Genomic DNA, 72,089 nt, shown 5'->3' with positions numbered 1-72,089 from the left:
GGGGGAGAAGCTTTTTCAAGGAGTAAGGAAAGAGCAGGAGGAGGACTCTGAATGACAGAGACAGGGGGAGACAGCTTTTCACTTCCCTCCTACTGACCCCCTGGTAAAAGTTATGATACTGGAGCAGCCTTCTCAGAACTCACCCAGTAGCCTAAAGGACTTCCTTGACCAGCAGTACTGAGGTTGTCGGGATTACTGGAAAAGAGGTAACTAGACCATTTTTGTAGCCAGGCAATGTGAAATAGGAAAAACCAAAATGTCCCACCAGTTTCTATACATGCCCGAAGGCCCAGTTCCCCCTTATCGGGGTGGGATTTCCCAAGTAAAGTGCATGCTGAAACGTCTTGATGAAAAAAGCTTGTCTCTGACAGTAACACCAGCAAACCCTCACACGGGACAACTCGGCCCAGAAAGCCGAATTTGTTACCATATAAGAGCCTTGGAATTGGCAGACGGTAAGAGAATTACAATATACACAGATTCGAATTCTGTTTTTAAAGCTCTGCATGCACATGGAACCTTATGGAAAGAAAAAAGTCTCCTGAATGCAGGAGGAAAAAAAAAATTAAGTATGGAACTGAACGGTTGCAACTTTTGGACACTGTCCTAAAACCTCAAAAGGTGGCAGTAGTCCACTGCTGGGCTCACCAAAAAAGAAATACCACAATACTACAAGGAAATATCCCCAATATACTCAGGAAGATCTACAGAGAACTCAAGGCTATGGTGCCACCCAGAGTCAGAGCTGGAAACACATCCCTGATGGTAAGATTTTCATGCCCAACAATCAAGTTTTTAACTTAATTTTTTATTTACATCAGGATTCACATTTTGGGAGAGAACCATGTTTGATTAGATATCAAAACATGTCTTGAGAAAAAAGCTCATTATCATGCGGTTGACATTTGCTTACTTTGTGCAGTTAATAATCCAAAGACTCATGCGGTCAAGATTTCCAGCACTCAAGGAATGAGGCCCTTTCCAGGTGAAATATGGCAAATTGACTTTTGTGAAGTGTTCAAAACTAAACATCTGATGAAATATTTACTGGTGTGTGTAGATTCTTTTTCAGGATGGGTAAAAGCTTTTCTTTTGCTGGACTGAGACAGCTAGAGAGTGGTATGACAGGCTTCGACTGCTTTCAGAATAAAGTGGAAACTTCACACAGCATGGAGACCTCAATCTTGTGGAAAGGTTGAATGAATGAATCAGACCATAAAATGTCATCTTAATAAACTGTGTCAAGAGTCCAGGCTGCCCTGAACAGATGTTCTGTCACTGGCTTGCCTCCAAGTCTGTATTGCACTTTGAGATACTTTATGGGAGACCAGATTGTCTCAACCAACTCTCCCCACAATCCTCCACTTAAACTCCTAATGTAATGATGTCTCAATACTTGCTTTCTCTAACCAAAATTCTTTCCCAGTTACATTGGGCAGTGTGGATCTGGCAGAATTTCCCTCCTGAGATAGCTGCACACTTTTTCCAACCTAGGGATCAGGTGCTTTTCCACATGTAGAAGGAACTCCCTTTACAGCTCAAGTGGACTGGATCCTTCACCATACTACTCAGCACTCATACAACCATGAAGTTTGCAGAAGTGAACCGAAGACCCGTCATTCCTAAGTCAAGCTCTGTCCAGCCAATAGTGACAAGAAGGATTGGAAAGCCCAACCCATCCACAGCTTAAAGTTAAGATTTTCTAGGGTTAAAAAGTAAAAATGTTGAGGGGGCCAAGATGGCTGACTAGGCAGATGCTACCTAGGATCCCTCTAGCAACAAAGACTTGGAAAAACAAGTGAATCGATCAGATACATGACAATCTACGAACGCTGACCATCAAACACAGATCTGAAGAGTTGACCTGAGGGACAGGTGAGCGAAAAGCTGCACCCTGAACCAGCAACCACTTCTGGAGCCCGCGACCCACCCCACAGCCTTCAGCCCCCGCGGTTCCCTGGTGCCAAGTGGTGGGGCTGATTGCAGCTTGCTGAGATGGGGCAGGCACGGGACAGAGCCCTAACCCCTAGCCCCCTGGGGTAACCTCTGTAGAGACTCAGCCAGCACAAGCATGTTGCACACTGATGGGGCTAACGAGACAACGAACAACCATGGGGAAGCAGCAACTCTTTTCGGAGCCTGGAGCCAGCGTCCCAGTCGGAAAACCTTGGCGCCGGACTTTGGACTGGGAGCAGGGGAGCTGAGCATGGCATCCTGAGATGGCGCAAACACGGGGCACAGCCCTAGCCCCCTGAAGTGACCTCGCAGGAAGCCTGGCCAGTGCACGCAGGCACAACTGTGACACGGCTGAGAGTAGAAGAAGTTACCGGGAGGCAGCGACTGATTTTGGAGCTGGGAGTGCGGCATCCCAGCCAGAGAACCTTGGCACTGGACTTTGGCCTGGGAGCGGAGGAACTAACCATAGCTTCCGAGACAGCACAAGCACAGGACGCGGGCCTGACCCTTGGGGCAATCTCTGCCCAGCCAGTGCACACAGTCGACATGCCCCTCAGGATTCTCAGGTAAAACAGTCATCCCAAGCAAGATAAGTAACTGTCCATATTCCTGGGTGTACTCTCTCCTATCTATCTGATCCCTCCCCTCCCCTTCCCAGGTGGCTTCATTAACATTGGAAAAACTGCCAGCTAAGGATCATTTATCCAGCAAAACTCTCTCTGAAATAAGAAGGCAAAATTAAAACATTTACAGATAAACACAAGCTTAGAGAATTTGCAATAACCAAACCAAAGCTACAAGAAATACTAAAGGACATTTTTTGGTCCAAAAATAAATAACATCAGATACCAGCACAACACAAAGACACAGAACAGAACACCCTGATATCAACTCAAATAAGGAAATCACAAAAGTAAATTAAGATTAATTTTAAAAAGGAAAAAATGCTCAAAACAGGGAATCATTGAAGTCAATATGTAAAAGATCACAATAATCAAAAAAAGGGACTAAATACATGAGACATAGATCTGCCATATGAAGAGGAAAACAAGGCAATATAGGATGATACAAGTTAGGTATTTACTTAGAAAAATCGGGGCAAATATTAAAGTAAACACAAAGAGGTCTAACAAATTCCATAATTCAAAATAGAAACCAAGAAAAACATAACGACTCAGCAAACATAAATTCGACTACTATGAAAATGAGGAACACACAATTTACAAAGAAAAATGTCTCAGCACAAAAAAGTAAATGGAAAAATGAAATTATCCACAACACACACAAAAAGGCATCAAAATGACGGCACTAAACACATTCTTATCTATAATTACACTGAATGTAAATGGACTAAATGCACCAATAAAGAGACAGAGAGTCTCAGACTGGATAAAGAAACACGATCCGTCTATATGCTGCCTACAAGAGACACACCTTAGACTTAGAGACGCGAACAAACTAAAACTCAAAGGATGGTAAAAAGTATATCAAGCAAACAACAATCAAAAAAGAGCAGGAGTAGCAATATTAATTTCTGACAAAATAGACTTCAAACTTAAATCCACCACAAAGGATAAAGAAGGACACTACATAATGATTAAAGGGACAATTGACCAGGGAGATATAACCACATTAAACATTTATGCACCCAATGACAGGGCTGCAAGATACATAAAACAAACTCTAACTGAACTGAAAAGTGAGATAGACACCTCCACAATTATAGTAGGAGACTTCAACACACCACTTTCGGAGAAGGACAGGACTTCCAGTAAGAAGCTCAATAGAGACACGGAAGACCTAATTGCTACAATCAACCCACTTGACCTCATAGACCTATACAGAACACTCCACCCAACAGCTGCAAAATATACGTTTTTCTTCTAGTGCACATGGAACATTCTCTAGAATAGATCACATATTAGGTCATAAAACAAACCTTTGCAGAATCCAAAACATTGCAATATTACAAAGCATCTTCTCAGACCATAAGGCCATAGAAGTGGAAATCAACAACAGAAAAATCAGGGAAAAGAAATCAAATACTTGGAAACTGAACAATACCCTGCTGAAAAAAGACTGGGTTACAGAAGACATTAAGGAGGGAATAAAGAAATTCATAGAATGCAACCAGAATGAAAACACTTCCCATCAAAACTTCTGGGACATAGCAAAAGCAGTGCTCAGAGGTCAATTTATATCGATAAATGCACACATACAAAAAGAGGAAAGAGCCAAAATCAGAGAACTGTCCCTACAACTTGAACAAATAGAAAGTGAGCAACAAAAGAATCCATCAGGCACCAGAAGAAAACAAATAATAAAAATCAGAGCTGAACTAAATGAATTAGAGAACAGAAAAACAATTGAAAGAATTAACAAAGCCAAAAGCTGGTTCTTTGAAGAAATTAACAAAATTGATAAACCATTGGCCAGACTGAGTAAAGAAATACAGGAAAGGAAACAAATAACCCGAATAAGAGACGAGATTGTCCATATCATAACAGACCCAACTGAAATTAAAAGAATCATATCAGATTATTATGAAAAATTGTACTCTAACAAATTTGCAAACCTAGAAGAAATGGATGAATTCCTAGAAAAACACTACCTACCTAAACTAACGCAAAAAGATGTAGAACAGCTAAATAGACCCATAACAAAAAAAGAGATTGAAACGGTAATCAAAAAACTCCCAACAAAAAAAAGCCCTGGCCTGGATGGCTTCACTGCAGACTTCTACCAAACTTTCAGAGAAGAGTTAACACCAATACCACTAAAGGTATTTCAAAGCATAGAAAATGATGGAATACTACCTAACTCATTCTATGAAGCCCCCATATCCCTGATACCAAAACCAGGAAAAGACACCACAAAAAAAGAAAACTACAGACCTATATCCCTCAGGAACATAGATGCAAAAATCCTCAACAAAATTCTAGCCAATAGAATTCAACAACATATCAAAAAAATAATCCACCATGACCAAGTGGGATTTTTACCAGTTATGCAAGGCTGGTTTAATATTAGAAAAACCATGAATGTAATCCACCATATAAATAAAACAAGAGACAAAAACCACATGATTTTATCAATTGATGCAGAAAAGGCATTTGACAAAGTCCAACACCCATTCATGATAAAAACTCTTAGCAAAATAGGAAATGAAGGAAAATTCCTCAACATAATAAAGGACATCTATACAAAGCCAACAGCCAACATCATTCTAAATGGAGAGAGTCTTAAAGCATTTCCCTAAAGAAGGGGAACCAGAGAAGGATGTCCTTTACCACCTCTCTTATGCAACATTGTGCTAGAGGTCCTAGCAAGAGCAATTAGGCTAGACAAAGAAATAAATGGCATCCGGATTGGCAAGAAAGAAGTAAAATTATCTCTATTTCCAGATGGCATGATCTTATGCACAGAAAACCCCAAAGAATCCTCCAGAAAAATACTGAAACTAATAGAAGAGTTCCACAGAGTCTCAGGTTATAAGATAAACATACAAAAATCACTTGGATTCCTCTACATCAACAAAAAGGACATCAAAGATGAAATCACCAAATCAATACCATTCACAGTAGCCCCCAAGAAGATAAAATATTTAGGAATAAATCTTACCAAGGATGTAAAAGACCTATACAAAGAAAACTACGAAGTACTAGTGCAAGAAACTAAAAGGGACCTACATAAGTGGAAAAACATACCTTGCTCATGGATAGGAAGACTTAACATAGTAAAAATGTCTGTTCTACAAAAAGCCATCTCTACATACAACGCACTTCCGACCCAAATTCCAATGACATATTTTAATGTGATGGAGAAACAAATCACCAACTTCATATGGAAGGGAAAGAAGCCCCGGATAAGTAAAGCATTACTGAAAAAGCAGAAGAAAGTGGGAGGCCTCACTCTACCTGATTTTAGAACCTATTATACCACCACAGTAGTCAAAACAGCCCGGTACTGGTACAGAAAAGGCACATAGATGAATGGAACAGAATTGAGAACCCAGATCTAAATCCATTTGCATATGAGCAGCTGATATTTGACAAAGGCCCAGTGTCAGTTAATGGGGAAAAGATAGTCTTTTTAACAAATGGTCCTGGCATAACTGGATATCCATTTGCAAAAAAGTGAAACAGGTTCCATACCTCACACCATGCACAAAAACTAACTCCAAGTGGATCAAAGACCTAAACATAAAGACTAAAACGATAAAGATCATGGAAGAAAAATAGGGACAAAGTTAGGAGCCCTAATACAAGGCATAAACAGAATACAAAACATTACTAAAAGTGATGAAGAGAAACCGGATAACTGGGAGCTCCTAAAAATCAAACACCTATGCTCATCTAAAGACTTCACCAAAAGAGTAAAAAGACCACCTACAAAATGGGAAAAAAATTTCAGCTATGACATCTCTGACCAGCGCCTGATCTCTAAAATCTATATGATTCTGTCAAAACTCAACCACAAAAAGACAAACAACCAAATCAAAAAGTGGGCAAAGTATATGAACAGGCACCTCACTAAAGAAGATATTCAGGCAGCTAACAGACACATGAGAAAATGCTCTCAATCATTAGCCATTAGAGAAATGCAAATTAAAACTACGATGAGATTCCATCTCACTCCAAGGGTGGCATTAATCCAAAAAACACAAAATAATAAATGTTGGAGGGGCTGCAGAGAGATTGGAACTCTTATACACTGCTGGTGGGAATGTAAAATGATAGAACTATTTTGGAAATTTATCTGGTGTTTTCTTAAAAAGTTAGATATAGGACTACCATACAACCCAGAAATCCCACTCCTCGGAACATACCCTAGAGAAATAAGAGCCTTTACACGAACAGATATATGCACACCCATGTTTACTGCAGCACTGTTTACAATAGCAAAAAGCTGGAAGCAACCAAGGTGTCCATCAATAGATGAATGGTTAAATAAATTATGGTACATTCACACAATGGAATATTACGCATTGATAAAGAACAGTGACGAATCTGTGAAACTGTTCATAATATGGAGGAACCTGGAAGGTAGTATGCTGAGTGAAAGTAATCAGATGCAAAAGGACACATACTGTATAAGACCACTATTATAAGTTCTTGAGAAATAGTATAAACTGAGAAGAACACATTCTTTTGTGGTTACAAAATGGGGGAGTGAGGGAGGGTGGGAGAGGGTTATTTACTGATTAGTTAGTAGATAAGAACTATTGTAGGTGACGGGAAGGACAATACTTAATACAGGGAAGGTCAGCTCAACTGGACTGGACCAAAAGCAAAGAAGTTTCCAGGATAAATTGAATGCTTCGAAGGTCAGCCGAGCAAGGGCATGGGTTTGGGGACTATGGCTTAAAGAGACTTCTTGGTCAACTGGCATAATAAACTCTATTATGAAAACATTCTGCATCCAACTTTGAAGTGTGGCGTCTGGGGTCTTAAATGCTAACAAGCGGCCATCTAAGATGCATCAATTTGTCTCAACCCACCTGGATCAAAGGAGAATGAAGAACACCAAGGTCACACGATGACTATGAGACCGAGACAGAAAGGGCCACATGAACTAGAGACTTACATCATCCTGAGATCAGAAGAACTAGATGGTGCCGAGCCACAACCGATGACTGCCCTGACAGGGAGCACAACAGAGAACCTCTGAGGGAGCAGGAGAACAGTGGCATGTAGACCCCAAATTCTCATAAAAAGACCAGACTTAATGGTCTGACTGAGACTAGAAGAATCCCAGCAGTCATGATCCCCAAAACTTCTGTTGGCCCAGGACAGGAACCATTCCCGAAGACAACTCATCGGACATGGAAGGGACTGGACAATGGGCTGGAGAGAGATGCTGATGAAGAGTGAGCTCCTTGTATCAGGTGGACATTTGAGACTGTGTTGGCATCTCCTGTCTGGAGGGGAGATGGGAGGGTAGAGAGGGTTAGAAACTGGCAAAACGGTCACGAAAGGAGAGACTGGACGATGGGAGTGGGCTGACTCATTAGAGGGAGAGTAAATGGGAGTATGTAGTAAGGTGTATATAAGCTTATATGTGACAGACTGACTTGATTTGTAAACTTCCACTTAAAGCACAATAAAAATTATTTTAAAAAAACTCATTAAACTGCACACTGAAAATGAGAACATTTTATCATGTTTGTCTTACCTCAATAAAGTTTATTTAAATAAAAAAAAAAGTAAAAATGTTTTTGATACTAGCTTAGATGGGTATATTATTAGGTGCTTCAGAGAGTTGTACCTGGCGAATTCCCATCCCTAAAATAGACACTGCCTCTGATCCCCTGTTGAGGGATGAAATTTTTTGGATCTATATTGCTAGAGAAGTGTTAAACATTACTAATTTCTGTCTGGTTGGGGGGTTGTGTGCCTACTCTGCCCTCAAATCCTATCTCATCAGGGTTTGTAGTGCCCTTGAGGCTTTGATAAATTTCACCATTTTTAAACTCATAAAGAAAGAGCTGCAATATTCTGATCTAAGGCACTAAGTTAAAACTTGGCATAGATGTATATGGCCCCTCAGCTTCAAAAGGGGGGGGGGTATGTGAGCCTAATAGCTTGCAGCATGTTTTCTTCTTTCCAAAATGAGCAACTGAGAGCTTGACATAAAGAACGCCATAATGATAGTGTAAGTAACCTGTAAGTTTTTTACTGTACCAGCTGCAGTGGTCTCTTTCCAAAGGGGTGTGGGACCTTCTTAGCTCTTATGGCCTTATCTTCCTCTCCTTCTTTGCTTTCTTGGGAAATGGCCTTCAGCCTGCAAGACGGCAGCTAGAAAGGCTGCCTGGCACTTTTTGTTCTGACATTTACCTTCTGTATTAGTTAGGATTAGGTATGGCTATGAGATATGCACATGCACCTGGGCATGTGCATGCACAGACACACACACACACACACACACACACACACACATCAGAGTGCCTTAAAGTAGAAGACAATTTAGAGCTGGTATGTTGGCTCACTGATCAGGGACCTAAGCTGCTTTTAACTTGTTCCTCTGCTGCCTCTAACATAGTGGATTTTACCTTATCATCCTAGAGAATAGCTCCAGATTCATCATTCATTTCCACCACCCAGTCAGCAGAAAGAAAGCTGTGAAGGAGAAAAGAACACTCCCTCACTTGAAGAACACTACCTAGAAGTGACACTAATATCCACTAATATCCCTTTGGCTAGACTTAGTCACTTTATCAAACCCGAATACCAGGGATTCTGAGAAATGCAGTGCTTATTCTATATGACCATGTACCAGACTAAGATTCAAGACACATATTTTTGAGGAAGAAAGGACAGTGAATATAAAGAAAAATTAGCAGATTCAGCCACATCTTACAAAATTTGTATTTAGTGAAGACAACTCTATGGTGATATCTCAAGAGTATGATATTTGAGTCAGGCATTGTATCTAAGAAGAATAATAGTGTTAAATGTGGTTCAAATAAGATGTATAATGCATAAACAAAATGTATTAATATTTTAATAACTATCATGATATGGTAGAAAGGTATAAACTTTGCTGGGTAGGGAAGTTAATAGAATATCGCCACAAAACTGGGCTCATGTCCATGGCCTTGCCTTCATTCATGCTGCTTCCCTACCCTGAAATGGCCTCTTGATTCCATCGTGCCTTTCCAAATTTTATAGCCTTTTTAATGAAAAACTCAAACGTCTATTTCTCAATGCATATTTGAACACCCTGGGTTATCATTAGACACATTTCTAGTTCATCACACTTTCTATAATAAAAATGTCTTTTTGACTTTGTTTGCTGTTAATGAATGATTGTAGATATCTCCATCAAGATTGTCAAATTCTTGAAAATAGAAAATTGTGTTTTGCGTTGTCTCATATTTCTTGGTTTATAGTTATATAATTTTTGTTGTTATGTGTGCCATCAAGAAGATTCCAACTCTATAGGATAGAGTAGAACTGCCTCATAGGGTTTCCAAGGCTGTAACTTTACAGAAGCAGATCGTCATGTCTTTTCTCACATGGAGAGGCTGGTGGGTAGGAACTGCTCACCTTTTGGTTAGCAACCAACCACATTACCCATTGTGCCACCAAGGTTCCTTATGTAATTATTTATATGCAAATTTTCCACAGGGTTTATGAATTATTCTTTTAGTAAATTTTTGCACTTCACACTCCAGTGTGCAAAAATGATTTAAAAATAAACAGATTAAAGCCCTCCATCAATCAGTAATCAAAACATATGAGGTAAACTCAACTAATCGAATTATTGCAATTATTGTATTTATTAATTGTAATTATTATAAGAAAATTATATAACATTTAATAAATATTTTGAGTAAGTATTTCACAATACAAACTTTATACCTAATGATGCAAATCGGTCTTTATAGAGAAATAAAATAGTCAGTGTAATGCATATGCTTCCAGTTTTTTAAAGCAATTCTCTTTTACTTTTAAAAGAAAAAAGGTATTATCACTCCATGGTAGACTTGTTAGGAACTCAAGGTAATATCTGAAAGACGCTTTCATTCAGCCTCCGTATTAAAATATTTCAAGTGTTGCTGCTTTATGAATACATAATATCTAAATACTGTTAGAACATATCATTGAGGAAAAATAGAAAAGAAAACCTTTTAATTCTTATATCTTATGTTGTTTTATTTTCCCTGTAGGAAATCGCTTTAGAAAATATATTTCCCTTATATCTTCAACATTTTCTGAAAATTTGAATTTTAAAAATTTAAATAACTTAGCAGAAGCCTACTGGAGGTCTAACAATATCTGTCACATTTTTGTTTGAAATCCATAATGAAATGTAAGCAATAAATTACACTTATGGGATAATGTTAAATACTTGAGAACCAATGGGGAAAAAAGGAAATTCTAAATACTTTTTTTCCTAAGAGTTGAAACCTGTGAGATATGAATCTAGTGGGAGGCCATGGTGGTTGTTTATTTCTAATCAGACCCTTACCATCTATGCTGAGAGTATAAATTGTTTCTGTCATATCAACCAACCAATGCAAAATGCTTGATGGCCTTGGGCACCAGCATCATAAGAAATCAAGGCCAGTGGTTCATAATAATTGCCAAACGAGACTTTTAGATTATGCCTCATTCATCATCAAAGAGTACTAGAAAAAAAAAATTACAAGGTTAGTATTCAGAACTATCCATCAGGATCATCAGAATCATATTACCCTCCAGAAAAATGGAAGAGAAAAATTTATAGCACTGAACTCTTCAGGAAGAAGGAGGATTGTTTTTAGATCCTAATCTCTGATTCTTAGAATCTTAGAGTTCTTTGCCCTAGCCTCTGTACCAACGTACTTCATGATGAGCATAACTACTTATATATCTCCACTTGTCCTCCGTCTTAATTATCTAGTGCTACTATAACAGAAATATCACAAGTGGATGGCTTTAACAAACAGAAATTTATTTTCTCAATTTAGGAGGCTAGAAATCTGAATTCAGGGTGCAAGCTCTACAGAAAGGCTTTCTCTCTCTGACGTCTCTGGAGGAAGGTCCTTGCCTCTTCAGAGCTTTTGCCATCTTCATGTGGCTTGGCATCCCTCTTCCCCCATCTCTGCTACTTTTGCTTGTTTAATCTCTTTTACATCTCAAAAGAGATTGACTCATGATACATCTGTAGTAATTCTGCCTCATTAACATAAAAAAGACAATCCACTCCCCACTGGGGACATGGAGTTTAGGATTCAGAACACACATTTTTTGGAGATAAATTCAATCCATAACGCCCTCACTCTAATATTTACACACACATTATCCTTATCGTCTCCCTGTCCCATATGCTATGAAATTTTGGCAAACACTTTTTTGTTCATTCATTTCAATTCAGGTATAGAAATATATTTGTTCACTTACATTTAGTCTATGAGTTGCTCATATGCAGGTTCAAATTGAAACTGAAGAAAATTAGAACAAGTTCACAAGAGCTGAAGTTCAATCTTGAGTATATCCTACCTGAATTTAGAGGCCGTCTCAAGAAGAGATTTGACATGTTGAACACTAATACCTGAAGACCAGATGAGTTGTGAAATGACATCAAGGACATCATACATGAAGAAAGCAAGAGGTCACTAAAAAGACAGGAAAGAAAGAAAAGACCAAAATAGATGTCAGAAGAGACTCTGAAACTTACATCTGAACACTGAGTAGCTAAAGCAAAAGGAACAAATGATGAACTAAAAGAGTTGAACAGAAAATTTAAAAGGAGGGCTTGAGAAGACAAAGTAAAGTATTATAATGCCATGTGCAAAGAGCCGGAGATAGAAAACCAAAAGGGAAGAACATGCTCGGCATTTCTCAAGCTGAAAGAACTGAAGAAAAAATTCAAGCCTCAAGTTACGACAGTGAAGGATTCTGTGGGGAAATATTAAACAACGCAGGAAGCATCAAAAGAAGATGGAATGAATACACGGAGTCATTATATCAAAAAGAACTTGTTGACGTTCAACCATTTCAAGAGGTAGCATATGATCAAGGACCAATGGTACTGAAGGAGGAAGTCCAAGCTGCACTGAAGGCATTGGTAAAAAACAAGGCTCCAGGAATTGACAGAATACCAAACGAGATGTTTCAACAAATAGATGCAGCCCTGGAAGTGCTCAGTCTTCTATGCTAAGAAACTTGGAAGAGAGCTACCTGGCCAACTGACTTGAAGAGACCCATACTTATGCCTCTTCCCAAGAAAAATGATCCAATCGAACGCAGAAATTATCAAGTAATATCATTAATATCACACACAAGTAAAATTTTGCTGAAGATTGTTCTAAAGAGACCGCAGCAGTATAGCCACAGAGAACTGCCGGAAATTCAGGCCAGATTCAGGAGAGGACATGGAACCAGGGATATCATTGCTGATATCAGATGGATCCTGGCTGAAAGCAGAGAATATCAGGATAATGTTTACCTGTGTTTTATTGACTACGCAAAGGCATTTGACTGTGTGGGTCATAACAAATTATGGATAGCACGGCAAACAGAACACTTAGTTGTGCTTATGACAAACCTGTACATAGATCACGAGGCAGTTGTTCGGCCAGAACAAGGGGATACTACGTGGTTTAAAGACAGGAAATGTGTGTGTCAGGATTGTATCCTTACACCATACCTATTCAATTTCTATGCTGAGAAATTATCCGAGAAGCTGGACTATATAAAGACAAACAGAACATCAGGATTGGAGGAAGACTCATTAACAACCTGCACTGTTCAGATGACACAACCTTGCTTGCTGAAAGTAAAGAGGACTTGAAGCACTTACTGATGAAGATCAAATACCACAGCCTTCAGTATGGATTATACCTCAACGTAAAGAAAACAAAAATCTTCACAACTGGACCAAGAGCAACATCATGATAAAGGAAGAAAAGATTGATGTTGTCAAAGATTATTTTACTTGGATCCGCAATCAACACCCACGGATGCAGTTGTGGCACGATGGCAGTGTGTTTGGTTTGGGGGTTTGGATGATATAAAGAATGTATCTTGGGTCGTGGTGGGGAGAGTGCTACCAACAAAACTGCATCCTTAAGAAATAAATTAGAATTTTCTCTTTGCCATATTCTGTTATTACATTCAAATCATAAATTTTTTTTTTTCCTAAGTGTTCTCGAGTAGGAATCAAGTAATTGCTAATCTGTTCTCTTTAATAGCAGAATCATTCCATTTTTTTTTAAGAGGGTAGCATCCTGACTGATATTGTGATTCCCTGGACCTCCAGTCTGTGTTTTCCATTTTCTGTGCTATATCAAAATTAATTTTTGCTACTATACTTATTGCTAAGGAGCTCTGGTGGCACAATGTCTAAAGAGCTCAGCTGCTAGCCAAAAGGTTGATGGCTGAAACCCACCAGCTGCCCCTGGAAGAAAGATGTAGCAGTCTATTTCTGTAAGGATTTACAGCCTTGGAAATCCTATGGGGCAGCTCTACTCTGTCCTAAAAGGTCACTCTGAAAAAGAATCAACTCCACAGCAACAGGCTTTTCTGCTCTTCATAGTTGTTGTTCTAAATGTAGAGATTATAGCAGATGGTTACAAATGGAACTGACTTACAATTGCCTCTCAAGATATAGAAAAGTAGCCAAAATAAAGGCATCATTGCTGTATAACGACAAATGCTGTTAATAGTTTAGACTCAGTGTAAATATTCCTTTCCTGAATTTTGACTTCTATCTAAGAGAATTAAAGTCTCTGATGTTTCTGGCTAATAGAGACTCAGAGATATTTTTCCTAAATGATTGACTATTTTAACATTCTGGTGACTAAGTGGTTAAGAGCTCAGCTGCAAACCGAAAGATCAGCAATTCCGTCTCAAAAGGTGCTTCCAACCCTATGAAGCAGTTCTACTCAGTCCTATTTAGGGTCATTATGAGTCACAATCTACTCAAAGACAGTAGGTAAGTATTTCAGGTAGCCCTGATGGTGCATTGGTTAAGCTTTCAGCCACTGACCAAAAAGATTGGCAGTTTGAATCACAAGCTGCTCCTTGGAAACTCTATGGAGAAGTTCTATTCTGTCCTATAATGTTGTTATTAGTTGAAATCAATTTGACACCAATGGTACCAGTTGTTTTAAGTTTTCCTGAGGGGCAAAACAACATTTACATTGATTTCAAGGTTCCTTGTCTCCTGGCAGTCCAAGGTAAAAAAAAAAAACAAAAAAAAACTGTGCTATGAGATCCCTAAAACAATGGCCTTGCAGGTAAATTTGGTTTTCAGGGTATAATCCATATTCAGTCCAAGGAAATAACAGATCTGAGAATGAACTAGGCCAAAACCATGGAAGGGGGATGGTGAAAGGTTTCAATTTTTAAATGTGAGAAAAAGCTCAAAAACAAGAAAAAGCAATCAGTCAGTCAATTGTCTCTAAGGAGAAATGAAAGTAAACCATAAATTATATAATTTTTAAAAGTTCCAAGAAAGGAATTTATAGTATGGTTAGTTGTCTTTTTTGTTTTTTTTTAGTTGTCTAGACCAATGTGTCATAGCCTTTCAATCCCTTGTTCTGTGGAATACATTTTTCTCAAAGCTTAGTAACAACGGAAGGGACCATGAAGGCAATAGAGTTCAAGTGTTTTTCTTTGGAAATGAGGCAACAAAGATAATGACAAGTCCACCAAAAAAACCCACTGCTGTCGAGTTGATTCCCACTCCTAGCGACCCTATAGGACACGTCACATAAATAAATGCTTTTATATTGTGACTTCTCCCCACTGAATTAAATACCATTGAAGGAAAATAGGCTATTGAGTCCCAAAGATGCAACAGGCTTAGGACTCATCATTCAGGATTGCACCTCTGTCCAACTGGGTTCATTCCTGATTTCTGACAACCAATGTCGATTTCAATATCACATCTAGAAATTGAAACTGAAATAACTAATTACGGTTATATTTATTCTTCATGGTTCTATAAAGAAGCAATTAATTTTAGAGAATAACTATTCACTAATCAACACAGTCAACTATAGAGCTAGGGGAAAGTAACTGAGGCACCAAGGAGGGAAGAATGAAGATAGAATTAGAAAACAATAGAAAAATAAGTAAATATCTCCTTACAGCCTCAAAGAGTAAACACTTTGATAATGGTGTCCATGCCTACCTCATTTTTATGTCTCTCATGACACCCGGTTTATTGTTTGACACATAATAATGATTTAATGTTTACCGGATAATGAAAATAAATGAATTAATAAATTTCATGTCAAAAAGTCTCCATATGGTTTTCAAAGCCCTGTCTACCTAATACCACCCACTTCAACTCTTACTATTCTACAGGAAAAAAAAAATGCTCATTCTCCTCAGAACAGTCTTCATATTCCTCAGGCACACTGCTTCATCCCATGTCCTATTTATAAACATTCTACTCCGTTTGTTTAAAATTACAGTTTCTATATCCTGTTTAACTTTTATTTCTTTGTCTTCAACACCTAGTTGATGCTTTCTCCACGCTGCTTTCTCTGGCTGCTAAAGCACATAATGAATGGTCTGTCATTCTAATTCTGACTCAAGTATACACTTGAGTCTTGCATTGTTTACTGTTTTGTGACAGGTTTTAGTCTAGCCTTCTAACTGAACTCCATGAAGGCATGAGTCTTCCCTGTATCCCTTCAAGACAAATCTCGTTTTAGTTGCTCAAACAATATTTTTTGATTGTATATGATTCTTATAAATGTAGAGGTAGCCCTAGCAAAAGGGAAACTTTAGTTTAATTCAAGAGCGCCACATATATTCCGATGTATATTTCAAGGAATAAATCCAGCCCTTTTCAGAGTTCTGATTCTAACCACCATGTTGGATTATTTAGAAGTTTGATTTGACACATGAAGGGAACAAATGTACTAGATTAAAATTAGCAAAATGATTCTAATAAAGCAGTCCCTGCAGCAGACAGCGTGAAGTTATTCCGAAAGCATCAGACGCACACCAGCGTCATCCCTGAGCTCAGGCTATTGATTTGTCAGCTTCATGGACAGTATTGGACAATGCTTTTTGTGAGCATTATGGTCAAGGCACTGGAAGTAGTGTTGATTTTTGGACACTCTTCAGATGCAAAAGCAAAAAAACAAAAAATTGAAATCAAGAAGTAGAAAACCTGAAACATTGGTCCTGTAAAGAAAACGGACTTGAAAGAAAATAAAGAGGTTCATTACTTTTAGAAAATTTAGTGTAGCTACAGAAAAGAAATTAAAGATATGTCTAGAATAACTTTTCTGGAAATACTACTGAGTCCATGGTAGCCAAAGTGCTAATGTATACTAATAATTACTAACATTTCCCTCATACTTACTATATTTCAGGCATATACATTATGTTATTAATTCTTACAATTAAATCTATGACATAAGTACTGTTATTAGTGTTATTTTGAAGGTAAGGAAACGGACTTTTACACAGATTAAGTCACTTTCCTGTGTCATGCAACAATAAAGGGCAGGACAAGGACCTGAGCTACAACTCATGTGACTCCAAAGTTCGTGTTCTCAACTAGTACTATCTCCCATAGGATAGAAAAACATTTCTAGACAAAAGCCTGTGAATTATGTACATGACCAAAGACTTTTAAGGTCAGGGAAGGCCTGAAGGCGCCAATTGGTAGGTAAAACGGAATGCCCTAGTCAGATTACGTGTATCTTGATAATTTCTAGACAATATCTTTGAAAGGGAAATTGACAAACTATCAGGACCCACCTAAGTGCCCAGAATGTTGGGGGCTTGAGAAATGTTACATGAAATGTTACATGAGAAATATGTGACAGATGGAGATACTTTAGTGCAGTGGAAACCAGAAATTCCCCATACCTCTTCCACTTTGCTGTCAAGATGGATATAACATGACCTTGGAGTAGAGCTTCTGGGCTCCATCACTTGAGTTATTTCCTCTAGTTACGCAAATACGTGATGCTTGAGGCCTCATTAGCAAATGGACCTGTACTCCACAGCAAGTATCACTGTTATGACTTTACGTTAAATTATTTCATCATTTCTTCCTCTTCCACTAGATTAGCGCTGTCCAGTAGAACTTCCGGCAATAATGGTAACGCTCTCACTGTATTCCCCAATACATTAGTCACTGGTCATGTGGCTATTGAGCACTTGAAAAGTGCTAGCATAACTGTGAAATTAAGTATTTAATCTAATTTAATTTAGTTAAATTTTAAATAGCCCCACGTGGCTAGTGGCAGCCGTATTGGAGAGCACAGCACAGCTCTAGACAGTTATCTCCCTAAGACAAATACTACATTTAGTTTGCTCACCATTATAAACTTAGCACCCAGCACAAACTTTGCACATAATAGGAAATAAATACCTTTAATGGACAAATGACTGAATGATTTTATGAGTCTTTAATGATTTTTTTTAATGATAGCATAAATTCAGTTTTATTTATTTATTTATTTTTCATAATAGGTTACCACATACCTCAGCTTACCATGCACAATTTTGATTTATACCTTGTCTTTGCATAATTATTAATGGTGCATTCATGCTCAAGAGTTGATTAACCTTTCTGTGCTTCAGTTTCCTCATTCATAAAAGAGAATAAAGCATATTGATATGCATGGGAGGACTAAAGCGGTAGAGTGCTTCAAACATTTGATGTACAAATCCAAAATAACCAAACCCACTGCTGCCCAGTGGATTCTGACTATAAGGTTTCCATGGCCCTAAATCTCTAAGGAAGCAGACTGTCACCTTTTTCTCCCTCAGAGCCACTGGTGGTTTAGAACTACTGGCTTTTTGTTTCACAGTTGATTGTTCTAACCACTGCACCAACAGGGCAAGTGTTATGTAACTGTTTACAAAATATATATTAAGCTCAGCTAAAAAGACAAATTTGTTTAAAAATATAGTTTTGTAAATCTAAGTGTATATTTTAACACACAAAGCCCTGGTGGCACACTGGTTAATAGCTCAGCAGCTAACCAAATGGTCGACAGTTCGAATCCATCAGCAGCTTCTTGGAAACCCTATAGGGCAGCTCTGCTGTGTCCTATAGGGTTGCTATGAGTCGGTATTGACTTGATGACAATGGGTTTTTGTATTGTAACACACAACATGATGCTTTGCCCATGTGTTAAATGAATAAATGAATGAATACTTTAAAACTATAGCATCCTAAATATAATCATTTATAAGCAAACTGAAGTTCATCTTACTACCTGGGTAAGTATAGGCAAATTATGTTTCTGTGGTTCAGCTCCACTATTTTTTAAAAGAGCATAATGTATTAAGTCATATGAAATTGCTGCTTAATTCAATCTAATATTATCTTCCACACTGGGCTGTGTGAGGATTAAATGTGTTAATAAATGTAACAAGTTTAGAATTGTGTATGGAACATAATAAGTGTTCAATAAAAGTAGTCTTCAAAACCACAAAGAGAACACTAAAAATTTAAAAAAAAATGAACTATTTCTCTAAACCTTGAATAAATAGAAAAAGATTAAAACATGGCTTCAAATATTAAAAAAAAAAACTAGATGGCACTAGTTTTTTTTTTTTTCAAATATTTCAGAAATTATGTTCATGTTGGAAGCTGTTGTCTTGAGGATCTCCTAGAACAATGTCTGCCAGGACTTAATTTCTAGTCATTAATCTAATCACTGTCTACTGTTTAACACTAAGAGAGAATATAATACACAAGAGAGCTAATGATGAGAAAAGGAAATTTTAATTGCTCCTTTTTTCCCAAGAGCGAATCCCTGGTAAACAGAAATCTTGAGGGAACTTCTATCTATATGGTTTTGATGAGACCTCTTGTATATCCAAACCCTGGATAAAAACATGCCACTTGTGTGTGTCTCAGGTAGCACTTGAGGAGTTACACTAGAGAATCACAACTTGGATTCATAATATTTTCATGAGCAACTCAGAAACTGAGATCTGCATTCTGAACTCTCAGTAAAAGAGAACCAAGGAGTCTGTATTTTGAACTGCCGCCACTAACATTACTTAGAGCTATTTCCTTCAGGGGCATTTGATCTAAAGCAAACAGAGCAGCCTGGCTAAGCATTCCACACAGAGAAACGGTAAGTATCTGAATCCCATCTGTTCTAGAACGTTTTAATCTTTGTGAAGCCTTAGCCTTGTTACAACAATATAGGAATTTCACGAAGCTGCCTGTCACGGGGGACCTATCAAACGGCTACCCATTGTTCCATGTAATGCATTCGAAGATAGAAAATTATCTTTTTTCACATTTTAAACTAGCCGACTTTCAGACACATTTATCATTAGAAATGTTTTGATGTTGAGACATCACACATAGCTCTGCCACCTGAGGTAACATAAATAAGTCCAATCTCTGTACTGAGTTATTAATCATGGATATTTGTTGTGAATCATCGTGATCCAAATCTTCAATTTTTCTGGATAATTATAATTTGTAAATGGCCCTCCTGAAATACAGCACCTAGAACTAAGCACGGTTCACCAGATGCAGTTGATCTTCTGCGGCTATCATGTCCCTTATTGTGAATATTATGATCCTTTTAATGAGTCCTTTGGGATTAATTGCATTTTCAGGTGATTTTCTCTTGATGAAAACCCTGGTGTCATAGTGGTTAAGTGCTATGGCTTCTAACTAAAGGGTCAGCAGTTCAAATCCACCAGGCACTCCTTGGAAACCCTATGGGACAGTTCTACTCTGCCCTATAGGGTCGTTATGAGACTGAACTGACTCTACGACAAAGGGTTTGGTTTTTTTGGTTTTTCTCTTGATGCAGATTGTTCATGTAGAACATGAAGATCTGTTAGTTCAGTGCTTCTCAAGTTTGAACGTTGTGCAAAAGGGGCTTACTCCTACTTACCTTTCTATATTCAGGTTTCTCTTTAGAAGTCATCAATGACCTGGGGGAAAAGAGGGTAAAAAGTGCACAAGGGCAATCTCTAATTTTTACCTCCACCGCAGTTTGAAGAATAGACATTGATAGCCATGACCTGTTAGCACAAATGTCTCCCCCTCCCTACACAACCCCCCTGCCATCAGATTTCTTCAGTCAGGTGCCTTTCGCATTTGCCTTGCCTCTTAATGTTATTCTGAGCTTTGTCTGGTATGCAGAAGCAAATGCTTCTCTCTGTCCCTTCTGCTATGTCTCTGCAATGAACCCCCTCCTCCCCAAATTCTGAGTTGGGACCATATTCACAGTGTTCCTATTGGGCCTGTGAGGTCATAACATTGATTACAGTTCCCAGTCTGCCCTTCTCTCTTTTCAGACTGTAAGATTCTGAATAACAGGGAATTCTACCATATTCATCTCTTATTTTTTCAAATAATTTTTATTGTGCTTTAAGTGAAAATTTACAGATCAAGTCAGTCTCTCACATATAAACTTATGTACACCTTACTACATATTCCCACTTACTCTCCCCCTAAGGAGTCAGCCCGCTCCCTCCTTCCAGTCTCTCCTTTCGTGACCATTTTGCAAGTTTCTAAGCCCCTCTACCCTCCTATTTCCCCTCTAGAGAAGAAATGCCAACATAGTCTCAAGTGTCCACCTGATGCAAGTAGCTCACTCCTCATCAGCAACCCTCTCCAACCCATTGTACAGCCCAATCCAAGTCTGCTGAGTTGGCTTCAGGAATGGTTCCTGTCCTGGGCCAACAGAAGTTTTTGGGACCATGACTGCCAGATTCTTCTAGTCTTAGTCAGACCGTTAAGTCTGGTCTTTTTATGAAAATTTCAGGTCTGCATCCCACTGTTCTCCTGCTCCCTCAGGGGTCCTCTGTTGTGCTCCCTGTCAGGGCAGTCATTGGTTATGGCCGGGCACCATCTAGTTCTTCTTGTCTCAGGATGGTGTAGTCTCTAGTTCATGTGGCCCTTGCTCTCTCTTGGGGTCATAATTATCTTGTGACCTTGGTATTCTTCATTCTCTTTTGCTCCAGGTGGGTTGAGACCAATTGATGTATCTTAGATGGCCACTTGTTAGCATTTAAGACCCCAGATGCAGCACTTCAAAGTGGGGTGCAGAATGTTTTTTTAATAGATTTTATTATGCCAATTGACTTAGATGTCCCCTAAAGCCATAGTCTCCAAACCCCCACCCTTGCTCCACTGACCTTCAAAGTATTCAGTTTATTCAGGAAACTTCTTTGCTTTTGGTCCAGTCCAGTTGTGCTGACCTCCCCTGTATTGAGTGTTGTCCTTCCCTTCACCTAAAGTAGTTCTTATCTACTATCTAATCAGTAAATAATCCTCTCCCAACCTCCCTCCCTCCCCACTCTTGTAACCACAAAAGATTGTGCTCTTCTCAGTTTAAAATATTTCTCAAGATCTTATAATAGTGGTCTTATACAATATTTGACCTTTTGCATCTGACTAATTTCCCTCAGCATAATGCCTTCCAGGTTCCTCCATGTTATGAAATGTTTCACAGATTCATCATTGTTCTTTAATGATGCATAGTATTCCACTCTGTCAATATACCATAATTTATTGATTCTTTTGTCCATTGATTGACTACATCTGTGGAAAGAGATGATCGAAAAGCTCAATATCATCAGTCAGAACAAGGCTAGGGGCTGACTGTGGAATAGACCATCAATTGCTCATATGCAAGTTCAAGCTGAAACTGAAGAAAATCAGAGCAAGTCCACGAGAGCCAAAATATGACCTTGAGTATATCCCACCTGAATTTAGAGACCATCTCAAGAATAGATTTCACGCATTGAACCCTAGTGAGCGAAGACCAGACGAGTTGTGGAATGACATCAAGGACATCATCCCTGAAGAAAGCAAGAGGTCACTGAAAAGACAGGAAAGAAAGAGAAGACCAAGATGGATGTCAGAGGAGACACTGAAACTTGCTCTTGAGTGTCCAGCAGCTAAAGCAAAAGCAAGAATTGATGAAGTAAAAGAACTGAACAGAAGGTTTCAAAGGGTCTCTCGAGAAGACAAAGTAAAGTATTATAATGACATGTGCAAAGAGCTGGAGATGGAAAACCAAAAGGGAAGAACATGCTCAGCATTTCTCAAGCTGAAAGAACTGAATAAAAAATTTAAGCCTCTAGTTGCAATAGTGAAGGATTCCATGGGGAAAATAAACAACGCAGGAAGCATCAAAAGAAGATGGAAGGAATACAGATTGTCATTATACCAAAAAGAATTAGTCGATATTCAACCATTTCAAGAGGTGGCATATGTTCAGGAACCGATGGTACTGAAGGAAGAAGTCCAAGTTGCTCTGAAGGCATTGGCGAAAAACAAGGCAACAGGAATTGATGGAATATCAATTGAGATGTTTCAACAAACAGATGCAGCGCTGGAGGTACTCACTTGCCTATGCCAAGAAATATGGAAGAGAGCTTCCTGGCCAACAGACTGGAAGTAGTCCATATTTATGCCTATTCCCAAGAAAGGTGATCCAACCAAAAGTGGAAATTATAGAACAATATCATTAATATCACAGCAAGCAAAATTTTGCTGAAGATCATTCAAAAATGGCTGCAGCAGTATATAGGCAGGGAACTGCCAGAAATTCAGGCTGGTTTCAGAGTAGGACGTGGAACCTGGGATATCACTGCTGATGTCAGATGGATCCTGGCTGAAAGCAGAGAGTAGGATGTTTGAAAAAGATGTTTACCTGTGGTTTATTCACTATGCAAAGGCATTTGGCTGTGTGGATCATAACAAACTATGGATAACACTGTGAAGAATGGGAATTCCAGAGCACTTAATGGTGCTCATAAGGAACCTTTACATAGATCACGAGGCAGTTGTTCGGACAGAATAAGGGGATACTGATTGGTTTGAAGTCAGGAAAGGTGGGCCTCAGGGTTGTATTCTTTCACCATGCCTATGTAATCTGTATGCTGAACAAATAATATGAGAAACTGGACTATGTGAAGAAGAATGGGGGATCAGGATTGCAGGAAGACTCATTAACAACATGCATTATGCAGATGACACAACCTTGCATGCTGAAAGTGAAGAGGACTTGAGGCAGTTACTAATGACGATCAAAGACCACAGCCTTCAGGATGGATTACACCTCAACATAAAGAAAACAAAAATCCTCACAACTGGACCAATGAGCAACATCGTGAGAAACGGAGAAAAGATTGAAGTTGTCAAGGATTTCATTTTACTTGGATCCACAATCAACAGCCATGGAAGCAGCAGTCAAGAAATCAAAAGACGCATTGCATTGGGTAAATCTGCTGCAAAGGACCTCTTTAAAGTGTTGAAGAGCAAAGATGTCACCCTGAAGACTAAGGTCCGCCTGACCCAAGCCATGGTATTTTCAATCACATCACATGCATGTGAAAGCTGGACAATGAATAAGGAAGACTGAAGAAGAGTTGATGCCTTTGAACTGTGTTGGCGAAGAATATTGAATATACCATGAACTGCCAAAAGAACGAACAAATCTGTCTTGGAAGAAGTGCGGCCAGAATGCCTTTAGAGGCAAGGATGGCGAGACTGCGTCTTACATGCTTTGGACATGTTGTCAGGAGGGATCAGTCCCTGGAGAAGAACATCATGCTTGGCAGAGTACAGGGTCAGTGGAAAAGAGGAAGATCCTCAACAAGGTGGATTGACACAGTGGCTGCAATAATGAGCTCAAGAATAACAACCATTGAAAGGATGGCACAGGACCAGGTAGTGTTTCGTTCTGTTGTGCGTAGGGTCGCTATGAGTCAGAACAGACTTGACAGTACCTAACAACAACAACAAGCTTTGATGGACACCTTGGTTGCTTCCAGCTTTTTGCTATTGTAAAAAGTGCTGCAATAAACATGGAAGTGCATATATCTGTTCCTGTAAAGGCTCTTATTTCTCTAGGATATATTCCCGGAGTGGAATTACTGGCTGGTATGGTAGTTCTATTTCTAGCTTTTTAAGGAAATGCCTGATTGATTTCCAAAGTGGTTGTAACATTTTACATTCCCACCAGCAGTGTATAAGAATTCCAATATCTCCACAGCCTCTCCAACAGTTATTATTTTGTGTTTTTTGGATTAATGACAGCCTTGTTGGAATGAGATGGAATCTCATCATAGTTTTAATTTGCATTTCTCTGATGGCTAATGATCGAGAGCATTTCCTCATGCATCTGTTAGCCACTTGAATAACTTCTTTGTGAAGTGCGTGTTCATATTCTTTGTCCACTTTTTGATTGGGTTGTTTGTCTTTTGTGGTTGAGTTTTAACAGAATCATATAGATTTTAGAGATCAGGCACTGGTCAGAGATGTCATAGCTAAAATTTTTTTCCCAGTCTGTAGGTGGTCTTTTTACTCTTTCAGTGAGGTCTTTAGATGAGCATAGGTGTTTGATTTTTAGGAGGTCTCAGTTATCTGGTTTCTTTTCGGCATTTTCACTAATGTTTTGTATTGTGCTTATGCTTGTATTAGGGCTCCTAACACTGTCCCCATTTTTTCTTCCATGATCTTTATCGTTTTGGTCTTTATGTTTCGGTCTTTGATCCATTGGAGTACTTTTTGTGCATGGTGTGAGGTATGCATCCATTTTTTTGCAGATGGATATCCAGTTATGCCAGCACCATTTGTTAAAAAGGCTATCTTTTCCCCAATTAACTGACACTGGGCCTTTGTCAAATATCAGCTGCTCATATGTGGATGGATTTATATCTGGGTTCTCAATTCTGTTCCATTGGTCTGTGTGCCTGTTGTTGTACCAGTACCAGGCTGTTTTGACTACTGTGGCTGTATAATAGGTTCTAAAATCAGGTAGAGTGAGGCGTCCCACTTTCTCCTCTTTCAGTTATGATTTACTCATCCGGGGCTTCTTTCCCTTCCATATGAAGTTGGTGATTTGTTTCTCCATCACATTAAAAAAAGTCATTGGAATTTGGATCGGAAGTGCATTGTATGTAGAGATGGCTTTTTGTAGAACAGACATTTTTACTATGTTAAGTCTTCCTATCCATGAACAAGGTATGTTTTTCCACTTATGTAGGTCCATTTTGGTTTCTTGCAGTAGTACTTTGCAGTTTCTTTGTATAGGTCTTTTACATCTTTGGTAAGATTTATTCGTAAGTATTTTATGTTCCTGGGGGCTATGGTGAATGGTTTTGATTTGGTGATTTCCCCTTCGATGTTCTTTTCGTTGATGTGGAGGAATCCAAGTGATTTTTGTATGTTTTTCTTATAACCTGAGACTCTGCGGAACTCTTCTATTAGTTTCAGTAGTTTTCTGGAGGATTCCTTGGGGTTTTCTGTGTATAAGAACATGTCATCTGCAAATAGAGATAATTTTACTTCCTCCTTGTCAATCCGGATGCCCTTTATTTCTTTGTCTAGCCTAATTGCTCTGACTAGGACCTCCAGCACAATGTTGAATAAGAGCGGTGATAAAGGGCATCCTTGTCTGCTTCCCTTTCTCAAGGGAAATGCTTTGAGGCTCTGTCCATTTTGGATGATGTTGGCTGTTTGCTTTGCACAAATGCCCTTTACTATGTTGAGGAATTTTTCTTCAATTCCTATTTTGCTGAGAGTTTTTATCATGAATAGGTGTTGGACTTTGTCAAATGCCTTTTCTGCATGAATTGATAACATCATGTGGTTTTTGTCTTTTGTTTTTATTTATACGGTGGATTACATTAATGGTTTTTCTGATATTAAACCAACCTTGCATACCTGGTATAAATCCCACTTGGTCATGGTAGATTACTTTTTTGATAGTTTGTTGAATTCCATTGGCTAGACTTTTCTTGAGGATTTTCACATCTATGTTCACGAGGGATATAGGTGTGTATTTTTCTTTTTTTCTCATGTCTTTACCTGGTTTTGGTATCAGGGATATGCTGGCTTCATAGAATGAGTTAGGTAGTATTCCACCCTTTTCTATGCTTTGAAATACCTTCAGTAGTAGTGGCGTTAACTTTTCTCTGAAAGTTTGGTAAACTCTGCAGTGAAGCCATTCAAGCCAGGGCTTTTTTTTTTTTGAGAGCTTTTTGATTGCCTTTTCAAACTCTTTTTTTGTTATGGGTCTATTTAGTTGTTCTACTTCTGATTGTGGTAGTTTAGGTAGGTAGTGTGTTTCTAGGAATTCATCCATTTCTTCTAGGTTTTCAAATTTGTTAGAGTACAATTTTTCGTAATAATCTGATATGATTATTTTAATTTCATTTGAGTCTGTTGTGATATGGCCCATCTCATTTCTTATTTGGATTGTTTCCTTTCCTCTATTTCTTTGGTCAGTCTGGCCAATACCTTACCAATTTTGTTAATTGTTTCAAAGAACCAGCTTTTGGCTTTGTTAATTCTTTCAATTGTTTTTCTGTTCTCTAATTCATTTAATTCTGCTGTAATTTTTATTATTTGTTTTTTTTCTGGTGCCTGATGGATTCTTTTGTTGCTGGCTTTCTATTTGTTCAGGTTATAGGAAAAGTTCTCTGATTTTGGCTCTTTCTTCTTTATGTATGTGTGCATTTATCGATATAAATTGACCTCTGAGCACTGCTTTTGCTGTGTCCCAAAGGTTTTGATATGAAGTGTTTTCATTTTCATTGCATTCTATGAATTTCTTTATTCTCTCCTTAATGTCTTCTATAACCCAGTCTTTTTTGAGCAGGGTATTGTTCAGTTTCCAAGTGTTTGATTTCTTTTCTCTGGTTTTTCTGTTTTTAATTTCCACTTTTATGGCCTTATGGTCTGAGAAGATCCTTTGTAATATTTCAATGTTTTGGATTCTGCAAAGGCTTGTTTTATGACCTAATATGTGATCTATTCTAGAGAATGTTCCATGTGCACTAGAAAAAAAAAAAAGCATACTTTGCAGCTGTTACGTGGAGTGCTCGATATAAGCTTATGAGGTCAAGTTGGTTGATTTTAGCAGTTAGATCTTCCGTGTCTGTATTGAGCTTCTTATTGGAAGTCCTGTCCTTCTCTGAAAGTGGTGTGTTGAAGCCTCCTACTATAATTGTAGGTGTGTATATCTCACATTTCAATTCTGTTAAAGTTTCTTTTATGTATCTTGCAGCCCTGTCATTGGGTGCATAAATATTTAATATGGTTATATCTTCCTGGTCAATTGTCCCTTTAATCATTATGTAGTGTCCTTGTTTATCCTTTGTGGTGGATTTAACTCTAAAGTCTATTTTGTCAGAAATTAATATTGCCACTCCTGCTCTTTTTTGATTGTTGTTTGCTTGATATTTTTTTCCATCCTTTGAGTTTTAGTTTGTTTGTGTCTCTAAGTCTAAGGCTTGTCTCTTGTAGGCAGCATATAGACAGTGTAATTATAGATAAGTATGAGTTTAGTGCTGTCATTTTGATGACTTTTTTGTGTGTTGTTGACAGTTTCATTTTTCCACTTACTTTTTTGTGCTGATAAGTTTTTCTTTGTAAATTGTGTGTTCCTCATTTTCATAGTGGTTTAATTTATATTTGCTGAGTCATTATGTTTATCTTGGTTTTTATTTTGAAGTATGGAATTGTTAGGCCTCTTTGTGGTTAGCATAAGATTTGCCCCTATTTTTCTAAGTAAAAACCTAACTCGTATTGTGCTATATAGCCTTGTTTTCCTCTCCGTATGTTACCTCTGTGCCTCCTGTATTTATTCCTTCTTTTTGGATTATTGTAATCCTTTACGTAATGACTTCACCGATTCCCAGGTTTGAACATTTTTTTCTTTTTTGAATTAATCTTATTTTGTTTTTGTGATCTCCCTATTTGAGTTGATATCAGGATGTTCTGTTCTGTGACCTTGTGTTGTGTTGGTATGTGATATTATTGATTTTCTGACAAAAGAATTTCCTTTAGTAATTCTTGTAGCTTTGGTTTGGTTTTTGCAAATTCTCTAAGCTTGTGTTTATCTGTAAATGTTTTAATTTCACCTTCATATTTGAGAGAGAGTTTTGCTGGATATATGATTCTTGGCTGGCAGTTTTTCTCCTTCAGTGCTCTATATATGTCATCCCATTGCCTTCTTGACTGCATGGTTTCTGCTGAGTAGTCTGAACTTATTGATTCGCCTTTGTAGGAGACTTTTATTTATCCCTGGGTGCTTTTAAAATTTTCTCTTTATCTTTGGTTTTGGCAAGTTTGCTGATAATATGCCGTGGTAATTTTGTTTTTGGATCAATCTTGTATGGGGTTCGATAAGCATCTTGGATAGATATCCTTTCATCTTTCTCTATGTCAGGGAAGTTTTCTGCCAACAGATCTTCAGCTATTTTCTCTGTATTTTTTGTTATCTCTCCCTGTTCTGGAACTCCAGTCACATGCAAGTTATTCTTCTTGATAGAGTCCCACATGATTCTTAGGGTTTCTTCATTTTTTTAAATTCTTTTATCTGATTTTTCTTCAACTGTATTGGTGCCAATTGACTTATCCTCCAACTCCCAAACTCTGTATCCCAATTCCTTGATTCTGCTCCTCCGACTTCCTATTGAGTTGTCTAATTCTGTAATTTTACTGTTAATCTTTTGGATTTCTGAATGCTGTCTCTCTATGGATTCTTGCAGCTTATTATTTTTTCCACTATGATCTTGAATAATCTCTTTGATTTCTTCAACTGCTTTATCAGTGTGTTCCTTGGCTTATTCTGTAGATTGCCTTATTTCATTTCTGAGGTCATCCCTGATATCTTCAAGCTTTCTGTATATTATTTTTTATATTCTGCATCAGGCAATTCCAGGATTGTATCTTCATTTGGGAAAGATTTTGATTCTTTAATTTGTGGATTTGTAGGATCAATCATGGTCTGCTTCTTTATGTGATTTGATATTGACTGCAGTCTCTGAGCCATCTATAAGATATTATAATGATTTATTTTATATTTGCTCACTGAGTCTTATCTTCTTGTTTTGTTTTGTTTCAATATACCCAAATGGTCTACTAGATTGTGCTGTCTTGATTGTTGGAGACTTTGAATCACTTATGTGCTATTACCAGTTTGTTTGAGCTATTACCAGATATATAACCCTAAGTGTCCATTCACTATTCTTGAATAGAATGAGCTTAGGTGTTCTGATTTTGGGTCACCAAGTGTGTTGTGTAGACTGTAACCCATTAACCTAGAGGAGTAGAGGTGATAGTTGTGTGCACCAGATTCTAGTAGGGACAAGGTTCACACTCCAAAGGCATCAGGATGCTGACAGCCTTCCACCTTGTGCCAATGAGGTAGTTGTGTCTCTATTCCTAGAAGATTTTGGTGGGTGGGTTCTGCAGCTGTACCTAAGACCCCCAATGCCTGTACCTCTAAAGATTGGTAGGCGTCACTATCCTCAGTCCCCTTTAGCAGGTGGCTAGGTGGTTTGGGTGGAGCTTCAGTCTTCAGTTCCTCGCTGTGGAACAGTGAGTTCTCTGTTTAATTGGTAGAGAGGTATCAGACCCCGAAAACTTGTCTTTCCCTGTTCCACTAAAGCTAAAACAATTACAGTCAGATCTCTATTAGACTTGCCTTTGCATTATAATAGCCACCTTGTTCCCTGTAGGGATGAAAGGCAAAGACTGTGGATCTCATATACTTGGCTGGAGCTGCTTCTGCATTTTTATTCCAGTTTAGGGAAGTCAGGGAAGGATTTTTTCCCTCCTGGTTGTTAGTTGCTGCTTCTCTCAGGCCAGGAGAATGGGTTAGGGAACAAAAAAAAAAAAAAAAAAAAACCTCAGAGCTCTTCACGCCCTGGTCCAGGAAATTCCAATATTAATGAACCTGCCTGGGGCAGGAGGGGAGGGATCAGAGAGATGGGGGAGAGTAGCAATATAGACAAAGTTACTTATCTTGGTTGGTGATGACTGTTTCATCTGAGATTCCAGAGGGGGATGGGGGATGTAGCCCATGTGTGCTGGCTACGTCAAGATTGCCCCCGAGGTTCAGGCCCGCATCCCGTCCTTGCACCATCTCAGGAAGTTGTGATCAGCTCCTCTGCTCCTAGTCCAAAGCCCAGCACCAAGGATTTCTAGCTGGGACGCTGCACTCCAGGCTCCAAAACCAGTCATTGCTTCCCAGTGATTTCTCCTCCTGTCAGCCGCGTCGTTGTGCATCCTGTGTGCACTGGCTGGGTTTCCCCCAAGGTTACTTCAGGGGGCTAGGGCTGCATCCCATGCTTCGGCCATCTCAAGAGACCATACTCGGCTCCTCTGCGCTCAGTCCAAAGCCTGGTTCCAAGGTTTTCTGACTGGGATGCTGGCTCCAGGCTCCGAAAACAGTCACTGCTTCCCGGTAGTTGCTCGTTCTCTTGTCAGCCACGTCAGTGTGAAGCCTGCTTGCACTGGCTGAGTCTCTACCCAGGTTACTCCAAGGACTTAGGGGTTAGGGCTATGTCCTGTGCTTGCCCTGTCTCAGTAAGTTGCAATGAGCCCCACCTCTCTGGCACCAGGGAACCATGAGGGCTCAAGCCTGTGGTGCAGGACGCCGGTTCCAGAAGTGGTTGCTACTTCAGGGTACACTTTTCTCTCCCCGTCACTCAGGTCAAGTCTTTAGTACTGTGTTTGATGGTCAGGGTTCGTAGATTGTCATGTATGTGGTCAATTCACTTGTTTTTCCAAGTCTTTGTTGCAGGAGGGATCCGCAGTAGTTCCACCTAATCAGCCACCTTGGCCCCACCCTCTTCATCTCTCTTTGAGTGCTCTAAATAATTTCTGGCTCATGCTAGGTGTCCAGATATCCATGAAGTGAATAAATTTATGTTACACAGAAAATTTTATGTTCATCACTGTTAAATTTATTCTTTTAAATCTCAGTCCATTTCCACAGCCTAAGAATATCTTTTTGAATCATTATTATCCTATAAGCATTCATTACTATTTTCTATGTTGATGCTCTCTATGAATTTTGTAATAATTTTTTCTATGGCTTCATTCAATTATTCAAAAAATGATTTCTCAAGATAAAACTATGTATAAAGTCCTATGGAATGGTAACTCCAGATTATTCATCTTATATTTAGTCTTGGCATCCTCTTTGAATTCACAGATACTCTTCTATATTTTATCAACCACACATAACCACATCATGTACTTGAGAATATTACAAGACATTTAGCAAATACTTTACTGAAATCAAGATAACCTAGGACTATAACATTCTTTTATTCTACCAATCCAGTAAAACTCAAAACAAAAATGCTTGAGGTACCTTAGCAATCTTATGCTGGCTTTGAATTGTTGCTGCTTTCTTTATGAGAGCTCACAATACATTTTTTCTTGAACTATTTTGCTCAGGATCATTGATTTCTAAGGTGAGTCAGTTAACGTAGCCTAAGACCACTGATACAGGGCAGGTGATTTTGTGAACCCTCCACAAACAGCAGTTACAGGAGATTCGAACAGACAGGTGGTATTAAACAGGGTGGCAGAACAGAAAGCAGCAGGAGTTAAACAGCATGTGTCAGAGTCAGATTTCAAGGGCGCAAGTACTTGTCACATATACTGCATTTTTACTCAAATAATGTGTGCCTTCTAGGTTTGTTTGCCAGCCACTTCCTTCTCCTGCGAGCTGTTTTCAGAAGTGCAGTATGCCAATTTTTTAAACATAATTCTGTAAAGACTAATTAGCTTAGCACACTTATTGAAATACCTCGGGTGTGGGGGAGGGAATGGGTGGCAAACAACTGTAGGAGACACATGTTATTTACGTAAAATTATAGCAATGGATCACAGCCCTACATCTGCAATCAGAGTTACAAAGACTGTACAATAGATACTGGGGCTTCTCTGATGGGGGCTATTATTAAGCCTTGTGAGGCAAAGAATACAGGAAAATCAGTCAACTGGCCAATGTAAAAAGTCAGGGATATGGGAGGATACAGCAACTCAGCTCCTTTAAAAGATATCAAATAAAGGGACGGATTTAAAAATGTAACTGAGATTTTATGAAAAGTACCCACCCACTGCCGTCGAGTCGATTCCAACTCATAGCAACCCTATAGGACAGAGTAGAGCTGCCCCGTAGAGTTTCCAAGGAGCGCCTGGCACATTCGACCTGCTGACCTTTTGGTTAGCAGCTGTAGCACTTGATCACTACACCACCAGGGTTTCCTATGAAAAGTAACTAACTGGTAAATCACAATTTCTGGGGTTACGAAAGCCGCTGCAGTTTTGGCTTGATCATGAATGGGCAGGTTTGTACTCTAAACCTATTGTCGTCAGTTTGGTTCTGATTTGTGGTGACCCCCTATGTTACATAATAGAACTGAGGTGCATACAGTTTTTGGCTAAAATTGTTATGGACACAAATTGCCAAGCATTTTGTTCATGGCACTTTTTGTTGGGTTCGACCACCAACCTTTCAGTTGGTAACCAAGTGCAAAGCACTTGTGCTCTAAACATCTTTGAATTCCTCATAATAATGTACAGAACTGACCCAGACCTGGGGAATGTTGCCATCTGCTAATGGCAAGCTATCTGGGAGTCAGAGGAAAGCCTATGTCAGTTAACACATTACTGGGTACCTCACTTAAATCTGCCTGGAAGTGGCAGTCCAAACCTATCAGCTGCTGAATGGAGAAAGATGTGGCAGTCTGCTTCTGTAAAGATTTATAGCCTTAGAAACCCTATGGAGCAGTTCTACCCTGTCCTAAAGCATCACTGTGAGTTGGAATTCACTCATTGATGATGGGTTTGATTTGGTTTGAAGGTATAATTTTATTTTTATATTTGTTCATTACTGTTCTGTGATAAATGACATAGGAGGAAATCTTAAACAAGATATATGCCTAGCGTTATATATGCTCACTCTAGAAGCTGGGTCCTTGTCTAGAATGCTCAGACTTGACAAGTATCTGGTCACTGGTCTTTGAGAAAGAGAATGTAACTCTATTGCAGTACCCAGAACAAGGAAAGGAAGGAAGTTCCTGAGATCTATCTACCTGAGCTATGGAGAAGCAGGGCTTATATGTGATTTGGGCAGCAAGATGGAAGCCACACGGGCATACTGAGAAGGGAAAATTCCAGAAGGCAGTCAGGAAACAGGAGGTGATGTGGTTCTTTTGGATCGCTTGCTTTGGAATAGGGTTCAGATGCTGATTTTCCTTCTGATTGGTTCCCCCTGTTGCTTCTTCCTCTCTTGACGCCAATTAGTGGTCACAGCTGGCCTTTCCGAACATGCACGACAGGCCTAATCTGCCTTGAGCTAGTTTAAAGATAATGAAATTTTACTGGCACTCATAGGGTCAGGTTACAATACCACATATATGTAATTTATTAATAATTCATGATTAAGAAACCAAAACCAACTTGTTGCCATTGAGTGGATTCTGGCTCACAGTGTCCCTATAGGACAGGGTACAACTGCCCCATAGGGTTTCCAAGCCTGGTGGACTTGAACTGCTTATCTTTTGGTTAGCAGCTGAATTTTCAACCACTGTGCCACCAGAGATCCCAATTCATGATTAGCAAGACCTATATTTTTCTTGCTAATGTATTAGAGAGAAAAAACCATTATAATTGTAAAAAGTAGTCATAGTTTTTGAGAACTATAGCATACTTTTTTTGACAGGGGCATAGTTCATTGTTTGGAGAAGAACTTAAGGGTATGTTTGAAATAAATAAAGAGGTATACACCAGGCGTAACCTAGATGGGAAAGGCTTAGAGGAGGGTGGAGAACTATCAGCATGGAGTTACTATTTTGTTGTTGCTGTGGTGGTGGTGGCGGTTTTTATTACTTTTATAGCAGCTTTGACATATAATTTCACACAACAAACTTATCCCTTTTAAAGCGTACAATTCAGTGTTTTTAACTATGTCCACAGAGTTGTACAACCCTCACAACTACCTAATTTTAGGGCATTTTCATCATCTACTTCATAACAATCCCCATACTCATTGGATTGTTATACTTCACTCTCCTCTTGCCCTACCACCTGGCAGACACTAAGTTATTTTCTGTCTCCATACATCTGTATTTTTTGAACTTTTCATATGAATGGAATCATACAATAGGTGTCCTTTTGTGAATGGCTTCTTTCATTTAACATAATGTTTTCAAATTTTATTTATGATGTTTCAGATCTTAGTACTTCGTTTCTTCTTATTGCAGAATAACTTTCCCTTTTATGGATAAACCACATGTTGTTTATTCATTTATCACTTGGTGGACATTGGGCTTTTATGAATAATTCTTCTCTGAACATTCATGCAGAAGCTTTTGTGTGTACCTATGTTTTCAATTCTTTTGGTTATGTACCTAAGAGTGTAATTACTGGCTAACTCTGTATTTAGCATTCAATGAACTGCCTAAGCAGTTATAACATTTTACAATCCCTCCAGCAAAGTATGAAGCTTCTGATTTCTCCACATCTTTGGAAAACTTTTTATTGCTTTTCTTTGTAATTATAGTTATCCTAGTGGATGAGAGGTGGTGTCTCATTCTGGCTTTGATTTCTATTCTTGTATTAGCTAATAATGTTGAGCATTTTCTAATGTGTTTATAGGCCATTTGCATATCTTTTTTAGAGAAATGTATATTTAAGTTCTTTGCTGGTATTTTTATTGAGGGTTTGTCTGTCTGTTGTTCAGTTGAAAGAATTCTTAACATATTCTAGATGTTGTTGTGGTTAGGTACCATCTAGTCTTCGGTCATTAGTGTTCAATCTGTCAAACCTACTCTTGAGATGGTCTCTAAATTCACGTGGAATACTCTTAAGGTTGTATTTTGGCTCTTGGGAACTTGTTTTAATTTTCTTCAGCTTCAATTTGAACTTGCACACGAGCAATTGATGCTCTGTTCTGTAGTCAGCCCCTGCCTGTGTTGACTGATGATACCGAGTTTCTCCATTGTCTCTTTTCACGGAAATAGTCTATTTGATTCCTGTTCACTCTGTGTGGCAAGGTCTATTCATTTAGCTGCCATTTATGTTGTTGTAATAAGGCATTTCCAATGAATAAGTTGTTGGTCTTGCAAAATTGTATCATGTGATCTCCCACATCGTTTCTAATACCTAGGTCATGTTTTGCAACTACTGACCGTTCATCTTTATTTCCAACTTTTGCATTCCAATCACCAGTAATTATCAATGCATCTTGACTGTATGTTTGATCATTTTCAGATTGCAGGAGTTGGTAAAAATCTTCATTTTTTTAAATCTCTGGCCTTAGTGGTTGATGCTTAAATTTGAATAATAATGTATTAACTTGTCTGCCTTGTAGGCATATGGATATTATCTTATCACTGACATGGTTGTATTTCAGGAGAGATCTTGAAATGTTCTTTTTGAAGATGAATGTGACTCCAATCCTCTTCAATTTGTCATTCCTCGATAATAGACCATGTGGTTGTTCAGTTCAAAATGGCTAATACCAGAAATCTAATGACATATTGTTAAAAAGTAAAAATGTTACCTTGAGGACTAGGGTGCTCCTCACCCAAGCCATGGTCTTTTCATTTGCCTCATATGCGTGCGAAAGCTGGACAATGAATAACGAAGATGGAAAAGGAGCTGATGTATTTCAATTATGGCATTGGTGAAGAATATTGAATATATCATGGACTGCCAAAAAAATGAATAAATCTGTCTTGGAAGAAGTACAGCCAGAATGCTCTTTAGAAGAGAAGATGGCAAGACTTCACCTCAGGTACGTTGGACATATTCTCAGGAAGGTCCAGCCCCTGGAGAAGGACATCTTGCTTGGTAAAGTAGAGGGTCAGCAAAAAAGAGGAAGACCCCCGATGAGATGGAGTCACACAAGTGGCTGCAACAATGGGCTCAAACAAGCAATAATGACGAGGATGGTTCAGGTCCTGGCAGTGTTTTGTTCTTTTTTGCATATGGTTGCTAGGAGTCAGAACCGACTAGATGGCACCTAAAAACAACATTGTCAGCATATAGAAATTCAATTGAATTTTTTTATGTTGATCTTTAAGCTGCAACTTTGCTGTACTTCTAAATTAAGTTTAATATGTTTTTTATGGATTTTCCATATATAAATTTTATAATATTGTAGTAGAGATGGTTTTACCTCCTCCTTTCCAATATGGGCAAATTTAATTCATTTCAGACTAATCACTCTGCCCTGAACCTCACGTGTAAGTAATATTGAACAGAAATGGCTAGAGTAGTCTCTTATTCTTCATACTTGAAGGAAAGCGTCCAGTCTTTAAGCATTAAGTATTGTTATCTGTTTTTTTTATTTTTTCCACACACACACAAAAAGGAATATTTTTCAGCAGAGCATGTACTCACCATATTTCATCATAAACTAATTTCTTACGTCCAGCTGATCCTTGTTGTTGTTCTTAGGTGCTGTCGAGTCATGTCCGACTCATAGCGACCCTCTCTACCGCAGAACGGAACACCGCCTGGGCTGCGCCATCCTTATGCTCCTTATGCCTGAGCTCATTATTGCAGCCGCGGTGTCAATCCATCTCGCCGAAGATCTTCCTCTTTTCCACTGACGCTGTACTTTACCAAGCATGATGTCTTTCTCCGTGGGTTGATCCCTCCTGACAACATGTCCAAAGCATGTAAGACCCAGCCTCACTATCGCTGCTTCTAAGGAGCATTCTGGTTGTACTTCATCCAAGACAGATTTTTTTTGTTCTTTTGGCAGGCCATGGTACATTCAATATTCTTTGCCAACACCACAATTAAAAGGCATCAATTCTTCTTTGGTCTTCCTTATTCAGTGTCTAGCTTTCAAATGTATATGATGCAATTGAAAATACCATGGCTTGGGTCAGGTGCACCTTAGTCTTCAAGGTAAAATCTTTGCTTTTCAACATTTTAAAGAGGTCCTTTGCAGCAGATTTGCCCAATGCAATGAGTCTTTTGATTTCTTGACTGCTGCTTCCATGGGTATTGATTGTGGATCCAAGTAAAATGAAATCCTTGACAACTTCAATCTTTTCTCCATTTATCATGATGTGCCTTATTCGTCCAGTTGTGAGGATTGTTGTTTTCTTTACATTGAGGTGTAATCCATACTAAGGTTTTGATCTTCATTAGTAAGTTCTTCAAGTCCTATTCACTTTCAGCAAGAAATGTTATGTCATCAGCATAATGCAGGTTGTTAATGAGTCTTCCTCCAATCCTGATGCCCCAATCTTCTTCATATACTCCAGCTTCTTGGATTATTAGCTCAGCATACAGACTGAATAGGTATGGTGAGAGGATACATCCCCGACACACACCTTTCGTGACTTTAAACCACTCAGTATCTGCTTGTTCTGTCTGAACAACTGCCTCTTTATCTATGTGGAACATTGTCTGATATAGTGCCAGAAAATGAGCCCCCCAGATTGGAAGGCACTAGAAAGATGACTGGGGAAGAGCTGCCTTCTCAATGTAGAGTTGACCTTAATGACATGGATGGAGTAAAGCTTTCAGGACTTTCATTTGCTGACATGGCATGACTCAAAATGAGAAGAAAAAGCAGCAAACAGCCATTAACACTTGGAACCTAGAATGTATGAAGTATCAATCTAGGAAAATGAAAAATCATCAAAGAAGAAATGAAAAGCATAAACATCAATATCCTAAGCATTAAAAAAAAAAAAAAAAAAAAAAAGCATTAGTGAGGCCAAATGGTCTGGTATTGGACATCTTGAATTGAACATTCATGTAGCCTACTATGCCAGGAATGACAACTTGAAAAGGAATGGTGTTGTATTCTTTGTCAAAAAGAACATTTCAAGATCTATCCTGAAGTACAATGCTGTCAGTGATAGGATAATATCCATACACCTACAAGGAAGACCAGTTATGCCACTATTATTCAAGTTTATGCACCAACCACTGAGGCCAAAGATGAAGAAATTGACGATTTTTATCAGCTTCTGCAGTCTGAAATTGATCGAATATGCAATCAGGATGCATTGATAATTATTGGTGATTGGAATGAAAAAGATGGAAACAAGAAAAAAGGATCAGTAGTTGGAAAGTATGGCCTTGGTGACAGTAACAATGCTGGAGATCAAATGATAGAATTGTGAAAGACTAATGACTTCTTAGTTGAAAATATCTTTTTTCACCAACATAAATGGCGCCATGGACCTTGCCAGATGGAATACACAGGAATTGGATCGACTGCATCTGTGGAAAGAGACGATGGAAAAGCTCAATATCATCAGTCAAAACAAGGCCAGGGGCTCGCTGTGGAACAGACCATCAATTGCTCATATGGAAGTTCAAGCTGAAACTGAAGAAAATCAGAGCAAGTCCACAAGAGCCAAAATATGACCTTAAGTATATCCCATCTGGATTTAGAGACCATCCCAAGAATAAATTTGACACCTTAAACACTAATGACCGAAGACCAGATGACTTGTGGAATGACATCAAGAACATCATACAGGAAGAAAGCAAGAGGTCATTGAAAAGACAAGAAAGAAAAGACAAAGATGGATGTCAGGGGAGACTCTGAAACTTACTCTTGAACATTGAGCAGCTAAAGAAAAAGGAAGAAATGATAAAGTAAAAGAACTGAAAAAATATTTCAAAGGGCAGCTCGAGAAGACAACGTAAAGTATTATAATGACAGGCGCAAAGAGCTGGATATAGAAAACCAAAAAGGAAGAACACGGTCCATATTTCTCAAGCTGAAAGAACTGAAGAAAAAATTTAAGCCTCAAGTTACAATACTGAAGAATTCTGTAGGGGAAAATATTAAACAATGCAGGAAGCGTCAAAAGATGGTGGAAGGAATATACAGAGTCATTATACCAAAAAGAATTAGTCGACGTTCAACCATTTCAAGAGGTAGCATATGATCAGGAACCGATGTTACTGAAGGAAGATGTCCAAGCTGCACTGAAGGCATTCGTGAAAAACAAAGCTCCAGGAATTGATGTAATATTATGAGCTGACCCTTAGAATCATTTACATTTGAGGAATCTTGGCAAATCTTAAAGTTAATTTTTAGTACTTTAATAAAAGGAAATTTTGGAGTTGTTATTTTTCCCCGCTAGGAAGAGTTGGTTCCCTAAATTTGAGAATTGGAAGAAGGATTTAGTGAGGAGTCACAAACTTGAATGCCTTTATGGATCAAACAGGTAACAGAAATTTATAAAGGGGTAGGACATAAAGATTAGTGATTTGAAAAATTCACATTTTGTAAAAGGCCCTAAATTCAAACATATTTCTCAAGCACTGTGTTACCAAACAAAATATATCTACTGGACTACTTCTTCCCCTCAAGTTCAGGGATTTGCAACTGTTGATGAGGGAAGATAGGAGAACATGACAGACGAACTCAGGCTGCTGGAGAGACAATGCCAGAAGACATTCTTCATGGCCATGGCTTTCTACTACTCCATTTGCAGTTGTATTCTGCCTGTGGTATAATAACTCTTTATACTCAAACCTTTAATAAAAATGTATTCTATTCCCCAGTCATGTTTTAGAGGCACCTTAAAAAAAAAAAGTTTTTAAAAAAACAAAGGCTAGCATGATCAGTCCTATCAGCTTCAGGAAATAGTGAGTGGCAAAGATGAGAAAGATCCAATATAGAGTTGTTTTTGGAAGATGGGGACCAGGTGACAGCAGAGAAGCAGACTGTAGTGTGAAATGACTCAATAGAGCGTGTAAGAAAAGCACCCTTTCCTCAGTTTTAAGAATAATGGCCCAGGTAAGAAGGAGCATAGGAGCAAACCACTGCTAATATGTGTGATTTAACTTGAGTCATTTCATACAAATATATATTTTAATGGCACCCAGGCTAGTACCTGCTCTGGAGACATGTAAGTTATGTTATTTATACTGGAAGTATCTAAAGATCATTTTGAAACTCATTTATGATACAATATACTAGTAATTTAGTATAACTACTGTGTCTTTGGAGTCCCTGGGTAGAGCAAATGGTTAACCTACTCAGCTGCTAAACAGAAGAATTGAGGTTTAAGTCCATTCAGAGATGCAGAAAGGTTGGAAATTAAGTCTACCCAGGTGCCTCAGAAGAAAGGACTGGTGTTCTACTTCCCCCAAAAGAAGCCACTGAAAACCCTGTGGTGCACTGTTCTACTCTGACACGCATGGACTTGCCATAAGTCAGGCTGGACTAGACAGTGACTTTTTTGTTTTGCTGGTATGAGTCAGGATCGACTCAACAGCAGTGGGTTTGGTTTTTCTTGTTTTATATTATACACACATTTTTTGTTTGAAATTTAAGCTCTGCCCCTCTCAAATATCTTAGGCAAGTATTCTTCCTAACTTTTAAACTTGTTTTTCCTTGATTTTGGAACTTCGCATTTCTCAGCTATCAACCGGTTGCCATCCATTCGATTCCAACTCATAGCACCCTATCGGACAGAGTAGACCTGCCCCACAGGATTTTCAAGGAGCAGCAGGTCCATTTGAACTGCTGACCTTTGGATAAGCAGCCACAGCTCTTAACCACCACACCACCAGGGCACCCTCTTAGCTATTAGAAGTTTTTAAAATATTTTTGAAACAAATGGAATTCAGAAGTATCTAAAAATTAATTTATTAAGTTGTAAAAAATGTGTTTTCAAGCAATTTAATTCAAGGCTTGCTTTGTGGGGAAAAAAAACCAGAAAAGACATTATTTTAACTTTAGATCATTTTTATATGCTAGATATTTAATATACAACACAAGAACTCTAGTTGTACTACAGGATCTAGAGTAAAGAAAAAGAACACTATCTTTAATATTGCCTGGAATGTTTGTATGTTATGTTGTAACTGCACTCTCTCATGTATATGATTTGAAATGAAATTAACTTATTAATTTTCTTTTAAATGCTTATCTACTATACTTCATTGCCACTATTATAAGCATGGAACCCTGGTGGCACACTGTTTAAGTGTTACGGCTCTTAACCAAAAGATCAGCAGCTCAAATCTACCAGCTGCTCCTTGGAAACCTCTGGAGGCAGTTCTACTCTATCCTATAGGGTCACTATGAGTCAGAAGAAACTCAACTGCAATGGTTTTGTTTTTTTTAAATAATTTTTATTGAGCTTTAAGTGAAAGTTTACAAATCAAGTCAGTCTGTCACATATAAGCTTATATACACCTTACTACATACTCCCATTTACTCTTCCCCTAATGAGTCAGCCCACTCCCGCTTCCAGTGTCTCCTTTTGTGTCCATTTTGCCAGTCTCTAACCCTCTCTACCCTCCCATCTCCCCTCCAGACAGGAGATGCCAACACAGTCTCAAGTGTCCACCTGATACAAGCAGCTCACTCTTCATCAGTATCTCTCTCCCACCCATTGTCCAGTCCCTTCCATGTCTGATGAGTAGTCTTCGGGAATGGTTCCTGTCCTAGGCCAACATAAGGTTTCGGGACCATGACTGCTGGGATTCTTCCAGTCTCAGTCAGACCATTAAGTCCGGTTTTTTTATGAGAATTTGGGGTCTTTATCCCACTGTTCTCCTGCTCCCTCAGGGGTCTTCTGTTGTGCTCCCTGTCAGGGCAGTCATTGGTTGTGGCTGGGCACCATCTAGTTCTTCTGGTCTCAGGATGATGTAAGTCTCTAGTTCACGTGGCCCTTTCTGTCTCGGGCTCATAATTATTCTGTGGCCTTGGTGTTCTTCATTCTCCTTTGATCCAGGTGGGTTGAGACCAATTGATGCATCTTAGATGGCCGCTTGTTAGCATTTAAGACCCCAGACACCTCAGTTCAAAGAGGGATGCAGAATGTTTTCGTAATAGAATTTATTATGTCAATTGAGTTAGAAGTCCCCTTAAGCCATAGTCCCCATTCCCCTGGCCTTGCTCCGCTGACCTTTGAAGCATTCAGTTTATCCCGGAAACTTCTTTGCTTTTGGTCCAGTCCAGTTGAGCTGACCTTCCATGTATTGAGTATTGTCCTTCCCTTCACCTAAAGTAGTTCTTATCTACTAACTAATAAGCAAATAACCCTCTCCCACCCTCCCTCCCTCCCCCATTTCGTAACCACAAAAGAATGCGTTCTTCTCAGTTTATACTATTTCTCAAGAACTTATAATAGTGGTATTATACAGTATTTCTCCTTTTCCATCTGACTAATTTCACTCAGCATAAAGCCTTCCAGTTTTCTCCATGTTATGAAATGTTTCACAGATTCATCACTGTTCTTTATCGATGCATAATATTCCATTGTGTGAATATACCATAATTTATTTAACCATTCATCTGTTGATGGACGCCTTGGTTGCTTCCAGCTTTTTGCTATTGTAAACAGTGCTGCAATAAACTTGGGTATGCACATATATGTTCATGTAAAGGCTCTTATTTCTCTAGGGTATGTTCCGAGGAGTGGGATTTCTGGGTTGTACGGTAGTTCTATTTCTAAGTTTTCAAGAAAATGCCAGATAGATTTCCAAAGTGGTTGTACCATTTTACATTCCCACCGGCAGTGTATAAGAGTTCCAATCTCTCTGCAGCCCCTCCAACATTTATTATTTTGTGTATTTTGGATTAATGACAGCCTTGTTGGAGTGAGATGGAATCTCATCGTAGTTTTAATTTGCATTTCTCTGATGGCTAAAGATTGAGAGCATTTTCTCATGTGTCTGTTAGCTGTCTGAATATCTTCTTTAGTGAAGTGCCTGTTCATATCCTTTGCCCACTTTTTGATTGGGTTGTTTGTCTTTTTGTGGTTGAGTTTTAACAGAATCATACAGATTGTAGAGATCAGGCACTGGTCAGAGATGTCATAGCTGAAAATTTTTTCCCTATTTGTAGGTGGTCTTTTTACTCTTTTGGTGAAGTCTTTAAGATGAGCATAGGTGTTTGATTTTTAGGAGTTCCCAGTTATCTGGTTTCTCTTCATCATTTTTGGCAATGTTTTGTACTCTGTTTATGCCTTGTATTAGGTCTCCTAACGTTGCCCCTATTTTTTCTTCCAAGATCTTTATCGTTTTAGTCTTTATGTTTAGGTCTTTGATCCACTTGGAGTTAGTTTTTGTGCATGGTGTGAGGTATGGGTCCTGTTTCATTCTTTTGCAAATGGATATCCAGTTATGCCAGCACCATTTCTTAAAAAGGCTAACTTTTCCCCAATTAACTGACACTGGGCCTTTGTCAAATATCAGCTGCTCATACGTGGATGGACTTATGTCTGGATTCTCAATTCTGTTCCATTGGTCTATGTGCCTGTTGTCGTACCAGTACCAGGCTGTTTTGACTACTGTGGTGGTATAATAGGTTCTAAAATCAGGTAGAGTGAGGCCTCCCACTTTCTTCTTCTTTTTCAGTAATGCTTTACTTATCCGGGGCTTCTTTCCCTTCCATATGAAGTTGGTGATTTGTTTCTCCATCACATTAAAATATGTCATTGGAATTTGGATCGGAAGTGCATTGTATGTATAGATGGCTTTTGGTAGAATAGACATTTTTACTATGTTAAGTCTTCCAATCCGTGAGCAAGGTATGTTTTTCCACTTATGTAGGTCCCTTTTAGTTTCTTGCACTAGTACTTCGTAGTTTTCTTTGTATAGGTTTTTTACATCTTTGGTAAGATTTATTCCTAAGGATTTTATCTTCTTGGGGGCTACTGTGAATGGTATTGATTCAGTGATTTCCTCTTCGATGTTCTTTTTGTTGATGTAGAGGGATCCAAGTGATTTTTGTACGTTTGTCTTGTAACCTGAGACTCAACCGAACTCTTTTATTAGTTTCAGTAGTTTTCTGGAGGATTGCTTAGGGTTTTCTGTGTATAAGATCATGTCATCTGCAAATAGAGATAATTTGACTTCTTTCTTGCCAATCCAGATGCCCTTTATTTCTTTGTCTAGCCTAATTGCTCTTGCTAGGACCTCTAGCACAATGTTGAATAAGAGCGGTGATAAAGGGCATCCTTGTCTGGTTCTCTTTCTCAAGCGAAATGCTTTCAGGCTCTCTCCATTTAGAATGATGTTGGCTGTTGGCTTTATAGATGCCCTTTATTATGTTGAGGAATTTTTCTTCAATTCCTATTTTGTTGAGAGTTTTTATCATGAATGGGTGTTGGACTTTGTCAAATGCCTTTTCTGCATCAATTGATAACATCATGTGGTTTTTGTCTTTTGTTTTATTTATATGGTGGATTACATTAATGGTTTTTCTAATATTAAACCAACCTTCCATACCTGGTATAAATCCCACTTGGTCGTGGTGGATTATTTTTTTTTGATATATTGTTGAATTCTATTGGGTAGAATTTTGTTGAGGACTTTTGCATTTATGTTCATGAGGGATATAGGTCTGTAATTTTCTTTTTTTGTGGTGTCTTTACCTGGTTTTGGTATCATGGTATGGTGGCTTCATAGAATGAGTTAGGAAGTATTCCTTCATTTTCTGTGCTTTGAAATACCTTTAGTAGTAGTGGTGTTAACTCTTCTCTGAAAGTTTGGTAGAACTCTGCAGTAAAGCCATCCGGGCCAGGGCTTTTTTTTGTTGGGAGTTTTTTGATTACCTTTTCATTCTCTTTTTTTTTATGGGTCTATTTAATTATTCTACTTCCGATTGTGTTAGTTTAGGTAGGTTGTATTTTTCTAGGAATTCATCCATTTCTTCTAGGTTTGCAAATTTGTTACAGTACAATTTTTCATAATAATCTGATATGATTGTTTTAATTTCATTTGGGTCCGTTGTGATATGGCCCATTTCGTTTCTTATTCGGTTTATTTGTTTCCTTTCCTGTATTTCTTTAGTCAGTCTGGCCAATGGTTTATCAATTGTGTTAATTTTTTCAGAGAATCAGCTTTTGGCTTTGTTAATTCTTTCAATTGTTCTTCTATTCTCTATTTCATTTAGTTCGGCTCTAATTTTTATCATTTGTTTTCTTCTGGTGCCTGATGGATTCTTTTGTTGCTCACTTTCTATTATTTCAAGTTGTAGTAACAGTTTTCTGATTTTGGCTCTTTCGTCTTTATGTATGTGTGCATTTATCGATATAAATTGACCTCTGAGCACTGCTTTTGCTGTGTCCCAGAGGTTTTGATAGGAAGTGTTTTCATTCTCTTTGCATTCTATGAATTTCTTTATTCCCTCCTTAATGTCTTCTATAACCCAGTTTTTTATGAGCAGGGTGTTGTTCTGTTTCCAAGTATTTGATTTCTCTTCCCTGATTTTTCTGTTATTGATTTCCAGTGTTATATCCTTGTGGTCTGAGAAGATGCTTTGTTATATTTCAATGTTTTGGATTCTGCAAAGTTTTGTTTTATGACCTAATATGTGGCCTTGAAAAAAAAATTTTTTTTTTTATGTGGCCTATTTTTTTTATTCTAGAGAATGTTCCATGTGTGCTAGAAAAAACAGTATATTTTGCAGCTGTTGGGTGGAATGTTCTGTATAGGTCTATGAGGTCAAGTGGGTTGATTGTAGTAATTAGGTCTTCCGTGTCTCTATTGAGCTTCTTACTGGAAGTCCTATCCTTCTCCGAAAGTGGTGTGTTGATGTCTCCTACTGTAATTGTGGAGGTGTCTATCTCACTTTTCAGTTCTGTTCAAGTTTGTTTTGTGTATCGTGCAGCCCTGTCATTGGGTGCATGCATATTTAATATGGTTATATCTTCCTGGTCAATTGTCCCTTTAATCATTATGTAGTGTCCTTCTTTATCCTTTGTGGTAGATTTAACTTTGAAGTCTATTTTGTCAGAAATTAATATTGCTACTCTGGCTTTTTTTGATTGTTGTTTGCTTGATATTTTTTTCCATCCTTTGAGTTTTAGTTTGTTTGTGTCTCTAAGTCTAAGGTGTGTCTCTTGTAGGCAGCATATAGACGGATCGTGTTTCTTTATCCAGTCTGAGACTGTCTGTCTCTTTATTGGTGCATTTAGTGCATTTATATTTAGTATAATTATAGATAAGTTTATGTGTTTAGTGCTGTCATTTTGATGCCTTTTTGTGTGTGTTGTTGACGATTTCATTTTTCCACTTACTTTTTTGTGCTGAGACGTTTTTCTTTCTAAATTGTGAGATCCTCATTTTCATAGTAGTCGAATTTATGTTTCCTGAGTCGCTATGTATTTCTTGGTTTTTAGTTCAAGTTGTGGAATTGTTAGACTTCTTTGTGGTTACCTTAATATTTACTCTTATTTTTCTAAGTAAAAACCTAACTTGTATTGTCCTATATCACCTTGTTTTCCTTTCCATATGGCAGTTCTATGCCTCATGTATTTAGTCCCTCTTTTTGATTTTTCTTTTTTTGATTATTGTGATCTTTTACATATTGACTTCAATGATTCCCTGTTTTGAGCACTTTTTTAAATCAATCTTAATTTTTTTGTGTGATTTCCCTGTTTGTGTTGATATCAGGATGTTTTGTTCTGTTACCTTCTGTTGTGTTGATCTCTGATGTTATTGATTTTCTGACCAAAGAATTTCCTTTAGTATTTCTTATAGCTTTGGTTTGGTTTTTGCAAATTCTCTAAGCTTATGTTTATCTGTAAATGTTTTAATTTCACTTTCATATTTTAGAGAGTTTTGCTGGATAAATGATCCTTGGATGGCAGTTTTTCTCCTTCAGTGCTCTATATGTGTTATCCCGTTACCTTCTTGACTGCATGCTTTCTGCTGAGTAGTCTGAACTTATTGATTCTCCTTTGTAGGAGACCTTTCTTTTATCCCTGGCGGCTTTTAAAATTTTCTCTTTATCTTTGGTTTTGGCAAGTTGGATGATAATATGTCTTGGTGATTTTCTTTTGGGATCAATCTTATACGGGGTTCGATGAGCATCTTGGATAGATATCCTTTTGTCTTTCGTGATGTCAGGGAAGTTTTCTGCCAACAGATCTTCAACTATTCTCTCTCTATGTTCTGTTATCCCTCCCGGTTCTGGGATTCCAATCACATGCAAGTTTTTCTTCTTGATAGAGTCCCAGATGATTCTTAGGGTTTCTTCATTTTTTTTTTAATTCTTTTATCTGATTTTTCTTCATCTATATTTGTGTCAATTGCCTTATCCTCCACCTCCCCCACTCGCCATTCCAATTGCTCGATTCTGCTTCTCTGACTTCCTAATGAGTTGTCCAATTCTGTAATTTTACTGTTAATCTTTTGGATTTCTGAATGCTGTCTCTCTATGGATTCTTGCAGCTTATTAATTTTTCCACTATGTTCTTGAATAATCTTTTTGAGTTCTTCAACTGCTTTATCAGTGTGTTCCTTGACTTTTTCTGTAGATTGCCTTATTTCATTCTGGAGGTCATCCCTGATGTCTTGAAGCATATTGTAAATTAGTTTTTTATATTCCGCATCTGACAATTCCAGGATTGTATCTTCATTTGGGAAAGATTTTGATTCTTTAATTTGGGGAGTTGTAGAAGCAATCATGATTTGCTTCTTTATGTGGTTTGATATCGACCGCTCTCTCTGAGCCATCTATAAGATACTGTAATGATTTATTTTATATTTGCTCACTGAGTCTTATCTTGTTTTGTTTTTTTTCGATATACGTAGATGGGCTACTAGATTGCGCTGTCTTGATTGTTGTAGCCCTTGAATCACTTATGTGCTATTACCAGCTGGTTTGGACTGGTACCAGAAATATAAGCCTAAGTTTCCATTCACTACTCTTGAGTAGAATCTGATTTTGGGTCACCAAGTGTGTGGGGTAGACTGTCACCCATTTGCTTAGAGGAGTAGTGGTGATAGTTGTGCATCAGATTCTAGTAGCAGCAGGTCACATTCCAGGGGGGGCAGGATGCTGACAGGCTTCTCCCAAGTGCCAGTGAGGTTGGTGTGTCACTTTTCCTAAAGCACTTTGGTGGGTGAGCTCTGCAGCTTTACCTTAGGCACCCAATGCATGTACCTCTACAGATTGGTAGGTGTCACTATCCTCAGACCCTTATGGCAAGAGGTTAGGGGGTTTGGGTGGAACTTCAGCCCTAAGTTCCCCATTGTGGGTCAGTGAGGGCTCTGTTGAATATGCAGAGGTATCAGACCTGGGAAACTTGTCTTTCCAGTAATCTGCTAAAACAATTACAGTCAGATCAGTATCAGAATTGCCTTTGCATTATAAAAGCCACCTTGTTCCCTGTAGGGATGAAAGCCCAAGACTGTGGATCTCATATGCTTGGCTGGGGCTGGTTCTGTATATTTTGTCCAATTGTGGGACATCAGGGAAGGGTATTTGGTCCCTGGGGTTTTGTAGCTGCTTCTCTCAGGCCAGGAGAATGGGTTAGGAAAAGACAAAACAAACAAACAAAACTTCACTCTGTGGCCTAGGAAATTCCAATGTTAATGAAGCTGCCTGGGAAGGGGAGGGGAGGGATCAGATAGATAGGAGAGAGTAGTACCCAGGAATATAGACAAAGTTTCTCATCTTGTTTGTGAGGACTGTTTTATCTGAGATTCCCGAGGGGCTGAGATTGCCCCCGAGGGTCAGGCCTGTGTCCTGTGCATGTGCTGTCTCAGAAGCAGTGGTCAGTTCCTCCGCTCCCAGTCCAAAGCCCAGTGCCAAGGTTCCCCACCTGGGACACCGCACTCCAGGCTCCAAAACCAGTCACTGCCTTCCGGTGACTTCTCCTCCTGTCAGTTGTGTTGCTGTGCTGCCTGCGTGCACTGGCTGGGCTTCCCCCGAGTTCACTCCTGGGGGCTATGGCTGCATCTCGTGTTTGCACCATCTCAGGATGCCATGCTCAGCTCCACTGCTCCCCGCCCAAAGCCTGGCACCAAGGTTTTCAGACTGGGATGCTGGCTCCAGGCTCCAAAAACAGTCACTGCTTCCCTGTGGTTGCTCGTTCTCTCGTTAGCCGTGTCAGTGTGCAGGCTGCTTGTGCTGGCTTGGTCTCTACGGAGGTAACCCCAGGGGGCTAGGAGTTAGGGCTGCATCCCGTGCCTGCCCCGCCTCAGCAAGCTGCTATCAGCCCTGCCACTCAGCACCAGGGAACCACAAGGGCTCAAGGCTATGGAGCGGGTCGTGGGTTCCAGAAGTGGTCGCTGGTTCAGGGTGCAGCTTTTCGCTCAACTGTCACTCAGGTCAACTCTTTAGATCTGTGTTTGATGGTCAGGGTTCATAGATTGTCATGTATGTGATCAAGTCACTTGTTTTTCCAAGTGTTTGTCACAAGAGGGATCCAAGGTAGCATCTTCCTAGTCAGCCATCTTGGCCCAGCCCCCTTGTTTTTCTTTGTTATACTAAGCATACTTTTGACAATTTTTTAAGCTGAAATGGCTTTCAGAACTTTGTAATCCTTAAAGCATTTTATGTTTTCTGCCCTAAAAATCTTCTTGTCTCTTGTCAGATTTATTATACTGTTTAAGGCCTAAGGTATCTAAGGACAGCTGAAGAAGTATAAATAATAACATTTTCCTCATGTCAATGCCTTCACTGTACTAAGGAGAAGTTCTGCACTGATACAACTCCATAAAAGGCTAAAAGTGTAGTATTTACCAATCCATAAGACATTTTAATGGAAGAATTACCATGATTTTTTTAGTGTTTTCAGAAGCACATCTAATAAGCTAAGCAACATTTTTCATGGTTGAAAATATCACTTTATTTTTCTAAACAAGTCAAATAATTGTGTACCTGAGAAGATAAACAGTTTTTCCTGGTACTATTACTAAACTCTATACAATCACTTTTAAAATCTTAATTTTGCAGTGTCCTGATGGTATTTAGAGACTAACAGGCCCTCGCTCTAGAAAGATTCCTTCAAAATCATGGGTAAACTCTACTCCTATGGATAAGAAGCTTCAACAACAAAAGAAAACTATTTTCCTATTAACAAACAAAATTTTTCAAAACATAATTATTTAAAAATTTAGAGGACTTTAATTTTAACAATAATCCACAAAGTAGAAAGCATGTGAAAATTGTCAATACCAAAGACTGGGATAGTAATAACCTTTGGCATTAGTATTTTACTTGAAACATCTTGGAACATGAAAGCAAAGGACTCCACAGAAGGTGAAATTTTGGCTTTATATTTACTTGTTTTCAGGTATCACTTGCGCAGTGTAAGCACAGATATGTTCAGCAAACATTTTAGTGGCAGAATGACAGCTTGCTCTTATAATTGGAGAATTTTAGATGAAATTGACAATTTGGGAAAGATAATGGCTTTTTCATTTCTTTCAAGTTTCGAACTTAGTTACATCCCTTTATCCATCCAGTATTTATAGAGCAACCTGACTGTGGATAAATGACAGGTGCAGGGTGCAGCACTGTGGAATCTAATCTAGATGCTGATCTACATGGAATCACACTAAAGTGTTAATAAATGCTACCACAATTTTTTCCAGCTATGACATTCTTTGAATCTAGCATGCATTTTCCACATTGTTTTTAGCAGAACGGTATTTCTGGAAGATATCAGTATTAGTTCAAGTCTTTTATTATAACTTTTCTTTCCCATATGTATGTCAGATTTTTCTGTACTATTAGGAAACCATCATCCACATCTATATTGAACATCCAGGCACAACATGAACAAGTCACTTAAGTCTTTGTAATTTCATTTTTTTAAACTATAAAATGGGAATAATAAGTTCATATCACATAGGGTTGCTGAGGAAAATATATCAAATAGTATTTATGAAGTACGTGGACAGTTTTAATCACATGGTTAAAAAAAAAAAAAAGGAAACCACTGCTGTCCTTCCAGTCTATTTCAACTCATAGCAAACCTACAGGACAATGTTAAACTGCGCTATAGGGTTCCCAAGGCTGTAAATCTTTACTGATGCAGACTGGAACATCTGCAACTGATGGGTTGAAACTGCCAACCTTTCGGTCATCAGCTCATTTCTTAAGCACTGCACCACCAGGACTCCTTAATCACATGATAAGTACTAAATAAATAGTAATACCACCCTCATTTTCATTCTTCTTTCAACACCCTTTTCCTTGTTTTTGATACACCATCAATCTTTAATGATATATTTTGGATCTCTCTCTTTTGAACATAGAACAATCATCACGATATCCCATGCCAGGACTCATCAACTTCCTTCAAAACTCACATCTTGGAGATACACACATTCTTTCTGCTTTGGTCTTTAACGCCATTGGGTGAGTGATAAAGGATCCGATTTGAAGGTGAGTGCAACATGTGCTAAAACGACATGCCTAAGACATGCAAAGACAGCATGCTCTAAATACCAAGTAAAATTTCCATTCTGTTGCCACGGTCCTCCAGAACAAAAGCCCCAAGAGTCATGGAACACGTCAGGTTATACAAGAACATGTAGCACATGGTGTTTTGAGAATGAATGGGTTTTACCTTCTCCTCATTAGAAAACTCCCTTCCTTCCTGGATGTGGAGCTCAATTTGAGTGTTACACTTAATGTTAACCATTCAGTTAGTTACTTTCCAGAGCCACTGTTTCAATACTTTTGAATTGTTGCCAGTAATCAAGGTACTGTCTAAGGGGAAACCAGCCTACATCTGTGGTCAGTATATTATTTTTGTAGTTTACATTAATACATTCCTCACGTAAATTGCATTGAATTGTTTCTCTGATATGACAAAGAGATAAAAACAAGATGGCAGACATGAGTAGCTAAAAGAAGAAACCGAAGATGAAGTGGAGACGCAGCCACGTAGAGACAGACAGGCCTTCTGTCATATATGATCATTTGTTGTAACACGCCTAACTACCTGCAAATTTTTAACCACAATGAGACTTAGTTACCTAATATATAAAATAATTATACTAATAATTGTTGTGGGATTCCTAGACAGTAAACGTGCCTTAAAAGAAAGTCCTGCTCATCTATGTCCAAAAATCAACCATTGAAAATTTTGTGGAGAACAGTTCTACTCTGACACACATGGGGTTGCCATGAGTCCGAATCAGCTTAATGGCAACCAGTATACTGGTAGTATATGTTTTACAGAAGAATTGAGAGGATTGCAAATAAGACATGGAAGGTACTTTGTTGTTGTCATTTCAGTTAGGTGCCATTGAGTCAGTTTTCAACTCATATTGATGCTGCATGACAGAGTAGAACTACCCTGTAAGGTTTTCTAGGCTGTAATCTTTACAGAAGCAGATTGGTAGATCTTTCTTCCACAGAGCCACTTAGATGAGTTTGAACCTTCTAGTTAGCAGCTGAGTGCTTCACCATTGCACCACTGAGTCTCAGAACACTCATTATTCTAAGTTATCAGAATAGTTCTTTGGATGTTCAGAGGCTGGTTAATACTAAGACTCACTGTTAGAGCACAGAAACAAAAAAATATGTACAATTCCATCTGATGTGTATTTGCAAGACCCATAATTCTGAGATCCCAGAATCTTTAACTTTTAACATACAACAGGGACGGGGGAAAGAGCTGGAGGTACCTGAATGGTAAGACTTGTACCTGGTTCACACTGCATAAATTTACACCTACCTCTAATTTCTTCTTCTCTTCCTCTATAGAGGAAGGGGCTTTTTTGACCAAGCGTGAGCATTTACAACTGGTTAAAATGTATTTTTAAATTCATCTGACTGGTCTGACATGCACTGCTTGCTTTGCATTAGCAAATAGTTAACATTAATACCCCAATATGATATCACCCTTTACCTCCCACATGAAATCACAAGTTGTAATGAGAGAGGTGACGATATTTTCCTCTTTGGAAACTGGAAGAAACTTCTTACTTGGCTATCTATGCACTAATTAGTCCTTATCTCCACATCTCATGTTTTAATCCTACAAAAAAATGTGTTTGTGTGTTCATCGGTATATGTATATATATACATGTTTGTGATCCTTATATTTGTATATATTTATGTGTAACATAAATGTGTATGTATCTGTATTATACACATAAATGTATACTGCTTGAACATGTTTTACAAGGATTATGTATAATTTTTATTTTATTATTCCATATATTGAACAAATGACATACAGTGAGAAGTTTTTTTTTTTTTTTTTTCCGAACAAAGCGTGATAGCTTAAATTAATTGTCGGTAAGAATTGTATGTGTTTCAGAGATTTTTTTAAAATATATTTCCAGTGTAATGTATTACTTAATATGGCCCTTGTAGCCATGGCCTTTGTAACTCACACACATTGACTGAGTCAGACTATGCAAATAAAAACCAAACCATTGCCATCGAGTCGATTCCAACTCATAGCGACCCTATAGGACAGAGTAGAACTGCCCCTACAGAGTTTCATGCAAGTGAGGTATACAAAATCTGTGATGGCTGGGTTTAAGTGTCAACTTGGCTAGGCCATGAATCCCAATATTGTATGGCTGTCCTCCATTGTATGTGTTGTCTGTCTTGACCCCTACATGTTGATGAGAAAGGACTGGTGTAGAGTGTGTCTTGGGTCGCAGCCTTGCAGACGGGCATGACTCAAGTCCCACCCTTACTAAAGTTATGCCCTTCCCTGGGGTTTGGCCTGCATCTAAGATATATGTTTGTGTCCTGGTGAGGCTCTTTCTCTCTCCATCTGGATCCCACTTCCGGGTAGTGATCAATTGACCTCAGGTTCTTGGGACTTAAGCCAGAGGCTTGCTGTCTGACCTGCCAGTTCTGGGATTTGCCGGCCTCCACAGCCCCACTGGCCAGTGGCCTATTGTGTGACCTACTTTGGCACCCTTTGGAGCCAGTAGACCGTGGCCTGGTCTGCCAGTTTGGGTTCATCAGTCTCAGCAGCCACGTGGGTCTGGAGAAGCCAACACCCAACCCACAAATTTGGGACTTGCAAGCCACCACAACCTCATGAGCCATTTCCTTTATAAATACATATGTATGTAATATTATATTAAGGGAAATAGATGAGTCACAATTAATTGAACTCACTTTTTATGGAAAAATTAACATTAAACTGGATATTTGAAAGAATTTTATTGTAGTGGTAGACAAAATCTTAGTTTTTTTCTTTATGTTTCTCAAGAAATAGAAAATAATTATATTTTCTCTAAAATTTATCTTGTGCTTAAATTGCAACTTTTATTGTCTGTTCATGATTGTAAAACTAATGCACAAAACTTGAAAATAGAGAAACCATAAGGAAGAAAGCAAAAAATTCTCCTAATCTCACGATCATTCATGAGGAATTTCAATGTTGTGTCTTTCTTTTGTAAATGTGAATGTGCATTCCCTTTTTTCTGTTTCTTTTTGTTTTAACATTCACAAGTGACTCCAGTACAAAGTCAGAGAAGCTTGGTCAGGACCAATGGGTGAGAAGAGGGTAGGTCAGAAAAAAGGTCAGAGGAATTGAATTTTCAGGGGCCTCCAGGAAGCTAGGGTTCTGAGAAAGCACTGGGCCGCTGGAATAGGCATAAACGTCAACCAAAAGTTTTTTTCACAGACATTTAATAATTTTGTATAAAACATTTGTCTTGAAAGTAATCACTGACTCAGGAAAGTAGAAATAAATTACGGCCATATTTATCTGAATGTTTGCTGCATGGCCTTGGGCATTTGGGGCTTTATTGTCTCAGACTGTAGAACAGGGAAATGAGAATGAGGATCACCATGGTGGGAAACACAGGCTGTCTTTCCCTGGGTTGGCAAGTTGGGATCCTGGCAAAAATATGGGAAGATGCTTGAGCCATGCAAACAAACAAATGACTGCAAGGTGAAAGACAAAGTTTTTGAATACTGGCCTTGCCCTCAGTTGAGCAGATTCAAAGAGGTGGAAAGAATAAATGTGTGAGGACATGTTGAGGGAATTTGAGAGAGGATTTTTTTTTTCCTTCTTTTTATTAACCAAATACTGTCAGTATATTGCCATTCTTTTTCTGATGGATTACATCATTTTAGACTGAAATTGAGGGAAGATTTCAGCAATGTGAAAGTTTAAACTATACTTGAGCCTGGACAGTGTCATTGGTACTCTTGCCAAAACAATAAATAAAACTGGGTAAAGTATATAGATTAATTGATTTTAGGCAATGGACAAGTATTACAAAACTGTGATTGCTGAGTAAAGAAAAACTCATGATCTAAGCCTCACAACCAGGTTTGCCCTCTGCCAGGAGACAATTTCCTGACTGCTAGGTAGCAAACTGGTATTCAAATGATGTGTGGTAGTCCCACCTATCTGAAGAGCAAGACCTCACAGACAGACATGTCTATTATGACAACCTGTTACTAGGTGCATACACATTTGGGTTTTCATGTATTTTGTCATCATAAAATATTTCTCTTTGCCCCTGGTAGATTTCTTTTTTCTTATATCTAGTTTCACTGATATTGATTTAGCTAATCGCTCCTTGGAAACTGTATGAGGCAGTTCTACTCTGTCCTATAGGGTTGCTAAGAGTCAGAATTGACTCGATGGCAACAGGTTTGGTTACAGGTTTAGCGTTGTTTTTACATCATACATCTGTTTCTGTCTTTTTACTGTTTAACCTCTGTCACTTTATATTTAAAGTGTGTGTGTTTTTTGTTTTGTTGGTTGCTCGGCTGGTTATTTCATTTTTCTTTTAGAACACATGATTCCTGGTTTGTTTGTTTTTTCTTTTCTCCCCTGACATTCTCTACTTTTTAATTAGAGTGTTTAGATTATATTTAAAGTAATTTTTGTTATGATTGATTACAAACTTACCATATTGCTACTTGTTTTCTACTTGTAAGAATGAATCTTTCTTCATTTAACTTGTATTCTTTTTATCTTTACTATTGACTTATCAGGAGCCCTGGTGACATAGTGGTTAAGAACTCTGCTACTAAGCAAAAGGCTGTCAGTTTGAATTCACCAGCCATGCCATGAGAACCCTATGGGGCAGTTCTACTCTGTCTTACAGGGTCCCTATGAGTTGGAATTGACTGGAGGGCAAAGAGTTTTGTTTTGGCTTTTTGGCTTATCAATGAGTCCTTGAGGTGCAAATGGTTAAGCTGTTGTCTTCTAAAATGCTAAACCCATCCAGCACCTTCACAGGAGAAAGACCTGGTTATATGCTTCTGTAAAGAATGCAGCCAAGAAAAACTTATGGGGCTACTTTTTTTTCTGTCACGTGGGGTCAATGTGAGTCAAGATCAGCTTGAGGGCTTCTAACAACAATATTAAAAACATTGACTTCTCACTTAAACCTTTGCTTTTATTTTTGATGATCATTAAAGTTTTACCACTTTAGCTTATCACAGTCCATCTTCAAATCCTGTATAATGTAGGAAACTTACAGTATACTTTCCATTCCCTCTTTCCATCATCCGTACTACTGTTGTTATCTGTTGTATTCTACACATGTTATAAAATCCATAATACATTATGTGATGGTTAAAATTGCATATCACTTTGGCTGAGCCATGATTCACAAGGTTTTGGCAGTTATATAATGTTTTGATCACTTCCCTGTTGAAATCTGATATGTGATCACCCCCATGATGTAATCTGCTGAGTGGTAACAGTTGGGGTAGGGCCCGTGGCTGCTATCTAACTCCTCACCCTTCATCCCTCCACCCTCCTCCACCTACTTACTTCCTGCTCACCTTGCTGGGGCTTTTGTTTGTTTGAATCCTGCAGCTGGATCCCGTCCTCTGATTCTTGGGACTTGAGCTAGCAGCTTGCCTGAGGATCTTGAGATTCATTGATCTTCACAGCCTGATACAGCCCTGCACTCCAGCCTGCTGATCTTGGGTTTGCCAGCCCCTGCAGGTACCCCACAGCTTTGGGACTTCCATCCTCTAAAAACTGCATGAACCATTTCCTTCTTATGGATCTTTTTCTATGACTCTCTCTCTATATATACATATATACATATATACATACATACGCTTTACTGGTTTTGCTTCTCTAGATAACTCAGCCTAAGACACATTGCGATTATAATTCCTTAGTGTTTATATCTCAAGGAAATTTTAAGATGACAGAAATGCCTTTTGTATTTCCCTCCATGTTTGCCAGTCTTTATTACTTTGTGTAGATAGAAATATCCATTTGGTTTATTTTATTTTTGCCAGAAGATGAACTTTAATATTTCTTGAAGTTGTCCAATAGAGACAATTATTGTTATTATTTTATTAATCTGGAATACTTTCATTTTTGAAACATCACTTTTTAAGTATATTAACAGTGAGAGTAAAATTTTAGGTACACTGTTATTTTGTTTAGAACTTTAAAAAGGTTTTCTCATTGTCTTCTGACTTTCGTCATTTAAGAACTGAAATTATCAAATTGCTGTTCCTTTAAAGGTAATAACCAATTCTTTAGCGTATTTATGATTTTCTCTTTCTCTTTACTTTTTTAGTAGTCCCTTTGATATGCCTAATTGTGGTTTTTCTTTTCAACTTTCTTGGCATTTATAATGCTTTGTGAAGCGGACCTGAAGCACTTGCTGATGAAGATCATACTGCAGCCTTCAGTATGGATTGCACCTCAACATAAAATAAACAAATATCCTCAAAACCAGACCAGTAAGGAACAAGATGATAAAGGGAGGAAATACTGAATTTGTCAAGAATTTCATTTTACTTGGACCCATAATCAACGCCCAAGAAAGCAACAATCAAGAAATCAGGTGATGTACTGCATTGGACAAATCTGCTGTAAATACCTTTTTGAAGTGTTAAAAAGCAAAGATGTCACATGGAGGACTAAGGTGCACCGGAGCTAAACCATGGTATTTTCAATTGCCTCATATGCATTCCAAAGTTGGACAATGAACAAGGGAAATGGAAGAAGAATTGATGCCTTTGAATTACAGTGTTGGTGAAGAATACTGGCTATACCACAGACTGCCAGAACAATGAACAAATCCGTCTTGGAAGAAGTACAGCCAGAAAGCTCCTTAGAAGTGAAGACAGCAAGAATTCGTCTCACATACTTTGGATGTGTTATCAGGAGGAACCAGTCCCTGGAGAAGGACGTCATGATTGGTGGAGTACAGTGTCAGGAAAAAGAGGAAGACACTCAATGAGATGGACTGACACAGTGACTACAACAATGGGCTCGAGCATAACAGGGATTCTGAGGATGGAGCAGGACCAGGCGATGCTTGGCTCTGTTGTATATAGGGTCGCTGTGAGTCAGAATGGAGTTGGGGGCACCTAAGAAAGACAACGACAACAAAATTTCTCTTTGATATTTGACTGTTCCACAACCCAAACTACTTTTTAATTTCCAAAATAATGTAACAATATAGCTTGGATTCTCCAGAACAATCCTGACCTCAAATATTCTGTTGCTATGCATGTTTCACACATTATGCTTGATCCAAGACCCTGGTGACTCTATGTCTTAGTATTGTCCATGCATGATACGATGAAATCACATTCTGCTAAGATCAAGACGTTCATCTAAAATAAGACCAAAATGGCCCTTACACAGTATGATATCTGATGTTCAGTTTTGGCAAAGTATAAGAAGACTTTGAAGGACACTACAAACTCTGATATGCAGTTATAATTAAGATGCCATGAAAACTAAAGACATGTATTGGCAACTGACCCATAGTGTTCATGACAATTATGGAACATAATCAGTGGCCACCACTGGAAAGTGCTTTTATTCAGTGTGGCTAAATTGAATGCCTCATTTCAGAGAACAGTAAACCTTCATAAGTTTTCTTAAAATTCTATTTCTGATTGTGTACTTAGGTAAAAGAGAAGTAACTAGTGCTGAATGTGAAAGATTTTAGCTAGTACACTTAAAATTTATATTGAATCTAAGATAAATTTATATTAATCTTCAAACCATGGTCACAAAAATGTTTTCTTGTATTTTGATTCTTAGCAACCATAGGAGCTGGAGAATTCAGAACTTCCCGTGGACAGGTAAGCCAGTCATGGGATCTTATCCCCTTGTCTTGAGAGTCTCACTTTCCTGTAATATGTAAAAAAGGGTGGCTGCACTGGGCCCCATGCGTCCAAGTTGCATGTAGATAAACCTTTTTTCTTTTTTTAATCACATTAAAAAAAAAAAAAAAAGAGGGATTCAAAATACAAAACGATGGATGCCTGTGTGGTCACAGTGACCCCATTTGTGACATAGCCTTCCAAACTGAAAAAAAATCAGTGCACACTGTCTTTATTGCAAGCCCTCAACTGACAAGAGGGTGGAAGGAGTACTGTTCAAGAATGAGGAACTCACTTTTATCTTTTTGCTTCCTGGGCTTGTACTTTAAAAGAATGAAGCATACAGACTCCCTTTCGTCTTTAGATCTTTCCTGTCCCTTCTGATCTGTTTTCCTAATTTCATCATCATATTTGAGTGGGTGTTTTGCAGGATACATTATTCTTGGTTGGTAATTTCTTTCCTTCAAAGTTTTATGTATATTATCCCATTGCCTTCTTGCCTGCATGATTTCTGTCAAGTAATAAGAGCTTAGTCTTATTGGTTCCACTGTGTAAGTGAATTTTCCTTTTTCTTGAGCTGCTATCAGTATTCTTTCTTTGTCTTTGGTTTTAGCGAGTGTGATTATGATATGCCTTGGTGATTTTCTTTTGAGTTCTATCTTATATGGGGTTCATTGAGCTTCTTGGATAGGCAGCTTTTCATCTTAATGATATGAGGGAAGTTTTTGTCAACAATTCTTCAATGATCCTCTCTGTGTTTTCTGTCCTCCTTCCCCCCTTCTGGAATTCTGATCCCTTGCAAATTTTTGCTTTAGATCGTACCCTGCGTCATTTTCAGGTTTGTTCATTTTTCTTTGTTCTTTTCTCTGATTTTTCCTCAAACAAAGCAGTATCCAAGGATTTGTCTTACATTTAGCTCATCCTGTCTTCCATAGTTTCAAACCTCCTCCTCTGACCTTCTATAACATTGTCCATTTCTGAAATTTTGTTGTTTATCTTTTGGATTTCTACCTGCTGTTTTTGTATGGTTTCTAATTCTGAATTTATTTTGACATTTTGTTCTTGTATTATTTTCCTGAATTCTTTCATTGTTTTATCTGTATTTTCCATAATTTTGTCTGCCTTTTCCATAATTTTGTGTTTTTTCTTCATTTTGATCTGTTTTTTCCTTCAACTCTTGGATAGCTCTTACTATTAGAGATTTGAATTTCCTATCAGGTAGTTCCAGTGCCTCTTTTCCTTCCAGAAGGTCATCTGGTGTTTGATTTTGGATGCCTACTGGATCCATTCTGTCCTGTATTTTTATATGTTTTGATATTGTCTGTTGTCTTTGGTACATTCAGCTATTAATTTCTTCATTTATTATTTTACATTTGTTTGTTTTCATCTGCTTTTTCTTTTATTTGGTTGTGACTGAGTAGTTTGGCTGGGCGTTCTTTGTTGTTTGCTCTTCTGTGGCCATGACGCTCCTTGCCACCTTGTCCAATGGGCAGGGCCTGTTGCTCAACTGTGGTGTGGCAGGGCAGGTCCAGTGGAAGGTGGGTGGCTGATGGGTTGTTTGTGCAGGTACAGGGGCCGAAAGGACAAGAACTGGTGTCAGTGCAGGGCAGGTTCCATGCCTGTGCTGTTCAGGTGTGTGATGGTCAGTGCACAGTGCAGATAGGCGGGGTGGGGTGGGGTTGTGATGCGTGAAGCTAATTGGGTGTGGAAAAGAAGAGAAAGAAACAGGAGCAAAAAAAAAAGTGCTGAAGGAGCCTGTTGTTGGAGTGGCACAGACCCAGGAAGTCATGTGCTGGTGGCATTCTATCCAGGCAGTGAGGCACAGCCCATCAAGAAGGGGCAGGTATGGCATATGTAGCTAGGTGGGTGGGGAAAAGTAAAGAAAGGATGAGAGAGATAAGAAACTAGATTTAAAAGAAAAAATAAAGGAATGAGAGAGGTTCATGTGGTTGGGTGATTGGGAAAAAGGAATAGGAGTACAAACTGAAACAAGAAACCAAGAAAAAAAATAATAAAATGCCCCAAAGAGTCAACTGGATGTGGATTCCTAGCTGAGCAGAGCTGTACAGGCTGTCCAGAAGTGGAAATGGCACACAGCACTAGGTATTCAGGAGAAGGGTAAAGAAAGAAGGTAGAGAAAGAAAGGAAAAAAAGGAGAGAAAAGAAAAGTGCCCCAAGGGAGCCCACCAGAAACAAAGTGGTTTCCCAGCTGAGTGACAGTACACTTCCTGTCAAGAAGGAGCAGAGATGGCACATGGCACCAGGAGTTCAGGAGAAGGGTTTTTTGGATTGAATTGTGTCACCAAAAAATATGTGTCAACTTGGTTAGGTCATGATTCACAGTCTTTTCATGGTTGTCCTCAATTTTGTGATTGTTGTTTTATGTTAAAGAGGATTAGAGTAAGATTGTAATATCCTGACCAGGTCACATCCCTGATCAAATGCAAAGGGAGTTACCCTGGGGTGTGTCCTGCACCACCAATTATCTCTCAAGAGATAAAAAGGAAAGGGAAGTGAGCAGAGAGTGAACCTCATTCTACCTAGAAAGCAGCGATGGGAGCAGAGGACATCCTTTGAACCCAGGTCCCTGCATGGAGAAGCTCCTAGCCTGGGAGAAGATTGATGAGAAGGCTGACAGAGAGAGAAAGCCTTCCCCTGGAGATGATTACCTGAATTTGGATTTATAGCCTACTTTACTGTGAGGAAATAAACTTCTCTTTGCTAAAGCCATTTACTTGTGGTGTTTCTGTTATAGCAGCACTAAATGACAAAGACAAAGGGTAAGGAACATATGTAGAAAGAAAAAAAACCTGAGGAAAAGAAAAAAAAGAAAATAGAGGGAAAAAATGCCCAAGGGAGCCCACCGGAAGCAGATCCCCAGCTGAGTGGTACTGCACAGCCAATTAAGAAAGAACAGATATGGCAAATGGCTCTAGGTATTCAGGAGAAGGGTAAAGGAGAAAGGTAGAAGGAGACAAGAAATCAAGAAAAGAAAAGAAGAGAGAGAGAAAAAAAGCACTGAGTGAGCCCACTGGCATGGTGGCGTACACAGGGGAAGTGGCTTCCCAGCTGAGTGGTACTGCGCAGCCCATCTAGAAGGAGCAGAGATGGCACACGGCACCAGGTGTTCAGGGGAAAAGAAGGGAAGGATGGTGGAGAGAGGCAAGAAATTGAGAGAAAAAAATCCCCAAGGGAGCCCACTGGCTTGGCAGCTCAGGCCAGGGAAGTGGCTCCCAAGCCACTAGGCACTGCACAGTCCATCTAGGAGTGGTGGAGATGGCATACAGAGCCAGGTATTCAGGAGACAGGAAAAGAAGCATATATGTTTTTATAAATGGTGTATCTCTAGATAAATGAGAGGAAGTACATAACTGAATAGCCCACAACATATGCACAGCCTTTTGGTAGAAGCAGAATTGACTCAGAGATTGAGAGTATAAACCATTTATGTCATGACAGGAATTTATTTTCTTCTTTCCTCTTACAGAAAGACCTTTCCTGAAAACTCAGTACGTGGTGGTCAACATGTAGGCTAAAGTTCACAGGAAAGAGAAACTCTTGCATCCACCAAAAATGAAAATACCAAACCCAGTGCCATCAAGTCAGTTCTGACTCATGTGCTATAATCCACCTAAAACAGGGAATAACAGAGAATTGAAGAGATTTCCTTTCCATTCGTAACAAGGAAACAAGTGGGCCCAAGAACAAGAAAGAGTGAATCTGGTATCACTGGGTGAGTATGCTGGTGTTCATTCTAAATGTACAGATTACAGTAGATGGCTTCAAATGGAACTGACTCAACAATGACCTCTCAAGATACAGAAGAGTAGTCAAAATAAAGGAATTGTCGCTGTATAACAATAAATCCTGTTAATACTTTAGACTCAATAGAAACATTTCTTTCTTGAATTTTAACTCATACCTGAGAGAATTAAAATCTGTGCTGTTTGTGGACTCAGAGATATTTTTCCTCAGTAATTGACTAATTTAGCATCCTCTATTTATTCCAATTCTCTATTTCAATTCATTCTAATTCTAACTCAATACACAATTCTCTATGTATAGGGTTGCTATGAGTCGGAATCGACTCAACGGCAACAGGTTTTTTATGTATTCCAAGGAACACTGGTGGCACAGTGGTTAAGCATTTAGCTGCTAACCAAAAAGGTTGGCAGTTCTAATCTGCCAGCCACTCCTTGGAAACCCTGTGAGGTAGATCTACTCTGTCTTATAGGGTCTCTATGAGTTGGAATCAACTCAATAGCAACAGGTTTGGTTGTTTTAAGTATTCCAGAAAAACAAAACAACATTCAGATTAATGTCATGGTTCCTTGTCTCTTGGAAGTCCAAGGTAAAGCTGTGCTGTGAGTTCCCTGAAACATAGGCCTTGCAGATGAATTTGGGTTTCAGGATATCGTCTATGTTCAGTACAAGGAAACAACAGATCTGAAAATGAACATGGCAAACACTATGGAGGAAGGATAACGAAAGGTTTCAATTTTTAAATGTGAGAAAAAGCCTCAGAAGCACAAAAACAAAAAGAGGTAATCACTAAGTTCTTTGCCTCTAGGGAAAAATGATTGTAAACCATTATGGTATTTTTAAGATTTCCAAGAAAGGCATTTATCATATTCTTAGTCACCTACACCAATGTGTTATAGCTGTTCGATCCCTTGTTCTGTGGATTCTATTTCTCTCAAAGCTTGATAAAAATGGAAGGGACCTTGGAGGCAATAGAGTTCAAGTCTTTTTCTTTGGAAATGAGGTAACAACGGTGATGATGTGCCTGAGGTCACATAAATTGAATACTTTTATATTGTGACTTCTCCACACTGAATTAAACAGCATTGAAAGAAAATAGGCTACTGAGTCCACAAACTACAATAGTAACTGAACGTGTAGGTAAGCTTATCCCCACACATATTTAGGACTCATCATTCAGAAATGCATCTCTATCCAACTCAATTCATTCCTGATTTCCAAAAAACAATGTAGATTTTGGTATCACATCTAGAAAATAAAATGGAAACAACTAACTATGGTTATATTTATTCTTCATGGTCTTATAAAGAAGCAATTAGTTTTAGAGAATTTACACAGTCTAAAATAGAGTTAGGGGATAGTAAACCCAGACACCATGGAGGGAACGACAAGGACAGAATTAGAAAGGAAAAATAAGTAAATGTCTTCTTTCAGCCTAGGAGAGTAAACATCTTGGCAATAGGGTCCATGTCTATCTCATTTATGTGTCTCTCATGACACCCAGCTTATTGTTTGATATATAATGGGAATTTGGTTTTTACCAGTGAAAATAAATGAATTAATTAATTTTATGTCAAAATTACTCCGTATGACTTTCAAAGTCCTATCTACCTAATGCCACCCACTTCCCCTCTTACTATTCTACAGAAAAAGAAAAAAAAAAATTCATTCTCCTCAGAACAGCCTCCATATTCCACAAGCATACTGCTTCATCCCATGTCCTATTTATGATCATTTTATCCCTTTTTCTTAAAATTAAGATTTCTATATCCTATCTAGCTTTTATTTCTTTGTCTTCAAGACGTACTTGATAATAGCTTTCTGCATGCTGTTTTCTCTGACTTCTAAAGAGCCCTGACATTCAGCTTCTCACTCAAGTATACACTTCAGCCTTGCATTGTTTACTGTTTTGTAACATTTTAGCCTAGCTTTCTAACTGAACTCCACGAAGGCATAAGCCTTTTCCTGTATCATTTCAAGTCAAATCTCATTTTAGTTGTTTAATCAATGTTTCTGTGATTGAGTATAATTCCTATAAGTGTAGAGGTATAAAGAAAGGATAAAAGAAAAAGAAGAACCATTGACGTCGAGTCGATTGTGACTCATAGCAACCCTATAGGAGAGAGTGGAACTGCTCTATGGGTTTCCAAGGAGCAGCTGGTGGATTCAATCTATTGACCTTTTTGGTTAGCAGCGGAACTCTTAATCACCACACCACCAGGGGTCCAAAGCAAGGATAGCCTGAGTGAAAGGATAACTTTAGTTTATGTTAAGGGTACCACATATTTACATTGCAATGTATATTTCAATGTATAAAGCCAATCTTTTTCAGAGTTCTGATTCCAACCGTCATGTTGGATTACTTATAATTTTGTTCTTACATGTGAAGGAAATAAGTCTGGGATTAAAATTAGCAAGATGATTCTAATAAAACAGTCCCTGCTGCAAACAGTATGAGGTTATTCCAGGAGCATCAGACTGCCACAGCCTCATCCCCCATAGCTCAGGCAATTGATCTGTCAGCTTCATGGACAGTACTGTACAGTACTATTTGTTAGCATCATGGTCAATGCACTGGGAAGTACTGGTGATTTGGGGGCACTCTTCAGATTCAAGACAAAGAAACAAAAAAAATGAAATCAAGAAGTGGAAGATCCATAAGTGGTAACTTTGGTGAAGGGTAAGACAGTACATAATACTGGAGAAGCCAGCACAACTTGTAGAAGGCAAGGTCATGGGAGCTCCACAGACACATCCAAACTCCCTGAGGGTCCGAATTGCTGGGCTGAGGGCTGTGGGGACCGTGATCTCGGGGAATATCTACCTCAATTGGCACAACAGAGTTCATGTGAACAGCCGTTTAGGATACTCCACTGGTCTCACCTCTTTGGGAACAAGGAAGAAAGAAGAAAACTAAAGATACGAAGGAAAGATTAGTCCAAAGGACTAATGAACCACCTCTACCATGGCCTCCACCAGACTGAGTCCAGGACAATGAGATGGTGCCTGGCTACCACCACTGACTGCTCTAACAGGGATTATAATAGAGGGCCCTGGATAGAGTTGGAAAAAATGTAGAACAAAATTCTAACTCAAAAAGAAAGACCTGACTTACTGTCCTGATAGAAAGAGACTGGAAAAACCCTGAGAGTATGACCCTGGGACACCCTTTCAGCTCAGTAATGAGGTCACTCCTGAGGCTCACCCTTCAGCCAAAGATTGATCAGGACCATGGAACAAAACAAACTAAAGGGGTGCACCAGCCTTGGGGCAGGGGCTGGAAGGCAGGACAAAAGAGGAATGCTCGTAATAGGGAACCCAGGATTGAAAAGGGAGACTTTGTCATGTCATGGGGTTGTTAACCAATGTCGTAGAACAATGTGTGTCCTAACTGTTTGATGAGAAACTAGTTTGATCTGTAAACCTTCATGTAAAGTACAATAAAAAAAAAATAAAACAAAGAATCAGCACAAGCTGGTTCCTATGAGGCGGAAGTTAAAGATGTCCCAAACGTCCAACTTCTCCAGGCTGCTGTATCACCCCATCATCTCAAACATCAATTAATCCCTCTCCCCTTAGCACTCTTGGTCCCGTCTTTGGGTTCAGTAATTCGCTGCAATGTCTCACAGAACTCATAAGTGGTTGTTATGAGCCGGGGAAGTAACAGCTTACAACTCAGAGTCAGAACCAACTTGGAAATAACTGGAGACAACTCAGGAGACAGGATATAGTTCTTCAGTCAGGACATCTTCCAACCAAGACAGCTCTCAGCTTCTTCTCAGCCACGACCACAGGCAGGCCCTTCGCTCGGGCCTGCACTCTGATGCTTCTTCTCTCTCTCTCTGTCTCCCTATTTCTCTCTCCCCAAATCTCTGTTCAGCTGGCTGCTTACATAAGCAAATCACTCAGTCCTATTGGGTGGGTTTACACATCTCATTTACCCAGTAATTGTTCAATCCCTGTAAGGGTTTTACACACCTTATTTGCATAGTAAACCATTCAGTCCCTTTGTAAGACTGTGGCCTAACAAATAAAATTGGTGGAACTATAAACCCAGGGCCAGAAAGGCCATATATAAAGAGAAGCCTGTAGCACTACAATAAGAATAACATCAAAATTTCTTCTAACGATACTTGTATGATGTTTGCTGAAGGGTTTTGTTAGCTTTATCAAGTTTAGAAATCTCCTATTTTTCTGAGAGTCTTTTTTTTTTAATCATGTATTAGTGTTGAACTTTATCAGATAGTTTTTGCATCTATTTAAATGACTCTGTAATTTTTCTCCTTTAAATCAAAAAAAAAAAAAAATCAAAGATGGGCAAAAAGCAGCCTTTAGACCAAATCAAGTTATTCCCTACTTCTTATAAATAAAGTTTTATTGGAACATAAAAATGAAAGTGTTTGAAAGTAGGATAGGTTGAAATATGAAAAAAAAAGATAATTTTCTGTCTTTGAATGCATTACAGGAAAAAATGAGTAACCATTTGACAGGCAGCTTTAGGAAATTCCTGCATTGTAAGGAGGCTTAGACTTCATGAAGATTGAAAGTTTCTAGGACACATGGAATTCAGATACAGAGCCAGGGTGCTCTGTATGCTTTAGACCAAGTACCCTCTAGAGGGAATAGCTCTTAGTAATGTTGGTGGTGGAAGTTCAAAGTACAGACCTCTTGGTTCTCTTTTCCTGAGGGCTCAGAATGCAGATCTCAGTTTCTGAGTCACTCATGTAAATATTATGACTCAAAAGTCAAGATTCCCTATGCTAGCTTCCTCACAGTGCTGCCTGAATCACTTGCCAAAGTGGCATGTTTTTAACCAAGGTTTGGATATATAAGAGGTCTCATCAAAAACATACAGATAGAAGTTCCCTCGAGATTTCTGTTCACCAGAGATGAGCTAATGGGAAAAAGGAGCAATTAAAATTTTCTTTTCTTGTCCTTTGTATGATGCTCTCATTAGCTCCCTTGTCTATAATATTCTCTCCCAGTGTTGAAATAATAGACAGTCATTGCATTATTGACTGGAAATTAAGGTCTGGCAGACATTGTTCTAGGAGATCCTCATGCCAACATCTTCCAACATGAATATAATTTCTGAAATATTTGAAACCATGATTTTAATCTTTTTCTATTCATTTGGGCTTAGAGAAATAATTCATTATATTTGTTAGTGTTCTCCTTGTGGTTTTGAAGGCTATTTTCTATTGAAAGCTGACTATGTGCCACATACAATTCTAAACTTGTTACATTTATTAACACATTTAATCCTCACACAGCCCAATGTGGAAGACAATATTAGATTGAATCAAGTAGCAATTTCCTATGATTTAATTTAAAATATTATGCCCATTTAAAAAATGATGGAGCTGAGGCACAAGGAGTTAATTTGCCTACACTTACCAAGATAGTCAGATGAACTTTAGTCTGCTCATAAAATGATTACATTTAGTATGCTATATTTTTAAATCATTCATTCATTTAACACATGGGCAAAATATCATTTTGCATATTAGAATACTAAAAACCTGTTGCTGTCCAGTAGAGGTCGACTCTTAGAGGCCCTATAGGACAGAATGGAACTGCCCCATAGGGTTTTCAAGGAGGGGCTCATGGATTTGAACAGCCAACCTTTTGGTTAGCAACCGAGCTCTTAACCACTGTGTCACCAGGGCTCCAGAATATACACTTAGAAATACAGAACTGTATTTTAAAACAAATTTGTCTTCAACTGAGCTTAATACATATTTTGTAAGCAGTTACATAGTGCTTACCCTGTTGGAGCAGTTGTTAAAGAGATCAACTGCTCTCCAAAATGTCAATGGTTCTAAATCACCAGTGTTTCCAACGGAAAACGATATAACAGTCAGCTTTCTTAGAGATTTAGGACCATGGAAACCCTATACTGCCTCTATGAGTCAGAATCCACTTGACAGCAGTGGGTTGGGTTATTTTGGTTTTATATATCAAGTAATGTTTGAAGCACTCTACAGATTTAGTCCTCCCATGTTTAATCTATCAGCATTATCACCTTTTATGAATGAGGAACTGAAGCACAGAAAGGTAATCAACTTTTGAGCAGATAGGCACTATCAATAATTACACAAAGACAACAGGTATAAACAAAAATTGTGCGTGGTAAGCTAAAATACGTGGTTACCTGTTACGAAAGCAAAACAAAACAAAACAGAAAGTGAGTTTATGTTTTATGGCTAAAGACTCCTAAAATCATTCATTCGTCTATTAAAAGTACTTATTTCCTGTTTTGCAGAAAGATTTTGCTGGATGCTAAAGTTATAATGGTAAAGAAACTAAAAGTAGCACCTTTTCTTAGGGAGATGATTGTCCAGTACTGTGCTGTGCTCCCCAGTACAGCAGTCACTAGCCACATTTCGCTATGTAAAATTTAACTAAATTAAATTAGGTGACATATTTACTTTCAGATTCACACTAGCACATTTCAAGTGCACAATAGCCACATGTGACCAGTGACTACTATATTGGAAAATGCAGTAAGAATGTTACCATTATTGATGAAAGTTCTCTGGGACAGGGCTAGTCTAGTGAAGAACAGAGAAGTGATGAAATAATCAATTTAACATAAAATCATAACAGTGAAACTTGCTGTGGAGGACAGGTATATTTTACAATGAGACCTTGCCGTTTTTGGCCTCAGGCATCCAATAATTTGCATAACTAGAGAAAATCACTCACATGATAGAACCCAGAAGTTCTGCACCAAAGTTATGTTATATCCATCTTGACAGCAAAGTGGAAGAGGTATGGAGAATTTCTGGTCCCCACAGCACTAAACTAAAGTATCTCCTTCTGTCAAATACTTCTCTCGTCATAGTTCATGTAATATTTCTCAAGCCCTCAACATTCTGGCCACTTAGGTGGGCCCTGTTAGTTTGTCAATATTCTTTTCAAAAATTATTGTCCAGAAATTATTAAAATATAACATATCTACTCTGACTAGGGATTCACATATTATCTATCAATTGATGCCTTTAGGTATTCTCTGATCTGAAAAGTCTTTGGTCATGTATATCAATCATAGGATTTTGTCTAGAAATATGTTTCTGTTTTTTGGGAGACAGTGCTAGTTAAGAACATGAACTCTGGAGTCACATGAATTGTACCTGAGGTCCTTTTCCTGCCCTTTACTGACAACATGACACAGGAAAAGAGACTTAATTTATGTAAAATCATTTTCCTTACCTTCAAAATTACACTATCATGAGTTTACTACATGAATTGAATAACTTAAAATATATGCCTGAAAGTTTTCCTTACATGAATTTAATGGCATTTCAAGAAAAAAATATTCTAGATGCATCTTTAATAATTTTCTGTAGCTATTTTCTAAAAATAAAGAACTTCTTTTTCTATCAAGTCCCCTTTTTTTACTGGACCGGTGTTTCAGATCTTCCACTTTTGTGTGTGTCTGTGTGCTTTAGGTGAACTTTTACAGCTCAAGTTAGTTTCTCATATAAAAATGTATCCACACATTATTATGCGACCCTGGTTGCTATCCCTTTAATGTGACTGCACATTCCTCCTTTCCAACTTAGATTTCCTGTGTCCGTCCATTCAAGCAGCTCCTGTCCCTTTCTGCTTTCTCATCTCACCTCCTGACGGGAGCTGCCCATTTAGTCTCCTGTATCTACTTGAACTAAGAAGCACGCTCTTCACGAGTTATCATTTTTTGTCTTACAGTCTAGTCTATTCTTTGTCTGAAGACTTTTCTTCAGGAATGGTTTTAGTTCTGGGTTAACAGAGAGTCTGGGGAGGCCGTGTGTTCTGGGGCTCCTCCAATCTTAGAGTATTAAGCCTGGTATTTTTACTAGAATTTGAGTTCTGCACCTCACTTTTCTCCTGCTCAGTCAGGGACTCTCTTTTGTGTTCCCTGTCAGGGCAGTCGTTGGTGGTAGCCAGGCATCATCTAGTTCTTCTGGCCGCAGACTGATGGAATGTCCAATTTATGTGGCGCCTTTTGTCTCTTGGTGTTCTTCATTCTGTTTGTTTCTTTTTTGGTTTTTTTAGTATTCCATTGTATGAATATAACATAATCTATTTATGTTTGTCCATTGATGGGCACCTAAGTTTCCTTTCTTTTTTTAATTTTTTTTTGCTATTGTGAACAGTGCTGCAATGAACATGGGTATGCATATATCTATTCATTTGAGGGCTATTCTCTAGTATGTATTCCAAGGTATGGGATTGCTGGATAGTGTGCTAGTTCTATTTTTATCTTTTTAAGGAAGCACCAAATCAATTTCCAAGGTGGTTATACCATTTTACATTCCCACCAGCAGTGTATAAGTGTATCTCATTGTAGTTTTGATTTGCATTTCTCTAATGGCTAAAGATCCTGAGCATTTCCTCATGTATCTGTCAGCCTCCTGAATATCTTCTTTGGTGAAGTGACTCTTCTTATTCCTTGCCCATTTTTAATTGGATTATTTGCCTCTTTTGTCATTGAAAGTTTGCAGTACCTTGAAGATTCAGAGATTAGACCCTGATCAGATATATTGTAGCTGTAAATTTTTTCCCAGTCTGTAGGTTGTCTTTTTACTCTTTTAGCGAAGTCTTCTGACGAGCATAAGTGTTTGATTTTCAAGACTACCAGCTATCTGGTTTCTCTTCTGGTGTTTGTGCTTGTTATTTATGTTTTGTATTCTGTTTATGCCACGTATTAGGGTTCCTAGCAGTGTCCCTACGTTTTCTTCCATGATCTCTATTGTTTTAGATTTTATATTTAAGTTTTTGATCCATTTTGAGTTAGTCTTTGTGCGTGGTGTGAGGTATGGGTCTTGTTTCATTTTTTTTAAATTGCTTGTTAGAAGAAGGTTTACAGAGCAAACTAGTTTCTCATTAAGTAGTTAGTACACATATTATTTTATGACAACCCCACGACACATCAACACTCTCCCTTCTCAACCTTGGGTTTCCTATTACCAGCTTTCCTGTCCCCTCCTGCCTTCTAGTCCTTGCCCTGGGCTGGTGTGTCCCTTTAGTCTCCTTTTGTTGTATGGGCCTAGCTAATCTTTGGATGAAGTGTGAACCTTGGGGGTGACTTCATTTCTGAGCTAAAAAGTGTCCAGGGATCATGCTTTCAGGGTTTTTCCAGTCTCTGTCAGGCCAGTAAGCTTAGTCTTTTTTTGTGAGTTAGAATTTTGTTCTACATTTTTCTCCAGCTCTGTCTGGGACCCTCTAGTATGATCCCTGTCAGAGTAGTCAGTGGTTGTAGCTGGGCACCACCTAGTTGTACTCGATTCAGTCTGGTGGTGGCTGTGGTACTTGCAGTCCCTTATTCCTTTGGACTAATCTTTCCCTTGTATCTTTAGTTTTCTTTATTCTTCTTTGCTTCTGAAGGTGT

The sequence above is a fragment of the Loxodonta africana genome, chromosome 15, assembly GCF_030014295.1.
Source record: "Loxodonta africana isolate mLoxAfr1 chromosome 15, mLoxAfr1.hap2, whole genome shotgun sequence".
Taxonomy (NCBI): Eukaryota; Metazoa; Chordata; class Mammalia; order Proboscidea; family Elephantidae; genus Loxodonta; species Loxodonta africana.
This window is presented reverse-complemented; position numbering follows the sequence as displayed.